The sequence below is a fragment of the Rhopalosiphum maidis genome, chromosome 3 (genome assembly GCF_003676215.2).
Source record: "Rhopalosiphum maidis isolate BTI-1 chromosome 3, ASM367621v3, whole genome shotgun sequence".
Lineage (NCBI taxonomy): Eukaryota > Metazoa > Arthropoda > Insecta > Hemiptera > Aphididae > Rhopalosiphum > Rhopalosiphum maidis.
Genome location: NC_040879.1, coordinates 5,120,891 through 5,192,979, shown reverse-complemented (window position 1 = coordinate 5,192,979; position 72,089 = coordinate 5,120,891). Strand labels below are relative to the sequence as shown.

The 72,089-nt window shown below is 30.4% G+C and overlaps 9 protein-coding genes and 2 pseudogenes across 9 annotated transcripts; 3 read left to right on the top strand and 8 right to left on the bottom strand.

Annotated features, from left to right (window-relative positions):
- Window positions 1-3,180: 3,180 nt before the first annotated feature.
- Window positions 3,181-3,705, top strand: LOC113560200. Its single transcript, XM_026965959.1, has one exon. It carries the CDS (start codon window positions 3,181-3,183, stop codon window positions 3,703-3,705), a length of 525 nt encoding a protein of 174 aa, XP_026821760.1.
- Window positions 3,706-19,892: 16,187 nt separating this feature from the next.
- LOC113559869 lies at window positions 19,893-20,334 on the bottom strand. Its single transcript, XM_026965651.1, has one exon. It carries the CDS (start codon window positions 20,315-20,317, stop codon window positions 19,988-19,990), a length of 330 nt encoding a protein of 109 aa, XP_026821452.1. The 5' UTR covers window positions 20,318-20,334; the 3' UTR covers window positions 19,893-19,987.
- Window positions 20,335-20,487: 153 nt separating this feature from the next.
- Window positions 20,488-22,447, bottom strand: LOC113560096 (zinc finger MYM-type protein 1-like). Its single transcript, XM_026965871.1, has 2 exons — window positions 20,552-22,447; window positions 20,488-20,493 (listed from the first exon to the last, which is right to left on the bottom strand). Exons 1-2 carry the CDS (start codon window positions 22,445-22,447, stop codon window positions 20,488-20,490), a joined length of 1,902 nt encoding a protein of 633 aa, XP_026821672.1.
- Window positions 22,448-24,011: 1,564 nt separating this feature from the next.
- On the bottom strand, window positions 24,012-27,705 carry LOC113560095 (zinc finger MYM-type protein 1-like). Its single transcript, XM_026965870.1, has 8 exons — window positions 27,576-27,705; window positions 26,930-27,055; window positions 26,741-26,866; window positions 26,590-26,677; window positions 26,115-26,264; window positions 25,550-26,040; window positions 24,563-25,477; window positions 24,012-24,424 (listed from the first exon to the last, which is right to left on the bottom strand). Exons 1-8 carry the CDS (start codon window positions 27,703-27,705, stop codon window positions 24,012-24,014), a joined length of 2,439 nt encoding a protein of 812 aa, XP_026821671.1.
- Window positions 27,706-36,870: 9,165 nt separating this feature from the next.
- Window positions 36,871-37,519, bottom strand: LOC113560093. The gene is made up of 2 exons (XM_026965869.1): window positions 37,515-37,519; window positions 36,871-37,441 (listed from the first exon to the last, which is right to left on the bottom strand). Exons 1-2 carry the CDS (start codon window positions 37,517-37,519, stop codon window positions 36,871-36,873), a joined length of 576 nt encoding a protein of 191 aa, XP_026821670.1.
- Window positions 37,520-39,192: 1,673 nt separating this feature from the next.
- LOC113560092 (protein ALP1-like) lies at window positions 39,193-39,789 on the bottom strand. The gene has a single exon (XM_026965868.1). It carries the CDS (start codon window positions 39,787-39,789, stop codon window positions 39,193-39,195), a length of 597 nt encoding a protein of 198 aa, XP_026821669.1.
- A 4,027-nt stretch (window positions 39,790-43,816) lies between these two features.
- Window positions 43,817-45,878, bottom strand: LOC113560091. The gene is made up of 2 exons (XM_026965867.1): window positions 45,477-45,878; window positions 43,817-44,296 (listed from the first exon to the last, which is right to left on the bottom strand). Exons 1-2 carry the CDS (start codon window positions 45,876-45,878, stop codon window positions 43,817-43,819), a joined length of 882 nt encoding a protein of 293 aa, XP_026821668.1.
- A 496-nt stretch (window positions 45,879-46,374) lies between these two features.
- LOC113559868 lies at window positions 46,375-49,223 on the top strand (annotated as a pseudogene).
- An 11,214-nt stretch (window positions 49,224-60,437) lies between these two features.
- LOC113560090 lies at window positions 60,438-61,542 on the bottom strand (annotated as a pseudogene).
- Window positions 61,543-61,546: 4 nt separating this feature from the next.
- On the top strand, window positions 61,547-67,862 carry LOC113560089. The gene is given in 6 exon segments (XM_026965866.1): window positions 61,547-61,552; window positions 61,615-61,806; window positions 66,876-67,161; window positions 67,245-67,329; window positions 67,331-67,678; window positions 67,742-67,862. Coding segments are annotated over 6 exon segments (1,038 nt in total).
- Window positions 67,863-70,013: 2,151 nt separating this feature from the next.
- LOC113560088 (protein ALP1-like) lies at window positions 70,014-70,793 on the bottom strand. Its single transcript, XM_026965865.1, has one exon. It carries the CDS (start codon window positions 70,791-70,793, stop codon window positions 70,014-70,016), a length of 780 nt encoding a protein of 259 aa, XP_026821666.1.
- Between the last annotated feature and the right edge of the window lie 1,296 nt (window positions 70,794-72,089).

The following is a 72,089-nucleotide window of genomic DNA, read 5'->3' as shown; positions in this document are numbered from 1 at the left end:
TCCACGACAGTTCTGTATGTCGATATTTAATTCAGATAATTTCGTTAATATTGCGACTTCCATTTCTTTACTTTTATGTCCAACCGATGGAATAAAACATAAAAATCGCTCTACTGCAGTCCCACCTAAATTAACGTATCTAACAGCAATCGTTAATTGATCAAATTTCGTGATGTCGGGAGTAGAATCTACGATTAATGAGAAATATTTAGCGGACGTTATTTCATTTACTATTTTATGAAGTACAGATCATAGGCGTGCGCAGGGGGGATGCCGGGTATGCCATGGCATCCCCTGCGGGTTTGCGGAGTTAGCTTTTATTTTTTATTTTTTAGTTAGGAGTTCATAAACGTTTTTATAAACAGAAATCAGTTTAGTAATTTTTGACAGTTCAGGCTACGTATTTTACTTTTTTTTTTTATCAAGTACATTTCCATTGATAATAGAAGTTGGGATAATCTAACGATATCACCGCGACGCCAGTCACGTAACCGTCGTAACCATGAAGTAAGCTAACCAATAACCATAAAGCAGTCTGATAACTACATCGTTCGAGCGAAAACTATCAATATTATCAATTATCATAATTGTTATCACAACCGTTTTGTTTGAACCACGGATACAAAATATAAACTACTGACTACTGTCTAGACTCTAGATGAATAGAGTTGTTTAATTGTTTTATATTCGCCATCATTCGGCCATTCGGTGTTATTTTTCTTTTACAGTTTTAAATATTTCAAATTTCAATAATATTAATTATTTATACTTAATTGCGTTGTAAATTATAATATTAGAATACGAATATGAATAGAAACCAAAACAAAAAAATGAAAACTATGCATGATTTTTTCAAACCAAAATCATTAAAACTGTATTCTGGTAAGTTGATATTTTATATTGTGTGAGCTGTTTCTTTGTTTTAGTTTAAGCTTGTAAACTATGAACTAATATCTATAATTTAAATTAATTTAGTCAACATTGATCCAGATGATCCGGTATCATTTGCACAGAATAATAAAGTTATTGTTGAGCAACCCAAAACGGATCATGATAATTGGTCAAATACTGTTAATGTACCAGTACCACTAGGTATTTTAGTATTAATACAACATCAAACAATATTGCCTGTGATCTGTGTTGGATATTTGTGTTGAATATTTCAGTGTCATAATGTGATTGTATAAATGAAATATATTTTATAAATATGTTCATATTATAAATATTTAGTTAATAACTGTTGTATGAATTGTAATAATATTAATTAGTAGGTAATTATAATTAGCATTGAGTGTATTAATTGTATATTAAGTGTTCACTGTTAGATTGTTACATAAATATTTATTTGCATTAATAATTAATTCTAACATTTATGTCTAAACATTGTATAATAATAATAATTATTATAACGCTATGTGTACTAACAGTAATAACTAATAAATACATATTGTGAGTATTTTAATCTTTGAATTCACATTTACAATGTATTTTCTTCTAATCTAATTAGATTCACTATGTGACCCTGATGATCCTGTAAACCCAATACCATCTCTTCAGTTAGAACGAAAAGAGCGAATACTTAAAGGGGCATTCCAACCAAAATTAAAAATGTATCCCAGGACACAGTTTGGAAATAGAGCACGGAGTTTCCAAAGTTCCTGGTATGATGATTTTAGCTGGTTAGAATATAGTGTGAAACTTGACAGAGCATTTTGTTTCGTATGTCGGATGTTTAATACAGCTCCAGGGTTAAATGCCGGACAAGTAGACTTTGCTTTTTCACAAAAAGGTTTTAAAAATTGGAGTACTTCTACTACAAAATTTAAAAAACACCAAAATTCAATCTCCCATAATTTTAGCATGACAGCGTATCATAACTTTTCAAATTGTAAACCAATTGATGTTACCTTGGATGAATCTAGATTAGTATCTATTAGTGAAAGAGAAAAGCAGCGTTTGCACAATCGTAACATCATGCATCGATTGATAGATATTACTTTGTGTTTAGCTAAAAGTGGCAAACCATTTAGAGGGCACTTAGAAAAAAGTTCAGATGTGTGTAAGGGTTTATTTTTAGATATTGTGGACATTTAAAAAAAATATGATTTAACTTTGCAAAAACATTTGGAAAAAGGGCCGCAAAATGCTAAGTACTTGAGCAACCATATACAAAATGATTTATTGACTTCTATCAACAATTTAATGAAACGAAGTATTGAAAAAAAAATAAACAATCGCCTCGTCACGATAATGGCCGACGAAACTAGTGACGTGGGACACCATGAACAGATGGCTGTGGCTGTACGCTACTTTGATGAAGATTTATGTAAGCCCGTTGAGCAATTTATTGGTATTCAACGTTTGACTGCAGTAGATGCTAATACAATATTTAATAGCTTAACAAACAAAATTGCGCAGTTAAATATCAATTGGACATCGGTTATAGCTGTATGTTTTGATGGAGCTTCAGCTATGAGTGGAAAATTTAATAGTGTACAGTCTAAAGTCAAAGAAATCAATCCATCTGCAATGTATGTTCACTGCTATGGCCATTGCCTAAATCTGGTATTGGTTGATAGCTTAGGGAATAAAAACCGGGTTGTTTTTGATTTTTTTGGATGTGTCCAGCTAATTTACAGTTTCATTGAAGGGAGTCCAGTGAGGCATGCTGTTTTTGAAAAAATTGTTAATGAAACAAATTCCAGATTGAAAACTCTCAAAACACTTTCAACAACTAGATGAGCATGTCGTGCGGAAGCTGTTACAGCTGTAGAAAAAAACTTTTCTTCTGTTATTCAGTGTCTTGAAGAAATTTCTGAAAACACTAAATATTCAGAGGTGAGGGCTAAAGCAAATGGTCTTATCTGTCAAATGAAAAATTTCAACTTTATTTTTGCATTATATATGTTAAAACCTATATTAATACAAATCCAAATTGTCAGTGCTCAATTACAAGCACCCAACTTGAATTTATTAGATGCAGTATCTATTGTAAATGCATTGAAAAAATCTATTAGTGAGTTAAGAAACGACGAAGATAACTATTCTAAACTTTATGAAAAAGTTCTTACTGTTTGTAATGGATTTAATATTGAGATACCACCTGTGAAAAATAGGAAGATTGCTACAAAAATTGATGATATGAAAACACAACATACCATCTTGGATAAAAAAAGTGAGATGAAATGTCATGTTTACTTCACTGTATTAGATGATTTGTTTAACGGTCTTGAAAATCGATTTAATCAGGAAACATTAAATTTAATTGGTGCAATTGGTCGTTTAGTAGAACTAAAAACTGAAGAATTTGACATTGAATTAATTTCACGGAAGTTTGTACTTAATAGTGACGAATTAGAAGGTGAATTAAGACTTCTACGTTCTTTGCCCGATTTTGTAGCAGGACCATCAAACAAAACAATTCATCAGTGGTTAGAAAAATTATCAATTAGTAAAAATTTTGTTAATGTAAATAAAGCGTTGAAACTTTTTACTACCATTCCTGTGACAAGTTGCTCTTGCGAAAGAGCTTTTTCCAAATTAAGTTTGGTAAAAACAAAATTAAGAAGCCGCATGTCGCAAGAAAGATTAAATGCAATGATGTTGATATTTGTAGAACAAGAACTAGCATCAGAAATAAATTATGACGAAGTAATTGATGAATTTAAACATTTGCATCCTTTTGACCGAAGATTAGAATTATAATAAAGTATTAATTAAATTAGTTATGAAATGCAAAGTTTAAATTATATTTTTACTTATATTGACTATAATATATATATAATATACTATAATATATATTTAATATTATTATTTTACTATTATACTATTATTTTGAGAACTTTGTAGTTATGTAATTGTAATACAATAAAAAAAAATTCTGATTTGTGTGTTTTTGAAGGGAGATAATAAAAATTGAGTTATTTTTAAATATATTGGCATCCCCTGCGCAAAAAGTCTGCGCACGCCTATGGTACAGATTTGTTCATAAGTGTTATTAACTCATCGCAAATAGTGTGGGACAGATATGAGACATTTCAACGGCCTTTATTACCATACTCATCAAGGTGATTGGACATTAATGAATCGAATTTTGCAATTAATTCTAAACAGCCGAGATAATTTCCATTATTTTTAGAACCCAACGTCTCATTATCGCGACGAAATGCAAGACCTCTGCCCGATAAAAATATAATTGTTTCAATTAAATGGTGTATTATACTTCTCCAATAAAGTTCTTTTTTTTCAAGTTTAATTTTTAACTCAACATCAATACCGGTAGTTATTTTACGTCTAGAGAACCATATGCGAATAGATTCGTTATGCGTCAAATTCTTTTCGTGTTGTTCAACTTTTTCAAAACATTTTTTCCAATCAATAAATCCTGAATCGGTGGAACTAAACTGTGTTTTTTTATTAGAAAAAAGAAGGCAGTAAAAACAAAATAGTATGTTTTTTGATGTTGAGTATAGCAACCATTGTCTATCTTTTATTTCACCATTCAAAAGTTTTCTTTAGAAAATATCATATGGTAACTTCCTATTAAATTCACCACATTTACGAATAGTATTATTAAAATTGATTATTTTAGGATTTGATTCAACTGGATTACGAATAAAATAATCAACTATATCAGAATTTATATCCCTTAAGGCTGGATATTGTGATGGACAAATTGGAACATTAGTAATTTCACAAGAGACATTAATGTCAGGTTTCAAAGTTTCGTCATCGGTTTTCATCAAATTTTCAACTAATTCATCAGAATCGAGTTTCAATGGGTTTTCAATTAATTCATCAGAATCGGGTTTCTAGAAATTTTAAAATACCATACTATTTTAGTAACTAAATTCATTTTTACAATCCACAGGGCCGAATTTTTATATGCAGTAAATACATTTTAAAATAAATTTTTGTGTATCCAAATATATAAAATAAAAACATCTATACATCTAACAACTATAATAAATTTATCAACAATATTTAACAAATGCCATAATTACAAATATATTTTAAATAATCCAAGTAATAAAGTTAGTGTAGTATTAATTTAAAAAAAAATTAAATTAAAATTAAAATTAAATTACATTGAATACAACAAAAGTTATTGCATATGTCAAATAATTGTCTACAATTTATATTAAATAAACAATAAATAATAAAATGTAATGTAATAAATAGTATAGAATCATAGTCTAAATAGTATTATAAATTAGGTTATTTAAAACTGGTTTTAAAAAACCTTTTATAAATATTAATTGCGACTTTATAATTAGTATTTTTCATTGTTGTTTATTAAATAATATAAAATACAATACAATATATTTAATTATTTTTTTATTATTTACGAGTACGGAGTAGGTACTAATGTACTATTTTGTATAAATTTGTTATTTTGTTTTAATTATAAATTAATTATTATGTACGTTATTTTTTTACCTTTTTGAAGAAAGTTTGAATGTTAAGAGTTTGAGAAATAGTTTCTTTTTCTTTTTTCTTTTTTTCCTCAGCTCTTTTGCGATATTCAGCGCCACTTAATTTTGTTCGTTTTCCACTCATATTTATAAAAAAATTAACGCTTTTAACAAAAATGTTGCACTTTTTTTCAGTCATATTATGACTGATTACGACTAGTGTCGACGAGAATCGAGAGACGAATAATAAAATAATAAATAGTATAATACGTAAAATTAAAAACAATTGCTTGGTAGTGTATAAATAAATCATTCGAAACTATTAATACTAAATATAATAATCTGTTGGTTATAAATGTATAATACAAGTATACAAATACAAACACATTAATGTGTTGATTATGTGTCAATATATTAGTGTGTACTGTTGTAAACATATCGTGTACAAATTAAAATAAAAAATAATACGATAATAAGGACGAAAATAGAAATGCGTCGGTCATCCGAGCTCTCTAATAGTACGGTCTCGACGTGATAACTTATTGATTGACAATACACTCGTAAGTCGTAACATAATATTATATTATATTACAATTATTATTATTTTGTTCCCACATTTTTCAATGATTAATAATAATTCTTCCCAAAAATTAGAATATATTAGAAATCTTAAAAACCTTCATTATGGCCGTTAAATAATTTCCACCGGGGGCAACTGCCCCCTTTGCCCCCCCCTTAACCCGGCACTATTTAAAAAACTAGGACGACGATATAAAGATAATGAAAAATGTTTTGCTTTGGCCTTATATTATAATTCACCAAAAGCCTACAATTTCATGAGCAAATATTTATGCTTACCTTCAGTTAGAAGTTTGAGAAGATGTTTGAAGATGATGGATGTTTCTTGTGGTATTAATAACAATATTCTATAAATATTAGAAAAGAAATTTGAGTCTCAGCCAAAATCCGAAAAAGTCATCTCAATTGTTTTTGATGAAATGTCGTTAAAACAATTAGTGTCATACAGCTCACAGAACGACACACTATATGGATTTGAAGACTATGGTCCAGAAATTTATTTAAAAACGACTAAAAAATGTAATCAAGCTCTATTAATTATGATAAAAGGCATTAAATCTTCTCGGAAGCAAGTCATTGGATATTACTTTTCATGTAGAGCTACTTCAGGAATGCAACTAAAATCAGTGCTAATGAATAATATATTTAAACTAAAATCTATTGGATTGATTCCTAAAATTGTGGTTTATGATCGAGGTACTAATAATCAGCAACTTCATAAAATCTTGAATGTGACAAGCGAATTTCATTTCATAACTCATAATGAAGATAAAATTTATTTTATGTATGAAAACAAGTGTTACTCCTGGGATGATATTGTACAATTTTACAATTTAGACAAAAATAAATCTCCAAGACTTGCTCCTAAAATTAAAGATATCCATATACAATTGCCACCATTTTCACCCATGCGAGTATGCCTGGCCTCTCAAATTTTAAGTCACTCAGTTAGTTCAGGGATGATGACATTAATTGCCCATAATACCTTCTATTAGGTATTGCTACCTTCTAAAGCCATTAATACTGCAAACTTCATTCAACTTATGGATAACTTATTTGATACATTTAACTCTATTTCTTTCAAAGAATCAAAGATATACAGAAAACCATTAACTGAAAACTCTAGTCATTGGCAACTTTTGAATGAAGCTTACGAAGTTTTGACAAAAATACATGTATAAAATAGAACGGATAAGCAACCACCATGTATCACAGGTTGGATTGCAAACATATTATTATGTTTAAAATATTTATTTGAAGATTTGAAATTGAATTTTAATTTTGTGTTTCTTTTTAGTCTCAATTTAATCCAAGATTGTATTGAAAGTTGGTTTTTAGTAGTACCAGCTAAGAGAGGAAATAATACAACTCCTGACTCTACAAAATTCTTCTTAGCAGTACGCATTTGTATGGCAAATCAGTTATTAGATCCATCAAAAGAAGTTAACTGTGAAATAAATAGCAATACATTTTTAACTAAATGTGATGAATTACTTAAACAAAAACCAAAACTTCACTTTAAGTTACAACTCTTGAAAAGTTCTCCAAAATGGAACTCTTAAGACGATGATATTCTTAGTGATATGAACAAAACATTCATCACACAAAATATCCACGAAGAAAATGCTGTAGCATATGTTGCTGGGTGGTGTGTTTCAAAATTGAATCACAAGAATGTCTTCAAAAGCTTGCAACCAAAGAACCAGAAGTTAATTAGTATATATTCATATTTCAATGAAATAGTATGAAGGTGCTAAATTGTTGTATCCACTTCAACCACACTTCAAACACTAGTTTATTTCCAAAAAGTTACCTGCCTTTTTAACAAAAACATTTACAAATTAATTTCAAGTAGAAGGGTAAATATAAAATTGAGAATGATCAATTTAATAAATAAATTTTTGTTTGAGACACTAGACATATGTTTAGAATTTCAATATTTGTTAGTTGATAAAATTTTAAATGTCAATATTAACTCTTTCATTAAAAAAGAAAATAATTATTACAAAGATGATAAAAACAAAAAATAAAAAAAAATAGTACATATGTAAATAATAATAATTCTATTTATATAATAACATAAGTTGAATTATCATCAAATTATAGCAAACTTATTATGTATATTATATACATAATAAATGTAAATAATATATTATATTTTTTTTTTTTATAATTACCTACTAATTTTTCTTCAACATTAAGTTTCCAGTAAAAATATTACAACGGATAGGTAATATTAAATATTAATTTGTAGTTTGTACCATCAAACTAAAATATAACCGTTTTTCCTTATCATACGTTGACTGCGCCTAAGGTTTTTTCATATAAGCAACCATCACGTTTTTTGAGGATATGTCACAAGTATTATAACATTGACTGTCCTGTATTCTTATCTATAGTATTTGATGCTAGGTTTGCTATTTTAACCCACGTAAAGGCGACAATACAACTTTACCTGTGGCGTCAAAACTCTAAATACGTCTCTGAATATGATTATTACAAAAAGTTGGCAATTTTAAAAGTGTGGTACTGAAGACTTTGCTAGTACAAAAAAAACGATTGAAAAAAAGAAAAACATTATTGATAATGGTCTACAGATGATAGCAATGTAATTAATTTTAAAGTCTCAACTTATCTGCGTATCTTAGATAGAATTCGTGCTGAGCTAATTAAAAGAAAAAATGCTTATGATGAATTAAACAAGAAATTTCAATTTTTAGTTAGTATTATGGCCTTGACTTCTGTGGAGGAAAGAGAATGCAGCCTTTTCTCTTTCCTATTTTACATCAAGTATATAAGGATGATCTTAATTTTACAATTTAACTCGCCAATTATTTAGTGCACGTGTTACTGATTACGTTTCCGCTTTCAAATTTTTGCAATTATATTTATTTTAAATTATTGCAAAATATGTTTAATAAGATGTGTTTAAAATTAAAACATCTTAAACAAAATTTATTTTTTGATATTTATACAAGTTTACTGGTCAATCAAGTTAAAACAATTATAACATGGTTTAAACACTCAGTAGAGGCCAATGATGAATCAGGCACCGGCAAGGATGGTATATCTATTAATGCCATTAAAAAATTTAAGTCTATGTCCAATATACTAGAAAAAATGTTTAATCAAAAATTAAAAGGAGGAATTGTTCCAGATTCATTCAAAAATGCATTAATTACACCATTGTGTAAGGTTAATGGGCAAAATCAAACTTAAACAACTATAGACCGATTAGCTTATTTAATTTATTCTCTAAATAATTTGAAAAGACAATTAAAACAAGACTATTAAACTATTTAGAAGAAAATAACTTAATACCTAATTCACAATTTGGTTTTAGAAAGGGTTTAGGTACTGACGATGCCTTGGCTCATCTTACTAATTAAATAAATAACAACCGGGACAATCATAATAAAACCATTGGCATATTTTTAGACCTTCGTGATATGCTGTCGAATTCTATCTTGTTAGATACTGTACACACGTTTGGTATTTGGTATTACTGGAACAGCTTTTATATCTTTAAATCATACTTACACCAAAGAACTCAACACGTCAGAATAGGTAGCACAATAAATGAAATAGGTCAAATCCAGAATGGAGTCCCTCAAGGTATAGTCCTTTCCCCAATCATATACATAATATACGAAGCCGCTTTAAATGATCTAAATATAAACGGACAATTTTTTTCTTACACTGACGACATGGCCATTAGTTTCTGATTCTAATTACGATTCAATTTGACAAAAATGTGAAGTAGATATGTCAATAATTGATAAATGGTTTTCGTTGCTGGATATGTAGCTAACAGATTTTCATATACACATCCTCATTTAATTTCAAATTCAGTTAAAAATGCTGTGTTAAATAGTTGGATTACTTTAAATTCTAAAAATGGTCTCAAAATCCCTTCAGATAATTTAAGTAATGCAGTGTATGTTATAGAAAATTACTTTAAAAATCTCCACAACATTTGGGGTGATGTCATATTTGACTAATGTTCTAAAGCCTGTTAAAAGTTATCTGAACATTCCTGATGAGGTATTTGAATATTTAAATCGTACCACAATTTAAGATATACAGGTTGTACAACGAAGACTTGTAACTTAAGAATTGACACTTCAAAAAATTAATTTTCAATGCTCCATGCGGTAAAAATGTATTTCAATGTCGCCACATGTAGGGAAAATTGTAATTATTAGTTTTAATAACAAATCAGTAATACGTGAGGCACAATTTCGTAATAGAAAAGACTATCTCGTACGATCTAAAATCGTGGCTATTTTGCTTATTTTGACACCAGGAGCAATAATGCCCTATTTTTTACAGCTGTTATAGATTGAAAAAAAAGTTTAGTTGTTGGAGCCAAAATTTTATAATGATAACTACGAAATGTAGTTGCCTTAGTGACAACATAACTATTAGTCGAGTACACAAATGTAATATTGTTGACTGTAAATCGTTAGATAAACTACATTATGTTGTTATCTATACTACTCTTGATTTGGTAGTGACAACTTAAATTATATAGGCGAATGAATACATTCAATTATATGTACAAAACATTTATTTAATACTACAGAATAAATATAGCAGAACAAGTAGGTATGCAGTAATTAATATGCATTTTGTTTTATGTACACGATTACAATTCATCTACAGCAAATCATTTTGTTGCTGATACTTCACCTTTTTTGTTAGTACTTACTTATTCTAGTAAGCTTAACATTTCTAAATTTATTGAGATGCTTGTACAAAATAATTTGTAATTGGAGAGAATGTTATGTCATAGATACAAAACATTAGTACATAGGCGGAACTACGGCCTAGGCCAACTGGGCCATACATACATACATGCGTATGTACGCGAATGCACGCAACTGGTTAATTAAGTAGAATTACGCATGCACAATAATCATCGCCTCTACATACTGATAAAGGTACGTTTTCCTAGGAGCGCGTTTTTTGCGACGTGTATAACGTATTACGCTTAGCGCACTACGTCATCCACTTATTCTTTTGAAATTAATCACACTGTTTTCCTACAGAGCGCAACACGTTGCGTGTCAGCGCAATAAGCTCGGCGCGATTCGCTGACTGACGAGAGAGGCAGTCTATTGCGTTGCGCGCAGCGTTTTATAGAAATTGTGGTTTTCTATTTTGCTATTTTATATTATATTAAAGTGTTTTCCAAAATAATAAAATGCATAAAAGTAGTTGTGTTGGGCCGAGCGTTCGTTTTTCGGGTGACGACGACGATCAGTTGATTGCATTTGTTAGTAATCATACAATATTATATGATTTTAAGAATCCGGATTTCAAAAACACATTTAAAAAAGATCTCATATGGGAGGAAGCTGGAAAAATTCTGAACAGGACAGGTAAAAAGATATGTTTATAAGTAGAATTTTTAGAATTATAATTGCATATTTATTCATAAAAACAACTTCATTTTTTCCTCATTTCGTATTTACTTTTCAATTTACACAATTTAATTTTATCAATTCATATATTTAGTCTATTGTCGCAATGAAACCTGTTCCATATAATCCATATAAATAAAGATATTTTGTATTATGGCGATAATATTATATTCTATAATTAAATAACCTAAATAGTTTTAAATTGTACAATAATATTTTGCTGACCGTCGTCATATTTTACATGTGTGCGATGATTGTCACTTGTATCTATATATTTTCCCAGAAACGACTGTGGTCTGCGATAATGCAATAACAACAATATTTATATGATAAAATAAACATTAAGTATATTATTACGTCTTGTTTTGTATTTATTATTAAAGCATTTATATAATATTTTTTTTTTTTTTTTTTTTTTTAGTTTTATTAGAAATAAACAATCTATACATATAATATGCACAATAAGTTCATGTAATGAGAGAAATAACATGGCGTGAAAATTTGAATAAGAAGCCACCCATTGGCGACACTTGGCATGATTTGTTGTAAATTCTAATTAATTAATGTTAAAATAAATTGTTTTTTTTTTAACGTTGATATCTATTCTTGGGTTGGTAACTGTAGAAGGTCACGACACCACTTTCTTTTTAACCTGCGCCTAGGATTTCCTGGAAGAGTTTGAGAAGAGAGGTTTTTAATAAGAGGGTTTTGATGGGATAGAAGTCGCTTGTGGAAGCGCAAATAAAAGGATTGAGCTTCTTCGTTAATGGTTTTCATGTAAAGGTCGTTGTGTAAGGTTAGGTTTGAGACGTATGGTGGTGCATTGGAGAGTCGCCAAAGAGCCAAGTTTTGGAAAGCTTGGATTTTGTTGATGTTTGTTTTTTTAGCCGAGCCCCAGAGCTGTAGACCATACGTCCAAATAGGTTTGAGGAGGGTTTTGTAAATTTGTAGCTTGACTTTTAGACTTGTAAACTTATTATTTGAGATAAGATGGCTGAGCATGCGCATACGGGCGTTGAGAGTTAGTCTTTTGATTCGAATATGGTTTTTCCAAGTTAGTCGTTTATCGAGAGTGAGCCCCAGGTATTTGACTGTGTCTGACGTGGGGATTGGGATGTTGTTTAGTGTAACGGTTGGGCATACGCCCTTCTTGAGAGTAAATGTAGTGTGAGTTGATTTGCTTTGGTTTATTTTAATGCGCCATTTGTTGAACCAGTTTGACATAAGATTAAGGTGAAGTTGTAGGTTTGACGAGGCAGTTACTGGATTTTCATTAATTGATATGATGACTTTATCGTCTGCATAGTCGGCCACCATGGTTTGAGGCATATTGGGCTGGTCAGCGACAAAGATATTGAATAGAGTAGGAGATAGGATGCTCCCTTGTGGGACGCCGGCATTAATTTTGGCTATTTCTGAGTATGATGAGCTATATTGTACTTGGAAATGTCGGTCGGCTAGATAAGATTTCATTAAGAGGAAGAATGAGTGGGGAAGAAAGCTTTTAAGTTTAAACAGTAACCCCTCGTGCCAAACTTTGTCGAACGCTTGAGAAACGTCTAGGAAGATACAGGTACAGTATAGTTTTTTTTCCAGCGAGACCGATATTGCATCGACAATTCGATGGGCTTGGTGAATGGTGCTATGAGAGGATCTGAATCCGAATTGGGTGTTCGGAAGAATATTGTTATTGATAATGTATGGGGTCATTCGTTTGAGAATAAGTCTTTCAAATATTTTTGATAAGAATGGTAAGAGACTTATTGGCCTGTAGGAGGATGGGTCGTCCAGAGGTTTTCCAGGCTTTGCAAATAGAACTATTTTTGAGAATTTCCAAAGGATGGGGAAGTAAGATAGTCTCAAGCTTGCATTGAATATATATGTTACTAGTAATATTGCATTTTTGGGGAGGCATCTAGCTACTTCTGCTGTAATTAGATCATATCCCGGGGATTTTTTTAAGGTGTATCTTTGGATAGTCTGCTTGACTTCGTTGGGTGTAAAATATTTTACTAAATGATTTGAAGGTGAGGGAAGGTCTAAGTCAGTCTTAATCTTATCAACAAATTGAGGTATGAGTAAATTATGATGTGGTTGGAAGGTTTCAAGAAGGTGTTCTTTAAGGACTTCAGCTTTATCGTCATTTGAAATAGCAAGTGTGTTGTCAGGTTTCTTAAGGGGGGTTGAAGGAGTTTTAAGTCGCAGTAACTTTTTGGTTTCTTTCCATAAGCTACCGCCAGAGCATGATAGTTTGGTTAATTTCTGTTCGAACATGTCTGCTTTGTTTTAGCTAGGATTTTTTTGAGTGAGTTGGCTAATTTATTATATGCGCTTTTGTGAGATGGTAACCAAGTACGTTGGTAGCGGGCTCTGGCTCTGCGTTTTTCCACTATTAGATCGCGTATCTGTTCCGGAAGAGCCTGTTTCTGCGTTATGCTCTTGGTAGTGGTTGGGGAGTTGGACAATGCAGCTGCTGAGTGAATAAGTTTAGATAAGTTATTGACTGCTTCGTCAATATCATGCTCAGACTTTAATCTTATCGAAAGAGTGATTGCTTGGGCAATTATGTTGTGGAATTTAAAACGATTAGTCGTGGGTGAAAAAAGAGTGTGGCTTAATGAGCTTGTTTGAGGTGTAGCATCAATATTAAGTAACACAGCTGAGTAGTCTGAGTTTAGATCTAAGATGTTGTTTACAGAGTAGTATAGATTACTCGGCATTTTGGTAACAAAAATATCCAGAATATCGTGTTTTTTCTTAAGAGATGTTGGCCAGTATGTTGGATCAGGTGGTGCGATTATTTAGTATTTTTTAGTGTTAATAAATTTATAAAGAAGGCTTCCCCGAGGGTTTGTGACTCGGCAGCCCCAGCTTTGGTGCTTGGCATTAAAGTCACCACCAGCAATGAAGTTATTTGGAATTGTATCGAAATACTCGGTGAGGTTGGTGTTTGTTATGAGGTGTTTAGGAGGACTGTAGACTGCTGCGATAACAATAGGGATATTATTAAGCATGATTGAGATGGCACAAGATTGGATATGATTTTGAGAGAAGTTAGTGAGGGGATGGAATTTTAAGTTAGTTTTAATAAGTATAGCTGCTCCACCGTGTGCTGTACCATCAGGGTGGTTAGATTTAAGTAAGTAGTAACCAGGGATGTAAATATGAGAATAATTGGTAAGATGCGTTTCTCAGATAAGAGCGATATCTATGCGTTTGTCGAAGAGTACAGCCTGGAGCTCATTAACGTGGTTTTTTAGACCGTTTGAATTAAACAGTAAAATAGATAATGAGTTGTTAGTGTAAGACTTATTCATTATTTTTGTTTAGGAGTGAGGTAATGACTTGTGTCAGAAGAGCAATCAATGGATTGACAAGAGATTTTAGTTCACCTATGAAGGAGGACATGAGTTGAGTTAGGTCGGAAGGAGGAGAGGGTTGTGGTGGTTGACTTGAAGTGGCCTGAGCATATGTTTTAGAGGGGTTAGAATCGTTTTTTCCCGGAAGGGTAGCGGATGGGTGGCTTTCTTTTACATTATAAGAATTAACATTAGGTTTGATTGTATCGTGTAAGAATTTACTTTGAGTGATAGGTGATTTTCGGCGCTGGAGTTCCCTGTAGACCTTGCAGCCGCGGTAATTTGCTGGATGATCTCCCGAGCATAGTATACATTTGGCAGGAGAGTCTGGTGATTTAGTGCATTCAGAAGATGGATGGTGCGCGCTGCAACGGACACAGCGTGCTGAGTAACCACAATACGCACGGGTGTGACCGTATTCTTGGCAGTTTTGACATTGACTGCTTTGTTTCGGCTTGTATGGTTCCTCAACCTTGATTTTTGTGTGTAGTAGAGAAGATAGTTCGTATATTTGGTGAGAGTGGGGGGTGGGTTCTAGATCGACAAAGAACAGTGGGAGTGGGTGCTTGTTGGTCTTGTGCAGGACGTTCGTCACTTGTCTGACTTCGAAGAGTCGCGTTTCGAGTTCGGATTTTATTCTTTCAGTTGGCGTAGTAGGGTGGAGATTGCGAATAACTATTCTTGTAGGCTTGTCCTCGGTAAGTTGGTATGTGTGGTAATTAGCGTTGTGTTCTTTTAAATAGTGAATTAGAAGTCTGTAAGAATGTGGATTGGCGGTCTGTATTTTTAAGCGGTCGGCGCTGGCTTTGCAAAAAAAATTGTCAAATCCAATAAGCTCAATTAAGGTTGAGCAGAAGCTTGGGTAGTCTGTGATACCTTTCATAAATATCGGGGGAGGTGGTTTGACGAAGGGCGCAATGATAGGTTCAACGGGCAGCGTGGGCTGGTCGAAAACCGTGTCCGTAGGTTCAGGTATCGAAAGTGATTCGTAGCGATTACGTGTTGAGAAGGAAGCTTTTTGGTTTTTGGTTGAGCAGTTTGTAAGGAAGAAGGTTTGGAAGAAGTAGAACCGGATGAAGAACTTGACAGATTTCTTTTACTTGTTTGCGTTTTCCAATTGTCATTTCCGGAGCTGTTCATGGTGTTTGGATGGGTGTTACTGCCTGGATTTAATCTTCCTGAGTTCTGTGATTCTGCTAGGCGAGCAGGCTGTAGAGTGTTGGTGTTTTTATCGGGTTTGTTGTTTATATTTGGTGCATTATTTATCTTGGGCATAATAAGTGTGCGAAGGTCGCGGGCCGCTGGCCGGCGAGTGCGATAGCGTTACCTATCGAAGGCGCACGATAATTATGTAATCGTACTTGTCGAAAAAAACGTTAGAAAAACTACATTTTGTAGTACGACGTAGACATCAGTGAAAACTGAGGGTTTAATTATTATTTGATTGATGCAACTTGGCGTTAGCTATTTAATGAACATATTTTTTTTTAAAAAATTCGGCTTAATAAAGACGAGAATAGCGGCGAGATACGGAGCTAATATAGAGAGGTGTGCGTCGTGCGCAGTGCGGATGGTGACTGATTTTATATAATATGAAAAGAATTACCTAATATTATTATTAATATTAATTTTTACACTATTTGTAACATTAAAAAGTTAAGGTACTATACTATTATATATACACCACATATATAACACTTATATTACTACTATTACACTTATATTTATATTTATATTTAAAAGTATGAATTTTATTGTAGTTAAGTATTCAATCTTCATGGTTAGTAAAATCCTGGGTACTGAAGTAATCAGTAAATCTACTTCTCACTTGAAATCCGTTAGATTTGGTAAAACCACCTGTACCTGCTAAAGGAATCATATTTTGTGTAGGGAAATCTTCTACGTCTTGGTATATAACCAGTTGGGAGGGATTTCTATGTATATAATCTTCTCTGAGCATGTTATGCAAGCAACAGCACACTACAATGACCGAGTCTACAGTTTCAGGTTTCAGATTTATGGGAGTGAAAAAAATTCTAAAAATCGCACACATAATTCCAAAAGCATTTTCAGTTACTCTTCTGGCTTTGCTCAGTCGGTAATTGAACTTCCTTTTATTCGGATCTTCTAACATCTGTGCTTTGGAGTATGGCTTCATTATATGTTCACTTAACCGGAACGCTTCATCACCAACTATTACGTGAGGCAGCAAGATGTTAGAATGCGGGAGGAATTTCGAGGGCGGAAATATAGTTACATTTTTTACCAACAACCCCATTTTCGACTTATTAAAAATGCCTGCATCGCCCTCCTTTCCATACGAACCAACATCAATAACTACAAACTTGCAATTAGCATCAATCATTGCAAGAAGTACAATAGAAAAAAATCTTTTGAAGTTGAAATACAAACTTCCCGACTTAGAAGGTGCCACTATTCTCACATGTTTGCCGTCAATGGCTGCAACACAATTAGGGAAATCCCAACGTTTCTTAAATTCTTCAGCCTTTTGGTTCCAGTTTATCTGGTCTGGTGAAGGTAGAAAAATAGGTACAAGTTGTTTTTGTATCGTAGCCAAAACCTTGGGTACAAATGTGCTTATAGCAGAAGGAGAGATGCGGTAACCAAATGCCAGCGATCTAAAGGATTCTCCTGTGGCTAGAAATCTGAAACGAATAGTTATATGTATATGAATTAGTCAGCACCATTTTACAGAATGTACATTTGCTATTTTTTGAATTTTGTTATATACGTTATTTTGCGGATTAATTTTCGGTTTTTGCGGATTACTAGTTTTTTTCACAAAATAATGTATATAACAAATATAATGAGTATTATGTACATTGTACATTAGAGTGGTCCTTATAATGGCCAATATGAAAAAAAAAATTATATAAAAAAAGAAAAGAAAACTAGGTGTATATGTATCTTTGTGTTTGATTGTTATAGGAACTGAGTGCAAAAAGCGATGGAAAAGTGTGCGTGATCATTATAGGAGAGAAAAAAAGGAAGGGAAAGGAACAGGAAAAGCTGCTAAAAAAAAGAGAGCTGTTTACTGGGATTGCTTGAGATTTTTAGATGTAGTGGAAGATGAAAGAGACAGTTTTTCAAACATATCCGAGCATGAAGTGACTGGCGTTGGCGATGAAGAAGATAAAGTAGTGGAAGAATGTGTTTCAACCGAGCAAGAGTCAGATCAATCAACTCTTCCTATAACTTCTGTACACACTCCTACTGAACATACTCAGATGTCAAGTGGTCTAAAGACTCGCTCTGATGATTTTCAAATACCAAAATCAAATAAAAGGAAAGAAAATGCTTATATTAATAAATACTTAAAAGAAAAAAAGGAAGATAGGGATCATTTTAAAAAGTGCTTAGAAGAGCTTACAACACCAGAACCAGAAGAAGACGCAACAGACATGTTTTTCAAAACTGTAGCTGCTACTGTGAAAAAATTTCACCCGGACCTCGCCACTAAGACAAAAGCAAAAATTTTTCAAATCACAACAGAAATGGAACTTTTGAACCAGCAGTCACTAAATATCGGATTCACTAACATTATTCACGGTGATAGTGAAAATTCCTACCACTCATCTACATGCACTACCCCATATACTTTTACCCCTGCGGGCACTGACTCGGAAACTTCCAATTTTTCCAGTCACATAATTAGTGATGCTATGAAGGGAATTTTAGATGATGAAGATTTGTAATATTTTCAATATTTTATAAAATTAATAATATTTTAATTTTTATTATAATTTTCATTTTTAACATTATTTATAATAATTTAATGATAAGCTACATTTATATGTATATATATATATATATATATATATAAACCTTAATGATTTTTTTATATGGAGAGTAAGATGATTTAATAAATAATTTTAAAGATTATTTAAATAAAATGAATTATCATTTTTCATAGATCACTTACCTAAGAGTAAGAGCTAATTTTTCCGCAGCAGTTATAGGTGTTTTTACTCTGTTGTATGAGGCAGTTGTCAAATCCCCTTCTACAAGGTTCAAAATGTACGCAAACATCTCACGAGTTACTCGGAAATAACTTTTAAACCGTTGCTCTTCATCGACAAGGTGGTTATTTATCAACATTTTGAAAATTCCTTCGTTTTCTTGTTTATTATAAATCTCACTGACTTTCTTTCTTAAATTCCAATGTTCATGGAGCATATATTCTTCATCTTCGTCATCGATTGTTAAATGTCGAAGAATAAGCAGTGCAATTAGTTTTTTCTTTCTTTCAAGACGATTCATTACAATTGCAAAATTATTAATTAATAATTATAATAATATAATAATAATTAATAATAATACTGTAATAGTAATATTGTATTTACTTAATAAATTATTACAAATACACTACACACTGATCACACTTCCAGTAGTCAACTGAATTGTTCAACGCGCCACCACTATATTTTATAGGAAAACACTTTTACGCCGCGTAATACGTTTTACGCTCACGCCGACGTGATACAGCTATCACGTCGACGTGATCGGTTTCTGTGGCGCAAAAAACGCGCTCCTAGGAAAACGTACCTTAATAGATTAACTATTATAGTCAGCCCGCAGCCACGGCTAAGAGCACTGCGGCACGTTCAACAAAAAAATAAACAATCGTTATTGTTGTAATACCAGAGGCGGATTTCCCATTAGGCATTGTAGGCAGCTGCCTAGGGCGGCAAATTTTTGTAGTGTTTTATTAAAAAAACATCAAACGATCAAACATATAGTACATCGTATATGATATTCAGTATACCAATTTATTTTGGTTCATTATAATTTATAGTCATTACCTATAAATATTATAGTAAACAATTATATAGAAAACAGTTTTTGATAATATGTACTATATATTTTAACACGTTGGTATAGTCCTCCCCAGGGTCGGCGCTAAGTATTTTGCCGCCCTGTGCAGTTAATAAAATGCCGCCCCTTTCAATACTTTTTGTCATATAATTAGTACATAGTATTATTTATTTTATACAAAATTAATTATAAACTGGACTAAATTGTAGGAGAATAGGAGTTTAAACGGTGAAATAAATAATCAATTTATTTATTTACATTTTACATTGTTACACTTAATATTTTTTTCACAAAAGTTTTTTATTTACATTTATAAAAATAAATGGTAGTTCATATTTACAATTAATAATTCATACAACAATAAATCATAATTTTATAAATGTTTTCTTGCTTTTAACTTAGCAAAATCGTCGACTAACTTTTTCTCTGTTAATTCTTGACCAACTTCGTGTTCAATTGAGATCATGGCTAGACCACAAAGTCGTTCGTTTTTCATTGTTGAGCGTAAGTATGTTTTGATAAGTTTCAATTTCGAAAAACTTCTTTCACCAGTTGCCACTGATACTGGTAATGTTATCAAAATTCGTAAGGCAATGGATAGGTTTGGTGCAAAGTCACCTGCATTTATCACAAATGTTAAGAGTTCATAAGGTGTTAAGTTATCATCAACCATAGCTGATACTGACTTTAATTCATGGGCCATTTCAATTCCATTGATATCTGTTGAATCACCATCGGTAAGAAGAATTTGTAAGTCTTTGCAATGTTTTAATAGTTCTTCATGTGTAAGATTTTTTATTTTTTTTATATTGTAAAGAAACGAAAAATTGTTATTATGTTCTTTTAGTTGTTCAAATCTATTATTCACGCTATTTATAGCTACATCAAGTGTAAAGTAATAAAAATGTATTTTGAATTGCTGTTTTGGGTCAATAACTGGTTCATCGTTGTGTTCATAATCAAAGTGTTTACGAGTACGTCGTGGTTTAACTCTACCCCGTGAGTTCTCAAAAACAGACTCTACTCCCATTTCCGTCGCAAGTGCTGTTGAATCTATAATCATTTTCTCAAAAGATTCTTCAGATCTCAGTTCATTTAAATGTTTCAATAAAGTTTCTAAAATGCCCAAAGCTAAAGATATGTCAAAATTTGGTTTTTGCATTAATTTATTAACTGGATTTATATGATTAAGTATGTCGTACCAAATGACAACAGAACAAATAAATTTAAATGTTTTAATAAGATTACATAAACATTCAGCTTCATGTTTTACCATCGGATCTAAATTTATATTTTCTGATATTTCAAACAAAGCATCATAAATTTCACCTATGTAATTTCGAAACGGTTTAAGTGCGTCTATTCGACTTTCCCACCGGGTTTGACTTAATGGTTTGAGTGTTAGTTCTTTAACATGTTTTAAAAGAATTTGCCAACGAATAGTTGAGGCAGAAAAAAAGTTGAATACTTTTTGAATTATATCAAAAAACGCTACAGCTTCTTTTGAAGATTTTGCGGCATCATTTACAACAAGATTTAAGGAATGCGCACTACAAGGAACAAAAAATGCACGTGGATTAATATTTCGAATGTGCCGTTGGACTCCGGAGTGCACACCTTTCATATTGGCTCCATTGTCATATCCTTGTCCTCGCATATTACTCAAAGGTATATTCAGCTCACGTAATATATTTAAAAGTACATCGCATAGATTGTCTCCAGTACTATTTTCAACTGAAATAAAACCAAGAAAATGTTCACGTATGGTAACTTTTGAATCTTCAATTGACACAAAACGAATAATAATAGTCATGAGCTCCGAGTGACTTATATCAGGAGTACAATCTAGTATAATACTATAATACTTCGCTTCGCTAACCATAGTAACTATGCGAGACTTAATAGACTGAGCTAATAAATTAATCATCTCATTTTGAATATCTTTTCCTAAATAATGGCTTATATTTTTTTTACTATTAATTATTCTTCTTACATGTTCAGCCATCACAGAATCATACTTAGCCATAAGTTCAATTAATTTTAAAAAATTTCCATTATTATGTTTGAATAACTGATCAGATGATCCACGAAAAGCTAAATTTTGATGACCGAGAAATTGTACTACCGACATGATACGTTGTAAAACTTCATTCCAATGCCTACACTCAGATTCTAAAATACGTTGGTTTACGTCATCAATTGTTTTTGTTTTTTTTAACCTCAATGACAATTCTAACCATGTACTATATGCGGTCAAATGATTTTTTGATGTTTCATGTCCTTTTAACATTTGTGTACAATGCCTCCAGTCATTATACCCTTCTAAAGCCAACTTAGAGTTTGAATTATCAAATAGTTTACAGCAAAAACAAAATATTACGTCATTGGAAATAGAGTATACAAGCCATGTTCTTGTGACATTTTCTCCATTACTCATACTTCGTTTGTAATGAAATTGTGTGAATTTTCGTCCTTGATCATCTGAAGGAAATACAAAATTTGCATTTAACGGAGCAGGAGGGCCTTTTTCAACCAACAATGTTTTAAAGTCGTTATTAATAATTAAAGGCCATTCCGCAGGGTCTGTACTGATAACATTTTCTGTTGAACTTTTGGCTACTGTAGTTTCAGAAGGTACAGTGGCATCTATAACTGAGAAAGAGTCAACAACTTCACTAGGTTGTACAACTACAGCATTTGAAATATTTAATGAAGAGGAAGAACCCGTTAAAAATTTTTTGATAGAATTAGACTGTTTTTTAATTACAGCTTCTTTTTCACGTTTTCTTTTCCTATATTCTGCACCTGAAAGTCGCTGTCTACCATCCGACATATTGGCGCTTTCTTAACTTTTTACTACATAAATAAAAAATATAATTTGTTAAAAATAAGCATGTCACTAAAACATGGATAAATGATCTTTGAGTCTGTATTTAATATTTTTGCCGAGAAACATGAAAATTGACACTTGTCATTTTCTAACAAAAATCATCTCAAATTTCTTTAAAAAAAAAATGTGATAGTTTTAAAAAAAGGGTAACTTACTAAAATTTTTTTAAATATATGTTGACGTATGTATACGGTTGAATTACATAAAATGAGAACACAATGTATGAAAATAATACAGTTTTTCAAAACCCCAAACAAACAATACAATTATTATTATTGACTATCCTAATTCCTAGAGTCAACCCAAATAATAAAATAATAATATAGCTAATAGGTTTTTAATTTTGAAAATTAAAAATTCACTTCCTAAATATATTAGGAATATATAAATACATTCAAAATTTAAAATCAGATATCGGGATGTATTCTTTTTTCTTAATTTTTCATTGTATTTACATAAATTACCTACTTAATATTAATAATATTACAATTATTTAAAATAAAAAAATTACTCACCAAATTATTAATATTAAAATATGACGTGTTGAATGTTGAATGTTGATCGACTAAATAATATGCACAATGCACAGCACTCTATAATCGTTGACACTACGACTCGTTAACAAATGACATTATACTAGGTACGTATAGTTCGATAGTTGTCAATCGTCATAAGTAAACTAGTTTGTATCGCTGACAATAAATTACGAGTATTGATTATTGTATATACGATTTTGGGGATCTTTATCATGATTTGATTCGGTTCATGTTTACTAATTGGAAACCATAAAGATATTAGATAATCGCGAAACACGCCGAGCGACAATGCTAGCGGCTTGCCCGCACATTATATTATACCTAATTATCTACTAATAGCTCTTACTTAGGTACTACATACAATGACACAGTTCCAGTCAAAATAATATAATGAGCATTATTTTTATTTTAGATTTACAGTGAGTAGTGGTGAAAAATACATATTTTTATTTATAAACAATGCCGCCCCTAAAATTCTAAAAAAATTGCCGCCCTGTGCGATCGCACAGGTCGCACGTGCCTTCCGCCGGCCCTGGTCCTCCCAGAGCCCGCATGGGTCATAATAATATATAAAGCAACAATGGTTTTATTATTCTTATCGGAGATCGACGTCGCGCGTCGTCGTAATTTCGATAAAAATAAATACTCACACAGTCACACTGCCACACTATATTACTAATTCTACATACGATTATTATATTATATTAGGTCAGTCCTATGACAATGCCCGAAACATGTCAGGAATATATTCAGGACTATAGGCACGGATTAAAGAGTTAAATCCTTTAATTGAATATGTACCTTGTTCCGCCCACCAGTGGCGCATTTAAACATTTAGCGCCCTGGGGCATCATTTTACTAGCGCCCCCCCTCCTCAAGAAATACACATTTAATATTTTTGTAGATAATAAATATAAATATATTTAAAATAATTATTATTATACTAGAACAAACAATATTTAAAAATGTACTTATACTTTTCGTCGTGCATGGTCTTGAGCAAATTCTTGAATAATATCGTCGTAGCTTATTGCTGTAGTAACATCAGATTCTATATTCATGATTGCTAATGCAGTGAGCCTTTTTTCGCCTATGTTTGACCTTAAATATGATTTTATACGTTTTAAGGCTGAAAATGACCTCTCAGTTGAGCAGTTACTAACTGGAGTGCATAGTAACATTCTTAAAGCAATATCTATATAAGGGAAAATATCCTTCAAATTATTTTTTCTTATAAACACTAACATATCTTGAATACTTTGAGGAGGATTAGAAATAGTTTTCAAATAGCTGCTAAAATGAATACATTCATTAGGAAATGAAGTTCCCAAATCTGTATTATATTCATTTCTTAACAGCTCAGCAGATACCCTTATGTCTGCAGCTGTCATTTTAGTAATTTAAAAAAAAAAATAATAATTTTTTAAAAGGTTGTCATATGCAATTTTTCTTCTCAACAATTCTGACTTCAATTGGTCTAAAATAACAAAATAGGTATTGATTTTAAAATTAGTTACAATACTTTCCATTGAACTGTCATCACTAAATTTTTTAATTTTTTTTTGTCGCTTTTTAGTATTTCTAAAGTTCATAATTCCACATTTTTCAATAGCATTTCTTTTAAAATTTTCATAATCTTTATCTGTACGAATATCACCAACATAATTAATTAATGATTGATAAAGCTCAACAACAACACTTAAATCAATATTTACACTTTGAAGTTTTTTGCTAACTGTATTAAACCTATGTAATATGTCTCCCCAAAAAATTGACAAGAAAGATGTTTCTAATGATTTAAGTATTTTGAGTATACCATTTGCTTCACATCGAATAGCTGGTTTTTCTTTTTCATTTTCTCCAATCTTAATTAAAGCATTTTCAATAGATGACCAATTTTTATTTAATGAATAACATGCATCATCTCTTGCAGACCACCTTGTATCTGATAATCTCTTGATTGAAGAATTTAAAATCTGCCATCGGTAAGTTGATGCTGAAAAGAATGTGTACAAGTTTTGAAGAAAGTTAAAAAAATGAATAGCTTCATTACAACAGCTGGCAGCATTTTGTCCTACTAAATGTAATGAATGAGCCGAGCAGGGAACAAACTTGGCCAATGGTTTTATCAGTTTTATTCTAGCTTGTAATCCAGAGTAACTACCAGACATGTTACTCGCATTGTCATATGACTGCCCTCTTAAATAGTTAAGATTCAAATTGTACTTATTCAGAATTGTTATCACTGCTTCAGCCATATCTTCTGATTTATGTCCAACATTATTCATAAAACATAAAAAACGCTCAAATACATTACCACTCTCATCAACAAATCGTACAACTAAAGAAAGTTGATCAGTGTGGGTAATATCTGGCGTTGAATCAACACTAATTGAAAAATATCGTGAAGTATTGACATCTTGAATAATAGTATTTTCTACTTTTTTAGACATTAATAAAATAAATTGCTCATAAATATAATATGATAAATATGAAGTATGACCTTTACCGGGATTACCATTTTTGGAAATATGGTTTGATATAAAAGGGTCAAATTCAGCTAATAACTCAAGTGCCATCATAAAATTTCCATTACGTGGACATCCAATTTTTGAAGTATGTCCTCTGAATGCTAAACCTCTTGATGCCAATGTTTTAACAATTGCCACAACTCTTTTTAAAACATTGATCCAATACATACGTTCATTTTCAATTTGTTGTATTATTTGTTGATCAATTCTTTGATGTGTTTGTCCTCGATTTTTCATTGCTAGAATATTTGAACGATGTTTTAAAGAATTTTCATGTTGTGATATGAGCTCTTCAGCTCTTTTCCAGTTTGAAAATCCTTTTGAAGCAAATGAAGATGAATTTATGTTGCCAAACAACAAGCATGGGATACAGTAAATTACACCCTTACTTTCTGAGTATGCAATGAAATTACGTTTAATTGAATCACCATTAGTTAGTCTTGTGTTCCAATAGTTTTTATTGCAAAATCTTAAAATTAAATTAAAATAAGGTTAAGTTATTAAAATTATCTTATCATTAGTTACTAAAACTTAAATTTGTACCTATAGTAGGTTTTGGTAGTTTTTTTGTGAAGTTTTGTATATGCTCGTTTAGACTTGGTAAAATTTAAATCATTTAAATCTTGAGAAAATCCATTAATACAAATATATTCTATAGTGAACTCGTTTATTTTCCATAAAGCAGGATCACATCTATGAAAAATAACAACTATTATATATTATATTGTAATTGATTTATTTTAATCTATAAATACTAAAATTAAGTGACTGGTATGTAAAAAATTATGAAAACACTACAAACACTGAACATGGTTATTTTAAAATAAAACTAATAATTATGTAATTTTCATTTAATCACTTAATTCCTTTTTAACTATTTTAATACACCTACCAAATTAAAACACATAAATATTAGAATAGTATTTGTATTGAATAGTGTTTATTTATATTAAAATATTATTAAATAATTTAGGTATCTTACAAGTAATTATTAAAATATTAACATAAAATAATTTACCGAGGAATATCAGTAGGCTCAAACAAAACATCAGCAGTTTCATTATTCTTAGATGACAATATATCAGTATTTATCTCAGAAATACTATCTATTAAATAATAAAATACAATTATTTAATTGTAAATATAAAATAGTTATATTTTTAATTTACTTTCTGTCTTAATATAACCACTACTTTTTGTAAGTTTGTGTTGTTCAGAACTGTTTACATTTGAATAATCTGGGTATATTTGTATTTGTGTATCTTGATTTAACATCTCTAGTTTATCATCTGTATCTATTAAATAATAAAATACCACTATTTAATTGCAAAAATAAAATAATTACATTTTTTATTTACTTTCTGTCTCAATATAACCACTACTTTTTGTAGGTTTGTACTGTTCAGAACTGTTTACATTTGAATAATCTGGGTTCATTTGTATTTGTGTACCTTGGTTTAACATCTCCAGTTTATCATCTGTATCTATTAAACATAAAAAAGAATTATTTAATTTCAAACATAAAATAAATATAATTTTAATTTAATTTCTGTCTCAATATTTCCATCATTTTTTGTAGTCATGCTGTACAGAACTGCTTACATTTGAATAATTCAGGTTTATATTTATTTTTGTAGGTAGGTTTAACTTTAACATATCTAATTCATCAAGTTTCAATTATTATTCAAATTTATTATAAAATTCAAAATATAAGTTTCAAAGTAAACCAGCTTATATTAACTAATTATAACTTCAACTAGTTAATAAATACAAAAATTTGATCACTAAAAATGTCAATAGTTATAAGAGACAATTATCAGATAGGTAGTCTAAACTAGGTATAATATAATGGTCCTATATTAATATAAAAAGCGAGTTTGGTATTTTTTTAAAACAGGTAGGTACTTTAAATAATTAAATACAAAATAAGAAATTTGAAAATTGAAACACTGAATTGTTATTTGTTTTTATACTTCAATAAAAACAAAAACAAAAACAACTTACTTGAATTATTCGATGGCTTGAACATACTATCTAATTTTCTACAATTCTTAATTAATGCATCGTGTTTTAATTTTTTAATTTTTGCTTGCTTTCTATATCCTGAACCACTAAGCTTTTTTTTAGCTTCCATATTGAAAATCCGCGTATAATCTATTACAGAATATAGTAATATAAATATAATTTATAATACTCAATTGAGTACAGTGCATAGAACCATATATAAACTATAAATTTATAACATTGTACTTACCAAATTCCAGTAATTTATAGAAGGTATACTGGAATACTGAATACTAATTTTGAAAGTAGAACGAATTATAAACAATAAACAATAAAGATTAAATCAAATATTAACATTAAGCGTCTAATGACCGTATGGTTAACTTATTACACAAGACGCTGTCAGAAGACAATTAAACACGCGAGTCACTATAGCTAATATTGACAAAAATAACGTTCGGCGGTCGGCGATAAGGAAAATAATATTTTGATGTGGATATTATGTTATTTTTAACTCGTATTAGCTAATAACATGTTATTTCCGCCACAGATGATATATATTATAATATATAAATAAATCATTGATATTTATATCTATGATTGTCACAATCCCGTGCCGCTCATAGACCTGTATGAAAACCGTTTATAATCATAGACCTTATGAGTTATATTATAACTAAAATAGACATTTTACTTATAACTGTTATAAGTAAAATGTCTATTTTTAATTTATAATCTTTATTTGTATTTTGTATAATAATATTATATCAAATTAAATAGAAAGATTTCAATTATATGTAGTGGTAAACTATAAAAATTTTCCCGCCCCCTAGAATTTGGCGCCCGGGGCACTTGCCCCAGTTGCCCCCCCCCCCCTTAAATGCGCCACTGCCGCCCACTCGCTGAATTTAGTAGGATCTTGTGCAGCTGATAGTTGTGATGATACATTGACATATTTTTCCCTTCTTCAAACAGTATACAATTTTTTTTCATCATCCACGAATCGATGGGAAATATTGAAAACCCAATTAAAAAATAATCCTGAGTCAAAAACAGTGAAAACATTATCAAACACAAGATGGTCTTCTCGTGATGATGCATGTAAAAGTCTGAATAGTTCTTGGAATGAAATACGTAATGCACTGATATCAATAACAAACAATTTAACAGAAAAGGCAACCACGATAAATGAAGCTCGTAGTATACTTAACAAACTGGATAGCTTGGAAACGGCGTTTATGACAGTGTTATGGAGTTGCCTTCTTGACCGTTTAAACAAGGCTAGTAAACAACTCCAGAGTGTTAATATTGATGTATCAGTCATAGTAGATATTTATGATTCATTAATTGAATATACAAAATCATTAAGAAATCCAATTATATTCAATGAGTATGAAAACAAAGCAAAACTTTTATCAGTTGTAAAAGAATATAAAAAATCAAGAAATAGAGTACGAAAATCTTTCCATGATGAAACTCGTAATCAAGAGCAAGAGTTAGAGGGGAGTGACAAATTTCGAGTAAAAACATATACAGTCATTTTAGATTGCTTAACAAATGAATTAGAAGATATTTCCTTTTTAATTCGCGTTTTTCTTTTCTTGGCAAATTAACAGAGTATAGTGTGGATGAAATTATGGAATTTGCAAAAAATTTACAAAATGTTTATAAGGAAGATCTTAAAGAGGATTTTCCAAATGAATGTATTCATCTTCAAGCCCACCTTAAAAACAAAGATAAGATGTCAATCCTTCAATTGTGCAAATGGCTTAAAGAATATGGGTTTTACGAAATGTAGATATAGCAATTCGTATTTTTGTGTGTACACCGGCAGCAAACTGTTCAACAGAGCGTTCATTTTCATGCTAAAAACGTACTTGCGTTCACAAATAAAACAAGAAAGATTAAACAGCATGGCAATTCTAACAATTGAGTCAAGTCTTCTTGTTTCATTACCATATGAAGATATTATAAAATCGTTTGCAAATAAAACGGCAAGACGTCAACATTTAAAGTTAAAATAGTTAAGTTAAGTTTAGATATATTATAGATTAGTGTTAGAACTGTTAGAAGTTTTGTAAATCTATTTTGTATGCATTTTAAATTTAAATTTGTATTATAAAAAATATTGTAAATTGTAGCGTTTTACTTAATGCTCCTAACAATGGTTAAAGTTTTATTTTATTATTGATGAATGATGGTTTATAATTAATAAAAATTATCATTGTACGTTTTTATTCAAATTCAGTGAACAACCATTGACATTTTTTTCAAAGTAGGCTAAATAACTTCAGGCGAAAAAAATAGTCTAAAAATTAAAATGAATGTCCACTACTATTGTCTATATATTAAATATTTAGAGTAGGTATTTTGAAGGGGTATTGTAACTTTTTCACCTATTATAGGAACGGCAAATTTATGGTGCCTATAGCCGTAAAAAAGATAAATCCGCCTCTGTGTAATACATATGTATATGTCACTAAATATATATATAATTAAAATTATATTATACTACAACTATTTTTATATTTTTAAATTTAATTCGTTTTGTTTATTTTTTGTTATGATAGTGGGGGGGGGGTATACATAATTCGCCTCAATAAAAAAATACAATCAAAACCGCCATTAATATTTGCTAAGAATATATTATTTTAAATGTAATAAAAAAATTAGGTATAAATGCAAAAGAAAATTGAGAAATTAACTGTACGTTATAAATAGAATAGTTCGATTGTTAAAAATATATTTAGTAGTAAGTAGTATTACAACTGGCTATCCAAATAAAATCATTATCAAAAGTTTTTAAATTATTGATATTTATTTTTAGAAAATGTCATTTGCGAGTCTCGCCATATCATTTTCATTGTTCATACATTCAGTACGGATTTTATCTTTTTTTTTTTATTTCTTTATACCTACTGGTGGACGGACTGAGGATACAGATGCTTGGTTAGCAAAATGGACAAGTGAATTATTAATTTTATATTTATTTTTAAGTGTTAAATTTAATTAATTGTATATTAAAGCATTACTACATGTAAGATCTAGGTATTTATTATCTAGTTATTAGTTTTAAAACCAAATGTATTTCAATATGATATACGGAAATTCGCAGTGCCACAACTTGGTGTATATTAGTGGGTGTGCAAGCAAATATTATAGAATATAGGGCCCATGTAACCAAGTACCTAAATAGTAAATAGTAAATAATTTTAAAAAAAAATTTTAAAATTAATCATTGTAATTAAGAATTTATAAAATGTTCAGTATTTATAACTCCTACTGTAACCAAAAAATCTAAAAATATTATTTGTTGGTATATGAAACTTGTAGAGTATATTGTTATATTTTATATGCACACAATGACATTTTCATATGTAATTTATTTTAGAAAAATTAATTTAACAAATTGTATTTAATATTAGTAAATACTATTATTCACATTAATATTATCAAATACATTTACCAAGATATTATAGACTGACTGACCATCTTCGCTCACAATTGTTTTTCTTATACATTGATATTATATAATTGAATTCAAATTTAATACCATACATTACAGTGACCCACTTGTAACATACTGTACAGCAGACCGACACCCACTTGCCCACCTTTTTTTTTTTAAATATTTCATGTTTTTTAATGCATATTTTGCTAAAAATAAAAACATAAATATTTACAAATTTTGACTTTTTTATTACATAAAAATCTGCGTCCTAGTAATAAAATTTTATAAACTAATATTGATTCTAATCTTGCACATCTTACAATATAAAACAATTTTATAAATTGTTTAGGACAGACATATATTCTAAAATCTATAAAATGGTTGGTTTTTAGATATATTATCCGAAAAAGTCCAAATAAAGAATCAGTGAATTCTAATTTAAAAACTGTTGAAGTTCAAAATACCACAGCAATGGCATTGCCTTCTAATCATTTGAAATCCGAAAATTTGAAGTTTCAAACAGTTGTCATCGAACATAATGACTCAGCTTTACCATTAACATCTGATCGTTTAGAAAGACACTCAAAATTACTCAAAGGGCCCTGCCAAGTCCATTTATCTCTTTATCCAAGAGTAAAATTCGGGGATCGATTTCGTTCTTTTCAAAAATCATGGTACGAAACTTTTAAATGGTTAGAATACAGTGGAAGTATAAACGCAGCATTTTGTTTTTGTTATCGAGCATTCTCTTCGAATAATATAATTAAAAAAGGTCATATCGATCAATCATTTATAAAGAAAGGTTTTACTAATTGGAAAGGTGCCACTGAAGCTTTTAGACTACACGAGAAGTCACAATGTCATATTGATAGTGCGATGTCGTGGGAACATTTGAAAAAAGAAATCCCCATTGATGTTTAGTTGGATAAACAAAAATAAATCACATTAGCAAATCGTGAAAAAGTACTTTTAGAAAACCGGGAAATTATCAAACGTTTAATTGATGTTATAATTCTATTAACCAAAAGTGGAAGTTCATTCAGAGGATATCTTGAGCATGAAGATAATGTGAATAAAAGACTATTTTTGGAAATCGTAGATGTACTCAAACGATACGATCCTATTATAAAAAATCATTTAGAACATGGGCCTAAAAACGCACAATATTTGAGCGATAAGATTCAAAATAAATTAGATTATTGCCTCTGTTCATAATGTGATGTTTCAAGAAATATGCAAGAGGTTAAATGGTCAACAGATTACAGTTATGGCCGATGAGACCAGTGACTGTGGTCACATTGAGCAAATGGAAACTGTAGTAAGATATTTTGATGATGTAGAAAATAAACCTATCGAATTATTCATCTCTCTGCAGCGTCTAGAAACTACTGATGCACAATTCATTTTTAATGTTTTAAATACAATAGTCCATAAGTTAAAACTCGATTGGCTTTCTTTTTCTTCCGTTTGTTTCGACAGGCTTCTGGAGTTCAGTCCCGATGTAAAGAAAAAAAACTTTAAAATATTATACGTACACTGTTTTCTTAGGTACGTTTCCTTGTCACCCCCACTTTTGAATTTTGGAACTAAACCCGGGGCTTTCGATTGTTCTTCGTTTGTTCTTATTTGTTCCGAAAATTTCGTCGTTTGTTCCATCACCGTTCCCTCCCGATTTATATTTATTTAGCTGATTGACCATGGAAATACTACTTAAATGCTCTTCCTTAGTATAATACAAGTACCTTCTCTTACTTTTTAAATATATTCATTCTTAAATCAATAATAGTAACATTAGTAACTAATTAAAAAAATTTAATTATTGGATTTATTAGCCAACTCGATAGTCAGAGTATAAGCATGTTTTTAATCACCGTTTACAGTTAAAACATTTTAAACTGTATTATTTTTCTTATGATTACAAATAAATAATTTATTTAGATTGATAAATGATGCATTATATACTGTATATTGTACACTCAAATAAAGGCTCAATCACCTAACATAATTACTTTTACGTTTATCTTTACATTCTTGATACGAATTGAAAGCCAAAAATATTAGAGTAACAATGTGCCCAAAGTGACCAGGTACTTAGGTAAATATGCAAATTTTTGATCATACAAAAAGTGAGTACACATAAAAGATCTGGAACATTTAAAAAAAGGAAAAACAACCAAAATAATTTATAGTTGGTTGCAAAAATTAACAAGCAAAGACAGTTTTCCTAATGTACTCAAAGCAAGATACAATTTTGTGACTATATCGGTTATATTTTATTTAACTATTAAATAAAAACAAATAAAATAATACAACCTTAACACTATCGACTTTAATAAAAGAACATTTATTTAAACTTTTTTCAGTACTTTATAAACATATAAACAGTAGAAACATATATACATTACTTATTTTTACCTATTTACTATATATTAAATATTGAAAGTTTTGTGCCTCAGTGGTTGGTATTACGGTTTTTGGTTTTTGTTGGAAATCGTCATATTTTTCCCGTTGTTGTTTCGGTTCTCTATAGTAGTATGCTATATATTGTCCAATTGCACTAATTGAGCATGAAATTGGTGGAATAAAATTAACAATTCCTCTTAGGTAATATAACTCTTTTTTTTTACATTAAGAATTGTAGGAATGTCTTTCAGTTGAGTGCTTAAGTCTAGATTTTTTTAATTTTCGTTGTTAAGTTAATGGTACAACTGGTTCAATAATTAAATAATGATTAAAGAACGTTGAATAAGCCATCGATATGCGTTGCTAAGGTTATAAATAACACAAAAGGTGACTACTAATGGTTTTCTTATTGGTTAGCTCCAAGTCGTCAATCGTGGTTACTCGGTGGAACAAGGGCGTACTATAGAGAAATACTAATGTAATATGTAGTAGTAGTAATAAGCATTTATAATAATAAGTATTTATTAAACATAAAGTAAATTATAAAAAGTAATTTATTATTATTCAATTTAATTATTAAAATAGTTTTGTCAAAGTAAAATAATATTGTATTCTTTGCCATGTTAACACTGCGTAGTTTGCCATACCTGCATGTGTTGTCTTTGTCTTACTAACGTACATTATAACAAATTTTCGTTCAGCAGAATACATTTTGTGACGTTAGTTTTAATGTTAGAGTAAATTGACCTATTATAAAATTTAAAGGAAAGAATATTATCTAGACAATAACAGTCTTTATATATGAGTTATGAACATTTTAAAGTTGTTATATTTTACATAGCTGTAACTCACTTTAAAATAATATCATTAAAAGCATATTTCAAAAGACCTAATATGCTGTTATTTTTGTTATTACGAATTCTATTACTATTACTATTCTGAAATGTCAAAGTACGTAGTATATGCATTTTTTTTTAATTATTTAGTACAAAGACCAGATGGACACTTCCTAATGGAAGTGTGTCGCTTGATTGATGCACATGATTCAATATATTTTTTTACTTCTACAACATTTGCTGAAAGTTCTTCCCGAGCTAACGCACTGCGGTGTATTGCGCACCAAACTTTCATGAAAGGCATATTAATGAGAAGCTTATCATTTGTTAACAATGCCCATAAACCATTCTTTTCTCCTACATTAATTGAAGCACCATCTGTGACGACAGAAGATATAAGTGAAAGTATTTGATCCAAAGGTAAATAATGTTCAATTGATTTTTTTATTGCATTATAGTAATCTAAAGCATCTCTGGTTTCTGGTTTTTCAAACTCCCAAAAAAGTAAACCATTGTTTCATTCTTTAGTAAATATTTTCATGAATATTATATATTTAAAAACGATCTACTCGTAAAGAAACTGAAATACAAGACATAAGTTTATTTTTCAGATCAGGAATATCAGCAAGTGCAATTATGCTAAAGCATTTCGCTATGTGGATTAATGTATTGAAGTTTGTAATCTGCGCAAAAAATTAAAAATCATAAATTTATGTAAAGTCGCGTATTTTTTGTCTCATCCAGGAGTAAAACATAGTGTTAAAATATTTTATAATTGATGTATTAACTGAATTATTTAAAAACTGATTGTATCCTTAAGTATTAGCATGTGATCCGGGTACAAATAATCAGAGTGCATTAAAGTCGTTAGGCATAGATGAAAACAAACCTTATTTTTTTGTAGAAAATAAGATAATAAAATATTTTCAATTTTTAATAATAAAAATTAATAAAAAGTTTAAGAAATAATTTAATAAGTTGAAGTTTTGAAAAGGAAAACATGAAAATTTGCTATGTTTTGTGTGGGTTAGAGAGAGACAACAAATACTACGCTGGCATCCTCTTAAGAATAGCAGATGAATTTAATTTTTCTTTTGAAAGAGTAGATCGTAAATAGCTCTTGACCCTTTTTAAGGCTGAAAACGATCTTTCACCGGAATAGTTAGATATAGGTAGACTATAATACAATCTTAATGCAATTTCAGTATTAGGAAATAAACTATCCAACTTTTTATTTCTCAGAATTGTCAATAAATTTTGTGTACTAGGTTTATCTTGGTTCGATTCATCTGATTTTGGGAAAATAGAATTCACTATAAAACTCAATTGCAATGCTTCTTGAAAAAATCTTTTTCTATATCATCGCAATAAATATTTTGAAAGTGATCTGCCTTCTTTTCAATATCATCCAATTTTAGATTCCCAAGATTAAATAAAAAATCAAATTGATTATACATTTTATCATAAGCAATTTTTCTTTTAGTCAAATCAGAAATCATTGTATCGATTATAACAAAAAATGTTTGCGTTTTCATTTTATAGGATCCTTGAAGAATTTCTTCGGTATTTTCTTCACCAAAGTTTTTGTTGAAGTACACAGATATACAGAAGCTAAGGTAAATGAAATAAGATCGGATATATGTAATAATATAATAATATGTATAATTGATACGAATAACTATAGTGTTATATGGCGTAATATAAAACAACGAGTAATCGTCCTACAGGCTACTACATAGAACGAATATGCTATAGAAATATAAAATGTCTATTCAGCGTCTTCTGTACTACAGTGTAAATAATTTGCTTATAATCTACATAATACAGGGTGTATTGTTTACATTCAACAATTTTTTTTTTGTCTTGATAATTCACTGGAGTATTGTGTTTCATCAGTTATTTGTTTAGCACTTTGCTCTATTTGATCAAATTTATGACAAAATTCTTTTATATACAGCACTAGCGAATTATATAAAGTGATAACAATTGACAAATCAATGTTTACTGTTTGTAAAGTTTTACTTGTTATAATAAAACGTTTTAGTATGGGACTCACATCATTATCATAAAAGCAGTATCTAGAGAACATAATTTAATTAGTATTGAATTTGCTTCTAGCAGTACGATGGGCTTTTGTAAACGATCTTCAATTAATTCTTTTAATGCTTTTTTATTTGTGGAAGTCCATTATATAAAGCAGTACACGCATCGTTACGACATGACCAAGGTGTAGTACATAGTTTTTTTACGGTAGTATTTTTTGTTGAAATAAACTTATTATTGGAATTTAAATGTTTATTTAATATTACCCATCTATATGTAGAAGACGAAAAAAACCCGTACAAGTTTACAAGTAGAAAAAAAATTGATTGTCCACTTTCACTACATTGAGCAGCATTAGCCCCTACTAAATTTAACGAGTGAGGTGAGCATGGTATGAATTCAGCATACTTAGCAACTTAACGAATCCTTACTTGCATTCCTGAATATACACCGGACATATTTTTGGCGTTATTATAAGATTGCCCTCAACAATCCTCTATGTTTGTCTCTAATTGTTTAAATTCATTGATTATTTACCTTTATGGCCGACAGACGGCAAAAATTAAAGAAAACGTTCAATAAGCGTACCATTTGGAAGAATATACCGAACAATCAAAGTTAATTGATCTATTTTGGATACATCCAGAGTAGAATCAACGATTATTGAATAATGCTTGGATAATTTTAATTCATCAACAATTCTTTTAATTACTTCGTTACTCATAATCAAAATAAATTCATCATAGATAGCTAACGATAAATACGAAACATGCCCACGTCCTTTATTTCCATGAGTTTCGATATATTTAGCTAAAAACGGATCAAATTTAGCGATAAGTTCTAATGCGCCTAAAAAATTACCATTGTGATTAGAGCCAAAAAGTTTATTTTCCGCTCTAAATGAGAGTCCTCTTGATGACAAACACTTAATAACAGCTACAACTCTATTGAAAACAGATCGCCAATATTGTAATTCTGATTCAACTTGTATTTTAAGTGTATGATCGAGTGTGCCTTTACCAAGTTTATCAAATCTCACAACCCAATCGCGAACTGCATTTAAATGGGAAATACTCTTTTCGTGTTCAGATACTTTTGAATGAACTTTTTTCCAATTGTTAAAACCTGTTTCGCTAAATTGCAAACGGGGCCACAAAATAAACTAAATATTGATTTTGAATAGAGTAACCAATCACGAAATTTTACTCCATTATTTAAAAGTTTTCTTTCAAAAACATCAGGTATAAAACGTCTCATTACTTGACCACATAAACGAGTAGTTTTTGAAAAACCAATATCGTTAATATTTGTTGAACCATTTTGTGATAATATTATGTCAATTGATCGATTATTCAATTTCCATAAATATAAGTCCAATGATATAGAATTAAGATATGAATTATCTACAACATCTTTGAATAATTCAGTACATTTAGTGTTTGTAACTTGACTCACCGTATTATTTTGTTCTTCTATTTTTGTTTCATTGAAATCAATATTTTGTTCACGTTCTTGAAGAGAAGTAGTATCAATAGAAATGTTAGAAATTGTAGTAGGAGTAGAAGTGATATTGACATTGATCAAAGGTAATGAAGGTTGAAGAGGTTTAATTAAAAAAAAAAATTTTAAATTTCACTCTCGCGCTTTTCTTTTTAAAGTCTTATTTTCTTGAACGCACTACCACTTAGTTTTTTCGCCATGGTATTAATATATTTCAAATATTATATTTTATATCTAATAAAAAAAATACAAGTAAAATAAAAAAATTATAGGAAAGAAAACCAATATGTTAGTACGAACGATTTACAAAATAGTAGTATAAAATAACAAAACTAATCTATGGACAATTGACATCGATCGACTTAGGGTAACCACAGACTACAGACTTTTTATCGGCCGATAGTTTGGTCGGCCGATTAAATAGTATGTAGATTAATGTAAGAGCACACATAATAACGATTTGATATCGGCCGATTAATAAGTTTGATGGGCTGCCCAATTCCCTTCAAACTAAACAGTCGGTGAACTATCGGCCGACTGCTTAATCAGTATGGCACTGTTCCATCGCCCGCACACATGCCGATTCATTAGTCGGCCGACGCGGATACTGCTGCTAGAAGATGTCGCTACTTATAGAAACATGTATTGAAAATTTAATTGAGGAAGTTGAAAAAAGACCCGCACTGTATAAAAAAAATTTAAAAGAATACTCGGATATTCATCTAAAGAAAAAATTGTGGGAGGAAGTCTGCGAAATAGTTGTTCCTGGTTGGAATGAACTTAGTTCCCAAGATAAAACAAAGCAAGGTAAATATTCGCTTTATTACTTTATTAATTACTTGAATTCTAAAATATAGTAAATAAGGTGCATTACACTAAATACAATAAACAAACATATATGTGTAATAAAAAGTACTCCCGATCCCAAACTCGTGATAAAATTTTGTGGGGGAATGGTCTATATAACTATAGCGACCACTATAACATTATTTGTTGAACTATCGACTGGTTTATAATATTGTAAATTGTATAATGCATGATATACTCATTTTTTTATCTAGATAAAAATGCATTAATCTTTTATTTTAGATTTAGATTTAGGTAATTCTATATTTATCTTTAATCAACACTGTACTTAACTAAAACAAAATAAAATAAATTACATACCGATGTAATACAAATCAAGTAAGAAAATTAATTATTATTTTATGTCAAATAAAATAATTAATACAATTTTAAACATTATTACTTAATACCTAGGGTAATTTCAAATTGTACAATGTAAAATAATATAAACATAAATAGATACAAGGTAAAATAATAAACATATTTTAAAAATAACAACAGAATAAATATTACCCACAACTGAATTATTATTAGATCATTACACTTTGTCATATTGACATGAAATAGCGCCTTTGGGTGAAATAAAATATGAAGACATATACTGACGCACATTATCCATATTACTTCTTCCTCGGTTGTTTTCATTGATTAATGTTAAGTTATTCATTGGAGCACTGTAGAGAGTATCTGTGAATTTTATTCCATCTTTGATGCGGACATAATTATGAAGAACACAGCAAGCTTTAATAATTCGAACACAAAAATGTATATTTACATCAATTGGGCGGTGAAAAATACGCCATTTGTTAGCGAGAATGCCGAAAGTACACTCAACCATACGTCGAGCTCTTGTATGCCTATAATTAAAAATTTTTTTTGTATAGTTTAAATTTCTTCTTGCATATGGTCGTAAAATGCAATTTCCAAGTCCAAATGCTTCATCACCAACGACAGAGAATGGAATTACATTTCCGTCATCATTATTGGGCAAATGCCTTCCATAGGGAACATTTAGCTGGTTCTCAGAAAGCCGTTTACCCATTTTAGATGATTTAAATATTTCTGAGTCGCTAACTGTTCTATAAGAACCAACATCAATGTATACAAATTTGTAATCTGCATCTGTCCAAGCCATCAATACGCAAGAAAAGTATTTCTTATAATTAAAATATGATGATCCGGAATGTTTAGGTTGAATCATTCGTATATGCTTGCCATCTATCGCTCCTATGATGTTGGGAAAATTCGTACGACAAATTCGTTAGCAATTTTAATCCAGTCATCTTCTTGCTTAGTTGCCATAAATAAAGATTGAAGTATATTCCATATTTCCTCACATGTAGTTTTAATAATATTTGCTATCGTAGAAGCTCCCATTAAATAATCAAAAGATAACGCGTTGAAACTAACTCCAGTGGCCAGATATCTAAACAAAATTAATAATACTATTTTACCACGTAGAATATGTTTTTTACGTAAAAATATAATAATAAGGACGTATTATCGGTTAGATCTTCTATTAAGCAAACTCATAAATATATAATATTATCATTTTAATATTTTGAATGTAAAAATATAAATTTAAATAATCGATTATAAATTTATGAATAAAATCTATTAATCACAAAAGTAATTATGTCTGCACTCGGTGTATTATTTTTACAGTATTTAAAAATATTCAAATTATTTATGTTATTGTAATAATTATTTAGATAAATTAAATCAGATATTCAATAAATTTATCTAGATGAGATAATTAAATGAAAAATATTATCTAGATAATTCCCAACACTGATTATTATTATTTTTTAGGTCACAACGTGCAAAAAAAATGGGCAAATTTACGGACTTACTTCCGTCGGGAATTAAACGCACAAAAACAAACAAAATCAGGTCAAGCTGCGACCAAGAGACGTAAATATGTCTATTTTGAAAAATTATTATTTTTACTTCCATGCATGGAAAATCGGCAAACAGAAGACAACTTGGAACCAAATGAATCTCAAGATGATGATGATGTTGATGACAATGAAGAATCTGGTCCATCCACCTCCACAATTATTCCTCGACGGAAGAAGAATATGAAACCAAAGCAAACGGATTTAGATGATGCATTATTAAAAGCACTGAATGAAAATAATACTATTGATGAAGATACAAACTTCGCTTTATCTCTGGTCCCTTCACTCAAGAATTTAAATGCAGAAGAAAAACTTGATGCTAAAATTGGTATTCTGAACATTTTTAGACAGATAAATGTAACCAGGCGTGCTCAAATTACTACTCAGTCAACATATAACCATATACAACAGAAAATTCTAACGATACAGCTCAGTCTCTTCTTTCCAATTTTAATTAAAGATTAATTAATATTTGTGGTAATTTATAATTTTAATAAAAGTTTATTTATAGTATGTTTTGTATATCTTACCGTATTGTAACACTCAACCTTTCATCCACTGGTATAGAAAGTCTTAAATGCGTGTCTTCCTTCGCAATTACTGGACCAATTAATTTAACAAGTTCATTAAAACTGTTTATGCTCATTCGGTAATAGTCAAAACAATTTTTTGGAAAACTTAATAATTTTGAATGCATTGTATAAAACTTTCCTTGAAATAATCTATCAGTGTACATAGGATGCACCCAAAATTCTCGGTTTCTTTTCTTCTTAATCCTTCTTCTTCGTTGTATAAAAGCAATAATTATATTTCTGGACAACATTTTAATTTCCACGCGACCACTTTCTTCAGTTGCAGCGTACCAACTAACCAAATTGTCGAGAGCAATAATCGGCCGACTGTTGGCTGGTGTGTGTAGTCACCACCGACCAGACTGTTTAGTTGGTTTAGTGTGTTTGCTAGCTGCCCAACCCGACCAAACTATCGGCCGATAAAAAGTCTGTAGTCTGTGGTTACCCTTAATATTATTGTCTGCACTCGACAAAACGAATGAAATGACTGCGGTCGAGATAGGAACGAATTTAATCGTTCACTCGTACTGCGTTTATCGCGTAAGTGGTAAGATGGATAATCCGATAATTTATAATCTATAGTCGTTTAATAATTATTATTATTACGTGGATATTGTGACTGTAGTTGTTACTTGTAATTTAGATATCGGTAAATTCGCGGAAACGCCTATGTGAGTTTGCGTGCCGTGTACAGTATACACTGTCGTAATTACTTATAGTTTTTTCACTCTAAATGGTACGTACAATATTTCAAAACTTTGCGCCTTTAAAATCTCGCGCCGGAAGGCAGATGCCCCCTCTGCACCCCCTTTAATCCGGCTCTGCAGCACAAGCACCTTCAGGTCACTCGACGCTACGAATAAGTCATCTCGACTTAGTCCAATTTGCTAATTATTTGTTCTTAAACTAATTACACGTTTATTAATTTATCAAAAAAATTAAAATTTTAAAGTTTTTACAAAACTCTATTTATTTAAACACAGCTACACCGTGTTACACCATTATAATATTATTATAGTTATTTATTCAGCAGCTCTTTGCCTATATTTGACGAACGATCGCCCGTATGTGTCTATTCATATTTAATTTAATAGTATTAAATTCTAAATAATATAATCCAACAATAAATAACTAGATAATCGTATAATTACTGAGAGCCACATATTTATACTGGTACAATACTAGGAAAAACTTAAAATAACACGGGTTTTAAATTGTGTGCGTGATCGTACCACCATCACCGCTGCTGCAGTCAGCTACAGTGTGTGGGGAGAGAGGACAATAATAATATTAATATAAAAATTTAAAATATTATATAATATTGTTTAAGAATTGTTTAATTATTAAAAATAATTGTATTTTAAAATTAAAACCGAAACCGAAATTATTTCAATCAGTTTCAAGCCTTGAAATTTGCGTACTTTTTAACTTATTACTTAAATAAATACACTAAATTATGTACCTGAAAAGTATGTGTACGAAAAGTTGGTTTATAGAAATTAAATTAATAATCTTATAAAAATAATAAAGTTAAAAATAAATAGATATTTGGTTAGGCAGGTAAAATGTTTTTTTCGATTTTGGTATTTTACCTAAAAATAAAGTCTATAATACTTTTTTCAATATTATGTTTAATTATAAATGCATATAAATCTTAATTTAAATTATGTACTTGTGGTACACGACTACGAGGTGAAATGGGTTGTACTAGGTACGTCGTCGTATGTACCGGAGCGTAATAAAAAGATTATTATTATTTTTAAACAAATAACTTTATTCCTCACGGGTAACAGAAATATGAAATAATAAGCCGTGGACACTATCACACATACAGCACGGTCTGTATCCGCGACTACACTAATTATATGATTCGCGCGATACCACGCCGATCGCCCGGACCCGTGCTTTATCGATGGTCATATCAACACATCGTTAAGCGCCCCATACACGGTCAGTTTTGAATGACAATCAATGTGATTGACAGTCAAGTATGATCATTGACTGACGATTGATAACAACTATATACGGTCAATCAAAACTGACAGTCTTCAGTCATTTGGTTATTTTATTTTATAAGCCAACACAATTGTCAGTATTGAAAGTCTGGTGTATCGTGTAGTTGTTTTTCTTGAAAAAAATTCATTTTAAATTGAAAATTAAAATTTGCATGAATAAAAAATGAATGAAGAAGGTATTATTGGAATTGCTATTTACCTAGCGTGTGATAAAACGAAAAAAACGAAAAGAAAAAAAAGATTTTGGATGAAAGAATGGCTCAAAAAAAGGAACACATTTTCTCATCATAATCTTCTAGACGAACTTCGACTATCTTCTCCATCTGACTATAGGAATTATCTTCGCATGGACAACACGACATTTTCGGAGTTATTAAATATGATTACACCAATGATAGAAAAACAGTATACTTGTATGAGAGAACCAATTTCTCCGGCCCAGCGTTTATCATGTACGCTACGATACCTGGCTACCGGCGTTAATTTTGAAGAACTTAAGTTCATTACCGCAATCGCTCCCCAAACAATTGGAAAAATTATCATAGAAACATGTGAGGCTATAATAACTGTACTAAAAAATAATACAAAGGTAAGTAAATTTATTTATTTTTAATTCATTAAAAAAATGTTTACAATTTGTTTAAATAGTTAAAAAATAATAAAAGTAATACATCTTAATTTGTATATTGAGTGTCGTTAAGAAGTTCACTGAAACTATTGTAAGCTGTCGTGTTTGAAACGTGTGGGGTCTCCCATGTATGACCAGACAGTGATGAATTTGAATTTGAAGATATATAAACAGGCGCAGGTTGAATAAATGTAGATGGTGTTGAAGAGCGTGAGTATACACAAGAATGGTTAATTTTTACTGAGTTTCTATGAAGAGTTTTTAAGCGACCTTCAAACAGGATATCGTTAATTGCTTTTTGAGCAAACAGTTGTTGGTCTGGTTCAAGTTTCCCTAGTTCAATTGCCCACGATTTTGCTACAATGTCGTTATCGGATGTAGATTGTTGTAGGCGGCTGCATGCTAATTCTAGTAAATCATTCTTTCTCTTTTCTTCAGAATTTTCCATTTTTTTCTTCTTTTTTTGTGGTTCGTGTGAAGTTGTTTGAAGAGTTTCAAGGGAGCCTGTTTCAAACATATTATATTCCTATAAATAAAATAACATAAATAATTAATTGATACTTTTTATCGATTTTAGATACCTGCATCAGAAGAAGAATGGAAAATTATTTCTAATAACTTTGAATCAAAATGGAATTTTAATCATTGTTTGGGGGCGATCGATGGCAAACACATAGAGATAATAAGACCTCAAGAATTTGGTTTGTATTATTTCAATTACAAAAAAACGTTCAGTATTGTTTTAATGGCAATTGCAAATGCCAACTATGAATTCATTATGGTGGATATTGGTTTCAATGGACGAGTTTCAGACGCAGGTGTATTTTCAAATACTTTGTTTTACAAAAATTTTAAGGAAAATAAATTAAATATTCCGGAACCAGATTACCTACCAGGAATAAGTGACAATTTCCATATGTTTTTGTAGCGGATGATGCATTTCCGCTTTCAAATAATCTGATGAAACCCTATCCACATAGAAATTTAAGCAAAGAAAAACGTATTTTCAATTACAGATTGTCGAGGGCTCGTAGAATTATTGAAAATACTTTTGGAATTCTAGCATCACGATTTCGAATACTTTTAAAAACAATAAATTTATGTCCGGAAAAAACCACAATAATCGTTCGTGCCTGCTGCCATCTTCACAACTTTTTACGTCAACATAAAATGGAAACATTTTTGTTTGATGTGTTGATTTTGAAAATATTTTAACAGGATACGTGGAACCAGGAAGTTGGAGAAATCAAGATGAGCAATTAGGTCAGCTACAGCCTTATCAAGATAGAAATTCATCAGTAACAACCAAAGAAATACGAGATAAATTTTGTGATTATTTCAACAACGCCGGGGCAGTCCATTGGCAAGACGATTTAATAGATATTAATATTTAATTATTTTTCTTTATTTTGTTTATTAGTAATATACAAATTATAATATCATGTTATATTGTTTGGAATAAATAAAGAATAAAATACTTATAATATTATTAGTTATTACGTACTGTATTTTCATTTGTAACAATTATTTATATGCCTACGATAAAACTTGAATGGGTAATATTTATTTTTGTATTGTTATTTATATGATTAGCATGTGTATTTTAATAAGTCACGAACGTGTTTAAAAATAACTTAATTTAACAAATATTCTATAACAATAAATATCTATTTATGATAATATAATAATAATATTCCATTACATACCGAATTTTCCAATGTTACGTCTTGAGGATCATTACTTTCTTCATCCATTGTCGATGTTCCAGATATTTGCATTTCGTGATCCCGTAAAAACTCCCACTCGTCAAAATACCAAACCGATGGCAAGTATATATCGTCAGTACCTGCACCGGACTTTTGACTCGCCATAACTTTTTTCAACTCATGACAATAATTTGATCTCAATGTGTTGATTTTTTTTTTTGTAGTATTTATATCAGCCAATGGATCGATTTCTTTTAATTTATTAGTTAACTGTACATAACATTCTTGTTTCAAAATTCTATTTTTGTACAAATCAATTTTTATTTTCCACGTAGCAGGTAAACTACGGTATAAATGTATAAATTCGCGCCAAAATTCTTCATTATTTACCTTATTCGCCATTTATGGACGAATATATAAAATTACGAAACACAAATAAGAACACACGACTGACTCACACAATTCTACTTGGTCGACTGATAAATTTTACATTCATAGACATACACGGCCAATCATGAATGTCAATCATCTTGACTGATGATAAAAATTCAAACATGTTTGAATTTCATCAGTCATAAAATTTGACTGTCAGTCATTATCAGTCATACACATACATGGTCAGTCATGAATGTCAATCACATTGATTGTCATTCAAAACTGACCGTGTATGGGGGGCTTTAGGCCGCGTGCACATTGGAAAGCGTTGCGCGGTGAGCAACGAGCGTTGACGAAAATCAATCAAACACGGTAATTTTATCGGAGCTGTGTACACTGACCTTGGGCGTTGAGCGTTAGTGATGCGCTGTGCGCGTTGCGTTGTTTATTTTTCAAGACGTCTTGAACTATGAGCGTTTTCAACTGCTAATAATCGCATAAAATTATTCATTTACAAAGCACCATGTGTTCAAAAAATCAGTTTACGAATGAGCAAAGAGAACTATTAATTTCTGAAGTTCAATCAAGACCTACTTTGTGGAATGATCGGCATCCAGAATACAAAAAAACGGATAAAACAAAGAAAATGTGGGAAGAAATTGGGAAAGTAGTTGGATTTTCAGGTAAAATAATAATATATTAATATTACTACAGTTGCGTTATTTCAGTTTTTAATAAAAGAGTTTGCATTTTTACCGTTCCAAATAGATTGGTCATATGGATAATATTCATAAATTAAACTTAGATGTTTGTTTATCAAATCCATACAACGAAACCTTTTTTAGAAGATAATTTACATTTATAATTAATAAAATAATATATTACAACTATCAATTTAACCTAACTATCTATTAATATTTTGAAAATTTTACGTGAATAGAAAATGTTAATAATGTAAACGCATATTATTAAGATGTATAGGTTTATACTGCATATTTTATCGATAATGCATATTTCAACATTTTTACGTGTATATGTAAATGCATATTTTCAAGTTTTTAAGTACATTAAGTCCCGAGCCCTGATTATTAATAACCAATTTATCATTGAAATTTAATATTTTGGAAAAATTAAAACTGTTTGTAGAGTAATTAACTACGGAGATCAATTTTGGTTTGGTTAATAATCTGTTTTTTTATTTCTAAACAAGTTTTCTTAAAAAATAGGTACATTATATATCATGATAACATTTGTGCACATATCATTATTTTCATATAGAATTACTTACAGTTTACTTACTGATAAACTAATTAATTAAAGTAAAAATTATTATGTAGTGACCAGCTTTCTAAGTTTAATGGTCCAAAAAAAAATTTGCAAATTCATTTCGAATTTCTTGTGCTCTTATTGACCCTCTGCGTGCACCGCCGTGATTTCCTCTTTCATGTAGATAATTAATTTGGTTTTCCTGAGCTTTACTGTTGTAACATTTCTTGACAATAATCGAGATCACTATCTCCGTCTTTTTCGCGCACCACATTATGTAAAATACAAGCACACTTAATAATGTGTACAGCTTTGTCAGAACTAACTTCGATATCTTTACCTAGTATTCGCCATTTGGCACGCAGTATACCAAATGCACATTCAATACATTTTCTAGCAGCAGACAAACGTTTGTTATAATTTTCTCTAAAGGCATTCAAATTGCGACTTGGAAATGGTCTCATGAGAAACGTTTTTAATGGATATGCTTCATCGCCAATGAGGACGTGAGGTAATTTAATCGTAGTTCCGGGAAATTCCTTATCGGGTGGTAAAAACGTATTTGATTGTATATGTTGAAAAAGTGTCGATGCTGCGAACGTCCCTCCATCACTCTGCTTACCTCTAGAACCAACTTCGATAAATATAAATTTTTTATCTGCATCTGCTACACCTTGAAGAACTAATGAAAAATACTTTAAATAATTGAAATAGCTTGAACCACTATTTATGGGACATTTAATTTGACAATGCTTGCCATCTATACATCCTATACAGTTAGGAAATTTCCATCGTCTGTAGAAATCATCTGAAATTTTTACTAACTGGTCTTGATTTGGAACAGGCATGAAATCTCCAACTAATTCTTCCCAGATTATTTTACAAGTCTCGTGTACAATTTTACCTACTGTCGAAGCTCCCATTCTTAGTGTAACATCCAAATTTCGAAAAGAAAGGCCAGTAGACAAATATCTAATGAAAAAATAGGTAATTACATTGAATTAAATTAAATTAAAAATGTATTATTTCCAGTTGTTTTAAAAATAAATAAAATATTCTATGTAGTTTTTTAATAATTAATTCATTTATATAAATTAACTTTGCAAATCAATTTGAATGGTTTATTTATTATTTTCACAATATTAAAAAAATGAGCATTTGAAGTAAAAACATTTGTACAAAACTAGTCAAAATAACCGTATTTATAATAGAAAATTAATTAAAATTTGTAATACATTTTAATAGTAAACGAATTTTAAACTGTTCAATCACTGTCTGTTCGCTCTATATTGATAATATTAAAATAGATTTAATTTTGTTCTTCTTAAATGTATTGAAAAATTAATGAACTGGGTACATAGTACTTATAGTAATGCGTCATTGAATTAAATAATATACAATTAATTTAAATAGTTATTTTAATTTAGGTGCAATTGTAAAAGCAAAGTGGAAGAATCTTAAAGACAAATTTAGAGTAGAACTTCAAAAAATTCCTGTTGTAAGGTCTGGAGCAGAAGGCAGAAGTTACAAGCCAAAATGGCCATACTTTGAATTAATGTTATTTGTGAAAGACACCCTTATTCCAAGTGTAACAAGTGGAAATCTTCCAACTCCTATGATTTCTGAGAATCGTTCGGAGATAAATGACTCAGAAGATGACTCTATCGAAATTGGAAACTATGAAGAAAGTAGTACTGATGGGCTTCTTCATCAAATGAATTTTCAACACCCGCTCAGAAAAAAAAGTGTAAGAAACGACGTGTTGAAGACATGGACTATGATCCTTTTTTGCAAATAGAGCAACAAAAATTAGATCTTATTAGGGAAGAGCAAAAAAGGGACTCAAGTATGACGAATAATCCTGATTACCACTTTTTAATGAGCTTGTTGCCTTATTTTGAACAATTTGATGCTTTGGAAAAATTACAAATACGAACAAATATTCAAAATGTCGTTTTTCAAACATTAAAGCAAAAAGAAATCGAAAAAGAAAAGGCAATGATGTACATTCCACCACAAACGACTTCGTCTCAGAAAGAAACTTACCACCAGTTTCTACAAAACACAGGGCAGAATTTAACCACTCCAAATATTTATACTCAAAATATTTACAATTAATTTAATAAAGCTAAAATAATCAAGTTGTATTATTTATTTTTAAGGCGTATGCTTAATTTATAATACTACATTTTTTTCACTAGGTAGGTACCAAAAGAATTGTGGAATTTATTTTATTTAATTTTTATACCTTAGTTATTTTAATATCCATTGTTTTAATTTCTATTTCCATGTTTGAGAAAAAGCCATTGTAAAACAATGTTGTTATCAATGTAATAAAACATTCATTTGTAATAAATTATGAGTTATGACTTACCTAAGTGTCACATAAAGTCTTTCGGTTGCAGAAATTTATTTTTTAAAATTTGTCGTTTTTTTGGTTAATTTAAATTTTACTTTGGACAAAATAAAGTCAAAAGTCTCTCTTGACATACGTAAAAAATTAAAAAACCTTTCACTATCTCTTCTTAATTCATTATAAATATGATGAAACTCGCCAAATTTATTACGGTTTTTGTTCATTCAACTCCAATCCTTCTATGTTTTTTATTTCGAAAGCGATTTCGTAAAAATCGGTAAGTAAAATACGTCGAACTTTTGAGCACAGTACCATGGTGATGACTGCAGGTGACTAAAACATTATAGACAACGCTGATCGCGTGCGTTTAGTGTACACACTTCATCGCTCACCGCTCAACGCTCGTCGATCATCGCCCATCGCTCACCGCGCAACGCTTTCCAATGTGCACGCGGCCTTATCCAGTCGGGCGGACGGCGGCCAGATATACGCGACGAATCTACAAAATTAATAATTATAATGTAGCACAATATTAACTACGAATATCAAATTACCACATACTTGTATATTTGTATTAGGTAATAATAAAAATGTAACAATTTTTACTACTTTAATTTCGTTTATGAACTTTGTTTTGGCTGATAAAGAGGTAAAAACTAAAAAGTACGCAATCGTATTGAACCTGTTTTAAAACAATGTCATCAAAAGTTACAAAAATGTTAACATAGAATGATTTTAATTTTTGATTTTAAATGTTTCTATTATAGAATTATTTAATAATTTCCATTAAAGTAAGTGTTTAATTTTACAGTTGAACTTATTTGTCGTCATAGGTTTTGTAATATTAAAAATTACATTTTACTTAGTTTTCGTATTAAACCATGTTTTTTAAAGGTTTAATCATTACCTACTGAATGTAATGTCACTACAGGAATTTGTTTTAACTTAGGTTTTTTTACACGGAGTTATAACAAATTGTTTTTAGTGTGATTAATTTTTAGTTTTTAATTGAAATATTGAATGTACATTTAAATAAATAAAATATAAAATATATTTTATTATGAATAAAACTTAAGTAATAACAAATATTAGTATTTTATTTTATTATTATTAATATTATTTTTTAGTTATTTAACTATAAAAATATAAATCAGTTCATACTTAGTTACCTATATGAATATACATAAAAAAAACAATATATAACTTGCATACCTTTTGGTAATAGCTTAGTTATTTAACTATAAAAATATAAATCAGTTCAAACTTTTGGTGAATAACTTATTTAATAGCTAATGATGAACTTACTGTGAACTGGATGTTAATGCTGTCTTTTTTCCTTTAGTCAAAATTGTGTTTAATAATAATTTTAGATGAATTCTGTCCTTCGTACATACGAATAGTAGTTAAAGGATGTGGAAATGTAGAAATCAAATATTATTATCATTAATATTTGTGTCGCATGTAAAATCTGTGTACATTTGTTCTCATGTACATGTTACGATTATGCAATCAAAAATAATATATTTAAGCATATCCATGCCGTAAAAATTAATTTAAATGATGACCAGAAGGACCAAATAGACGTCCAACTATTTGTACTAATAACCCAAAACCCAATGGGAAATGACGAAATTTGCATGAAAATGTCAAGTGTACAACAAACAAATTATTGCCCCATCTACAAAAAGTATTGCAAACAAAATACAACAACTTTACAGCATGTTTATCTCGCAGGGTGGTAAATTTAACCATGAATAGCTAAAAAAAATAATTCATCGTTAGACACAAATTTAAAAATATTATATAAACAAAAGAACAATGCTACTATTTCATTGAATGGAAAACGTGAACCAGCCAATAAAAATGTTGAAAAGCAGTTAAGATTTTTTTTCAACAAAGAAACAGGTTAAAAATACCTGAAGAACAGCGATTAAACAAACCAACTTTAAATGTAAGACAGTAAATAATAGATGACTTAAATGGCAAAGAAGAGTCTTCTTATGTCCACATAGATCTATGTTTATGATTTATTTTAAATTTTAAATTGATTTTTGAAATTAACCCTAATTTTAAGTTTATCTAAATATTTTGTTTGATGACGACACAGTGCTGATTTAAAATGTGATGTCCCAAAATTACAATAATTCAAATAAATCGTCAATTATAATATGTGTGGTCACGTATTGTAAACTTTTCAATGTTCTGTATTGGTATCAAAATATAAAACAGACTACTAATTATGAGTAAAAAACGGATTTTTAGGTTCTTTAAAGCTTAAAATATGATGCTAATATGTTTTAAAAAATCCTAAAATATTCTCTTAATATTCCATAAACTTATAAATATGCAGATATATGGATATTTTTTTTCCAAAATAGTTCAATAAAAACAATAAATAACTTGTGTACTATTCCTTTGGTATCATGTAAAATATTTAATTATAAAAAATACAAAACAGCTCATAGGTATATGAATATAATGAAATATATATATAAAACAATATATAACTTGCATGCCGTTTGGTAACAGCTAAATTATTTAACTATAAAAATATAAATCAGTTCATACTTAGTTACCTATATAAATATATAAAAAAAAATAAATAAATTAGTAAAAACAATAAATGACTTGCATACATTTTGATAACAGTTAAGTTATTTAACTATAAAAAAAACATAAATCAATTCAAACTTAGTTACCTATATGAATATATATAAAAAAAATAATGTATAACTTGCATACCTTTTGGTAACAGCTAAGTTATTTAACTATAAAAATATAAATTAGTTCATACTTAGTTATATTACCTATATGAATATAATGAAATATTCATAAAAAAAAAAAAATTAATAAAAAACAATATATAAATTACATACCCTTTGGTAACAGTTAAATATTAAACTATAAAAAAACAAAGTGCATTAATCATTTTTTACTATATTTAAATTTAACAATACTTTACAAGTTTGAACACAAGCTGACGAATCATTATTTAAACTTTCGAAATTTGATTTAATACCTTCATAGTTTTGAGAAGTAAATATAACAGCACCAATCCAGATCCCCAATCTTGTAATGATCGGTTCAGGTGGCAAAGGCACGCCTGGAAGTAACTCTTTATAAACTTGTACACGAGATGGTGACTTTAAAAATTAATTTTTTTACATTGTTTATTAATTTATTTACCTTTGGATGAATATCTCTCACATTTTCAGCTACTCTATTCAACATGTGACATGAATGTAAGGATAAAAGACTTTTAATACTTCTGCTGTTTTCACCATATATGGCGCTGCATCTGATAACATCAAAATTACATTTTCATAGTGTCCTCCCATTGGCCACAATGATTTTAAATCATCGTTAATGAAACGCGATACAGTATAATGGTTAGTATTTCGGAGTTCTCTGCATGCTATAAGATAAGGTTGAGTAGAAGCATCACATTTTAATACACCAACTATTAAGTTTGCAATATAACGACTAGTAATGTCGATTGTTTCGTCCACAGCAAACCAAATATGCAAATCTCCATTAATGTCTCTAATTTTAGATAAAGTTTTATTGTAAAATAGACCTAGATAGTTTTTACGTAGTGTGCTTTCATTGGGAATAGATTTTGAAGTGTACTTTTCTAAATAATGACGAAATATTGGATTTTTTAACTTTGCCCACGGTAATTAGCTGATATTAGACTCAAACAGAGATTCTTATTAAAACTGTTAGACTCTTCAGACTTAACATCCCTCAAAAACAGTTGTTTATTTGTATTTTTTTTTACGAATTAAAGCATCTTTGTGAAAAGTAGTCATAACATTCTTAGTTACCAGCGATTTTTTGTTGCAAGTAATCTTCTTATCACTTACTTGATAATAAACTATATCACCATCAGTCGTAAATACTGTATCATTTGTTTTATTATACGGCTTTATCCACTGTTTATGTAAATATTTTAAACTTTTGTTATTTTTTGGCATTTTAAAAAATAAAAATAAAAATGAATAATAATTGAATATTACAAATTTAACTAAATCGTCAGACATTTTTTTTTTTTTTTATTTTACATTTTTATAATATACAATCTATTCCTGTGGAACAATAAGAATATGTGATAGTAGAATATTTAACATGATTGATTGATGGGAGGAGCTACCCAGTGGTAACACTGCCCTTGCGTGAGGTTACTGTTTTAAGTTTTTTTTTTTTTTTTTGAATCGTTTATTTTTATTTAGTTATTAAGAAGATCATGGCACCAATCTCTTTTAAGCCTTCTGGGGGGGTTTCCAGGAATTGTGAGGGAGGAGAGGTTTGAGATAAGTGGGTTGATATGGGACGGGAGCTTAGAATGGAAACGTTTGTAATAGGTAACTGCTTCTTCATGAACTGTTTTGATTTTTAGGTCAGTGTGTAAAGTTAAGTTAGAGATGTACGGTTCAGAATTTGTGATTTTGCGAAGAATTTTGTTTTGAAGGGTTTGTATTTGATTTATGTTGGTTTTTTTAGCATTGCCCCAGAGTTGGAGGCCGTAGGTCCACATTGGTTTAATAAGGGATTTATAAATTAGGAGTTTGACATTTAGAGAGGTATGTTTGTTGTTTGAGATTAGGGTTTTAAGGAAGCGGAGACGTGCATTTAGGGCCAGTTTTTTAATTTTGATGTGGTGTGACCATGTTAGGCGGCGATCAACTGTCAGGCCTAGGTATTTAGCCGATTGAGATGGTGGTATTAGAATATTGTCTAGGGAAACTGAAGGACAAGGAGGAATGCGAAGAGTGAAAGTCGTATGCTGCGATTTGGACTGGTTAACTTTGATACGCCATTTTTTATACCAGTCAGCCATGAGATCGAGATGGAGTTGTAGGTTTTGGGAAGCTATGTGAGGATTTTCGTGGATTGAGATAATAGCTTTGTCGTCTGCAAACTCCGCAACGGTAGTGTTTGGAGAGGTGGGTTGATCCGATGCGTAAATGTTGAACAAGGTGGGAGAGAGGATACCCCCTTGAGGAACACCTGAGTTGATTTTTGCTATATCCGATAGGGATGTACCAACTCTGACCTGAAAGTAGCGATCAGTTAGGTAGGATTTGATTAACAGGTAATAGGTTGGATGGAATATTGGCTTAATTTTGTATAGTAGTCCTTCGTGCCACACCCTATCAAAAGCTTGGGATATATCCAAGAATACGCAGGAGCAATAACTTTTTTTTTTTCAAGGGAGAAAGAGATAGCATCTACTAGTCTGTGGAGTTGGTGAATTGTGGAGTGAGCGGTGCGGAAACCGAATTGGGTGTTTGGTAGTATGGAGCTGGATGAAATGTATGGAAGAATTCTTTTAAGGATTAATCTTTCAAGAATTTTACTGAAGAATGGGAGGAGGCTTATTGGACGAAAGGAAGAGGATATGTCCGGAGGCTTGTTTGGTTTTGGAACTAGAATAGTTACAGAGAATTTCCAAGGCATGGGGAAGTAGGATAGTCTTAGACACGCATTGAATATAATTGTGAGAAGGACAATAGCTCTTTTGGGGAGACATCTTGCCACTTCTGCTGTTAACAGATCAAACCCCGGGGATTTTTTGAGGCTGTATTTTTGGATTGTAAATTTTATTTCGCTGGGAGAGAAATGCTTAACTGCGGGAGACAGCGGAAGGGGGACGTCAAGAAAACGTTTAACTGTGTCAGCATGCAGAGGTATATGTATATCTGGGTGTGGAGTGAAAGTTTCAGTTAGGTGATCTTTAAACAGTTGAGCTTTTTCAGCATCTGTAGTTGCGAATCCGCCATGGGGATTTTTTATGGGAACCAGAGGAGGTTTGTATTTTAGAAGTCTTTTAGTAGCTGACTAGAGACTGCCATTATTAGATGATAAATTAGTGAGATAATTGGAAAAGGACTGATTTTTATGTTTGGCAAGTGTTTTTTTTAGAGAGTTAGATAGATTATTATAGATGTGTTTGTGAGATGGGAGGCGTGAGCGTTGATAAAGGGCTCTTGCTCTACGCTTGTTGGATATGAGGATACGTATATGTTCAGGAACAGAAAGAGGGACGTTTTGGTACTGTGTGTTTGTGGGACTAGAAGCCCATGCTGCCGAATGGATTATGTTTGTTAGATTGTTAATTGCTGTATCAATTTCTAGAGGGGTTTTGAGGCTAACTTGGAGTTTTATGTTTTGATCTACCAGATTATGAAACTTAAGCCTGTCCATGGAATGATGGAAGAATTTGGGCAGAGAAGGCTGAATAGGAGGATAGGCACTGATAGTCAAGAGGACTGCTGAGTGATCCGAGCAGGGTTCTAGGAGATTAGTAGTAGAGCAAAATAAGTTGTGAGGAGTTTTGGATACAAAGATGTCGAGTATGTCTGGTTTTTTTGCGCAGTGAGGTGGGCCAATATGTTGGTCCAGGGGGGGCAAGGATTGTGTAGCCCTTAAGATTAATGAGATTGTAGAGTACCGTACCTCTTGGGTTGTTTGTGCGGCAACCCCAGCTGAGGTGCTTTGCACTATAATAGCCACCAATGATGAAATTTTGACTTAAAGTGTTAAAGTAATGTATATAGTTTTGAATATTAATATTGTGTCTAGGAGGGGAATATATTGCTGCTACGGTTGTAGGGATATTGTTGAGGTGAAGTAAGATAGCACAAGACTGTAAGTGTGGTTGACAATAATTTGGAAGGGCTTGAAAAGACAGGGAAGATTTTATATAAATTGCAGCACCACCATGAGCAGTGTTGTCTGGGTGGTTTGTTTTTAGTAGTTGATAACCAGGTATTGGGATGTGGGAGTATTTTGTGAAATGGGTTTCGGATATCAAGGCAATATCAATACGTTTATTCTGTAGGACTAGTTGGAGTTAATTTGTGTGATTTTTGAGACCATTTGAATTAAATAGTAGGATAAGAAGAGAGTTGCTAGTGGATGAGGACATTAATTTTTTTCCAGAAGTTTTGAAATTACTTGAGTGAGTAGGGAGATTAATGGGTTTATCAGTAATTTAAACTCATCGAGGAATTTGTTTATATCAGAAACTGGGGCAGGGCTTAGGTTATTTGAGTGAGAACCGGCGGTGGCTTGAGCGTAGGTTTGGGACGAGTCTGAGGGGTGAGTTACAGGGTTTACCACTGGGTGACTAACCTATACATTTTTTTTACGATTGATATTGTCCGACAGAAGATTGCTTTTTTTTGGTTGGTTACGATGTTGGAGATCCTTGAAAACTGCACAGCCTTTATAGTTGGAGGGGTGTTTACCGGAGCAGAGGGCACATCTTGGAGTAGCATCCCGTTGGTTAGGACAGTCCGAAGAAGAGTGGTTGGAGCCGCAACGAACACAGCGGGCTGGGTAGCCGCAGTATGATTTTGTATGTCCATATTCTTGGCAATTGATGCATTGACTTATATTTTTGGGTTTATAAGGTTCTTCCACTTTAATTTTCGCGTGGATAAGAGAAGTCAATTTGTAAATGTCATTGGAATGAATTGTAGGTTCGAGATCTACAAAAAATAGCGGGAGTGGGTGTTTGTTGATTTTGTGTAGAACATTTGTCACTTGTCGGACTTCGAATAGTCGTTGTTCAAGTTCCGATTTGATAAGTGCAGTGGACGTGGTCGGGTGGAGATTACGAATGACAACTCGTGTTGGTTTATCTTCTTTGAGCTGATACGTATGGTATTCAGCATTTTGTTCTTTGAGGAAATGGATAAGTGTTCTGTATGAAGTTGGGTTAGTAGTCATAATTTTTAGGCGGTCGGTTGAAGATTTACAGGAAAAGTTATCTACACCGATTAATTCAATAAGTTCTGTGCATAGAGATGGAAAGTTGATTACGCGTTATACAAAAACTGGTGGGGGAAGGGTTGGTTTGATACCAACATTGACGTGCCCCTCTGGATTTGACTCAGGAGGAGGCGGATGAGTATTATTTGATGGAGAAGCGGACTCTGGTTCATCTTGTGAGAGTACATCGAAGCGGTTAATCGTGTGGAAAAATTTTTTATTGTTGTGCTGTATTTTTGGCGAATTTTGATCGGAAGAAGAGGAGGAGAGGTTTCTTTTAGTTCTACTGCTTATCGGTACCTGTGACCAGTTGGCTGAAGAAGGAGAATCCATGCCTGTAGAGACTAGGTTGTCGACTGAGCGATTTTTATTGACAGAAGTTGAGGAATTGTTTAGGCGAGCATTCTGTATATTGACAGAGTCATTAGTATTTGTGGCGGCTTTATTTTGTTTTGTATTTTTGGTTGTTGATTGTGACATAATTGTTTCGCGATAAGGTCGCAGTCAGAGTCACTGCCGCCGCGCGGCGTGCGATAAGATAGCACGCGAGTTAATGAGAATTACGAATACGTGCGAGTGGCGACGAAGCAATTAATTATTTTATACTGTGTACGCACGAAACTAAATAATTTACTAACTATTATTTTACTACATACTGTTGTCTATGTAAGATTAGCATAGACGTTTTATATTATTTGTATAATATATGCGTAGACCATATGCGAAAATACGCAACGCGGAGAACGGACTAGTGTGCGGGACGGATGCCGAACGCGAACTAAATCGTCAGACATTAAACATTAAAATAATAAACAATATAAAAGTAAAAATAAATTTATTATTACAAATCATTCGGGTCTGTCTATACGCAGTCGATTAGACCACCACCGTCGTTATCATTTTGTTGTTATCATTCATTAAATAATATCAATTATTATTTACTTAATATTATTATATTTTATTATAACTATAAATTAATAATTTTCACAATTAATACTAAATTTACAGAACAGTAGAAAAAATGAAATTAACAGACGCTTGGTTAAGAAATCACAAAGCACAACAATATTTTATTAGAACTTGGCTTTCTGTTGCAGAAAAGTGGACTAATCGATTTTTTAAAGACGAATTTGGTATCAATATCTCAACTAAGAACGGAGTAGAGATACAAAATAAAGTTATAAAGAGCTTTTATTTAAAATTAAAAAGTGACAAGTCCCTAAATAGTATTATAGAAACCATAATTGATCAATTTTTACCAGAATCCTTAAAAAAATATCATTTAAAAAATTTAAAACTTACAGGAGAGTAAAAAAAAAGGTCTAATGTTATACCTAATTTTTACACAGAAGACTTGAACCATTTGTCAAGCATATTTATAACAGACTTTCTACTGCTTAAAATATAAATTCTGAAAACAAAATAAAAAATTTGGAATTAGAACACACATTTCATATAAAGAGTGAAGATGGAATTTGTGTTTACACGATTAATTTCCAGATACCAAATTGTACCTATATTGATTATATTAAATTCCATTGGCCATGTAAAAATTTATGTACAATATTTCTATATGCCCCAGGGTATTCATTTGATAATTTACCTGAAAATTTTTTGAATAATCCATTCATATCACCTGATCTTCGTTATTCTAAAACAAATGTACATAATAAAGAAATATTTATAAAATCACCTGTTCATGTATTGAAAAAGGAAAATGTTTCACAAATAAACGATATAGACCTAAATAACTAACAAAACAACAACCAACATAATCCAATTCCAGACAATGAAAATCTTCCAGAACAAATTCGAGAAACACTAAAAAAATCTTAGATTTAACATACATAGGTAATTCAAATAACTACTCAAAAGAATTGTCTGAATAGCTTAATAATTTTAAATAGTGTTCATACAAAAATAAATTCAATGACAAATAAAGAAGATGGTTTGTCATTATTACCTACAAAACATTCACATTGCTTACAATTATTAGATATACCAAAATCCCACAAAAAAAGAAACTTGGGTGAAATTACTGAAATTTTTTATTACTTATTTATTTATTTATTTTATTAACTTGATCAACATTTTTATCCAATGGAAATTTACTATTTAAAGATTTATACTGTTTATATGATATTTTTAAATCACTTTGTATAATTTATTGTAATATGACTTCCCATAAATTAAATTACATTTTTTTTAAACAAAGCATGATGCATGAATGTATTGGTTTTACAATGAGATATATTTTAATATAAATACTTATGAAAATAATGTAAAGTATATGTACTTACCGCGTATGAGTGTTTCCAAAAAGGAAAAGTAGATTTCCAAATAACACGTGATTACGGAATACGGATTAATAAATGTAATAAATAATAATAATTAACCTAACAAAAATATAATTAGAATTAGAATAATATAATAATATTATTTAGTGAATGATAACGACAGTGGTGGTCTAATCAATAATCATTCCTATCCTATCACGTTATCAGTTATCAAATATGATAATCTATATGGTACTGTGGCGGTTCACCACCAACATAGCTGCTGCCAAGAGCGATAAGCGCGGCTGAGACGGTTGGCAACACCTCAGTAGTATATAGTTAATAAATTAATTGTTGCCTTTTAAGCGTTCGCCTACCGTGTCGACTAATTTGTTAATAGTAACCCGAACTCCTTGGCCGTGTCATCGCACGTGGAGTCATTTCGCGTATCACAGATACAGACTACCCGGCGACGCGCCATATTGGTGACCTCGTAGTTAGAGTACGCCCGACTCGTTCACGCATCGCCACAGTACTTAACGTTTCGTCCGCCGCCCATCGAGTTCGTTCGTTCATGCGGAACAAAGGGAAAGTCGACATTTCCGTCGAAGCACTAGCCGGCGTGCGTCTTCCAGCGTTCTGGAAGCAGTCGCCCGAGTACTGGTTCATACACGCAGAGTCCGTCTTCGCGACCCATCGTGTGAACAATACAAATCACATACTATTTATTTCTATATTACATTGTATACTGCTAATGTAATTCACTCTCTGGACTTATAAAATAGTCGGCAAATTTATCTCTGACTAAATTCACTGACCTGCCTACACGATATTCTTCGTTATTTTCAAATGGTATAAAATCCGATGTCATTAGAGTATCTTCGTAGTTATAACCATCTTGCTTTCGTACTATATTACAACACATGTTTTAACAATATCTTCTGCGAAGTCAACTGCCACATTGAGTGGTCTATGGAGTATTCGCCATTTATTCGCTAGAATTCCAAACGAACATTCGACGTATCTGCGTGATCTGGAAAGTCTATAGTTGAACACACGTTTTTTTTCTGATATCTGCCTTCCATTATATGGCCGTAACATATGTTCATTTAACCCAAAAGCTTCATCACCAATAAATGCGTAAGGTAAGCGATTTCCATCCATGCTGATTATTTCGGAATCAGGTAGATCTAATTCATTTTTTTTCATTTTTTTATATAAACTGCTATCCTTCTATATTTTTGAATCGGACGTTTTACCATAAGCTCCAATATCAACATATGCGAAAACATATAATGTAATTTGAATCATAAACTGCAAGTAATACGATTGAAAAAAAATGTTAATAATTCCAGTACAAGGACCCACTATTTGGTGGATGAATGATACGTATATGCTTTCCATCCACGGCTCCAAGGCAGTTAGGAAAGTTAGCTCTTGATTTAAATTGTTGTGCGATTTCTTGCCATTTTTCTTTGTTTGGTTTTGATAAATGAATAGGTTGTAATTTAAACCATATCTGGCGGCACACATCTCTGACAATTTCACTAGCAGTTGTAGAACCACATCTATATGTATAGTGGAGCTCTTTATAAGAATATCCGGTTGCCAAATATCTGTAACAATATTTATGTATCGCTGATTAGGTAAACGCTAAATAAATAATTAGTTATTAAATTCCCAAAACAATCCGTGTATTGCGTATAGATTATCTTTTATGAACTTTTTTTCAAATCATTAACAGTGAAAACTATTTCAATTATTTTTTTTAATTATTGAAATAAGATTATTTTTTAATTTAACTTATTATTTAAATTTTTTATTAGCTGTCATACTTCAAAGAAAATTGAGAAGTTTAAGAAATTGGTACAACAGAGAATTAAAAAAAAATAAAGAAGTAAAGAGTGGATCCCGTGCTTCTAAGTACAGAAAATATTTATACTTTGATAATTTATCTTTTTTAAAATCTATATCTGAGAGAAGAGAAACATCAAGTTCTATCGATGATACTCATTAAAATGAAGGTGAGCAACTCATAACAGATAACTATTACGATAAAAGTCAAAACGTGACTAAAAAAAGGAAGACGACAAAAAACACAGATAATGAGACTGAGCTAATTACAAACTTATCACACCATTTGTCAGAACGTATGAGCAAAGAAAATGAAGCGTTGAATAATATTGATAGTGATAAGCATTTTTTACTGTCATTATACGATCGTTTCAAAGCCATTGATAATAATATGAAATTTCAAGCCCAAATTGAGATTATGAATGTAATACAAAAATATAGTCAACCTAATCCTCAAAATTAAAATTATGAGTCCTTTGGTAGACGTTTTGAAAATGTATCAGCTCAAATATATAACACCGACTATGAATCAAGACAGTATACGATGTATTCACACACACAATATCCTAACCATATTGAACCTTCTTCATTTCGAGCACCTACAAGAGTGAATGTACCAGAAATATCGTCAAATAGCGTTCAATCAATGACTTCCACAGAAAGCATTACAACCCATGCCACCGATGATGATAACGATTCAATTTTATCAAATATTTTCAATTAAAGTTATGATATATAATATTATTTAATGTAATATGTATGTATAATAAATATATTAAAAACTACAATAAATAAGTTTAATAAATATTATATATCTTATAGTAAGTGCGAGACGTTCGTCCGCTGGTATGCTTTTTCTCATGGTTGTGTCTGTTCGTTTTATAATGTCCGTTAACTCGCATAATAAATAATCAAATTAATTTTTACTCATTCTAAAATAATTTAAAAATGTATTATCATACATTCTTAATGAATTATATAGTAAATTAAATTGGCTTTCATTTTTATTTTCAATAATAGGATGAACCCAAAATTGTCTCTTCTTACGACGCCGCATTTTTCGCTGTAATAAAAGTAATAATAGTGCTTCCTCTTCAAAGTCCATTTTTACACTAAAATTTTTACATGTAAAATACAAATAAAGAACGTACGTCATATTTGTGGTTACGGTGTGGTTATATTGATGTCGGTTCGGACTTCTAACGACCACAAAAATGTTGTTCAATAGTGGTCGATTTCGCCGACAGTACAACCACATTATAACCACAAAAAATCGTTCACGAGTGGTTCGTGTAAGTTTACCTATATACTTAACTAGACGATTAAGTCTAGATTCGTTACGCAATGCGGTAATTTTATACGCTAATAAAATATTATGTATAACCTAATTACAATATTGTATGATTAGATTCAGGTAATAAAGTTTAAAGTTATATGATATAAACTACATACTAATTTTATTTAATTTGACTACTACTCAAATTAAGGGGGGGAGGGGGTTATTAAGGGCGCTAAAACATAGTTCCGTCCAGGGTGCCATTACTTCTTACGCCGGCCCTGATTAAAAAGTACCAAGTGAATCTGATTTTCAAAAACAATCTTTTTGTCCGATAAATTTTAAACGACACTGAATACTTTCCTCTATAAGATGAAATCGATGAATATAACGAATTTTTTTTTTTATATTAATATATTGTATATTTATAATATAATAAATATAAAACATAATCATACAAAGATTATATATAAATATATAACAGGGTTTAATATTATTATACTTACTTATTTTCTAGGTAATATATATACATAGACGAAAGATTAATAAATCTATTCTGCACACTAAACTGGTGCGTAACCAAATATTAATGCGACGCATTGACGAAAATCGGAAAATGACTTAAGATTTTTCATATGTTGCTGATGAGTGATGAGATTGATAAAGCTTATTGCAACTTGAATTTATTTTTAAAGGTTCAAACATATTTCCGGATTACATGCGTACATGTTAAACCCCCTGACACTCCTGTATGTCAGCCAATAAATACATCCAGATCTGAAAGAGAAAATACAATAATACATTTTTTTTTATAACCCATAATGGAAATATATAAAAACTGTAATTATAATTACGTAGTGCTATTAGAAATTTACAAATTAAACAACTCAGTTTGAATTAGCACGTACATACTTTCACAAAAGTCAAAAAGAAGTTAAAATGGAATTAATAAATATTTTATTATTAAGAAAAAAATAGAATTTAGTATTCGATTCTCACTACAAAAACAAAAAAAATTGAAATCGACATACATAGTTTACTGTTTGAATAATATAAACTACAAGTTCATAAAAAGTACCACTAAATATTTTTAATTTTATAGTCTGTTAGGTAAAATAATAATAAACATAATAAATTAACATATATTATAATTTAAAAGTTACAATTCAAAAATTCGCATATTGTATATTTAATTTAATAAATTTCTTTTTCACCATTGTCCATTAACCAATTCAGCCACGACATTATTATAATAGTATGAGTAGGTCTTTAGTATAATGGCATCAGCGTCAGATTTAATTGGTAAATTTTTACTTATTTATTTGAATAAAAAACCGATTATCTTCCAATACAAATTATATAATTACATCTCATTAAACGTACACACAAATGCACTATCCTATTTATTATATTTATTTAATCAGGTAAGATACATCAAAAATTCTTTTCCCGATATTTCATTACACATTTAGGCTGCATCCGATTTGCATGCCATAGCTATCTCTTAAAGGGGTCTATCGGAATTGCACGCCCTGTACCCACAACTCATAAGTATATTTATCATGCATTTATGTGTAGAACTTAACTTTTTTTTTTTTTACTTAGTTTAAAAAAAAAAATGTATGTTTACTAATATTATACGCCACTATTTTTTTTTCACTGACGGCAAAAACAAAACAAATTTATGAAGATGCTTTTACTAATTTACTAACGAAAATAAACGATTTGGACTTAAATTTATGGCCAAAAATAATTTACGCTGAAATCGAATTAGCTATTCATATAAAGATATCGTTTTCACTCAGTGCAGAGCATATGGAGAACAATTCAATTTAATCAACAGGTTTGTGTACAAATTTTAAAAAGAAATGAGAATATTTTTAAAATTATATTTTGGTCAGTCATTCTTAAATACAAATTATGTAGACCAGCAATTCCCAAGCTTTAACAACCACGGAACCCCTGAAAAATAGTTTATGTTTCGTGTAACTCCATTTTTTTTTAATAATATAAATAATCCAAGTATAATAAAATAAATTTCTCAATTATCACATACATATGATTGAACCCTTGAAATTGTCCCATGGAACACACTTTGACTTTGGAAAACGCAGATGTAGACAATTGTTTTACAGATTAAATCATGACAATTTAACTCGACGGGCAACGATAATCGTCAATCGTCATTGGCGCTACCATAGGTCTAAAATACTAGGGAGGTTACAGTCCCTCAAATAAATATCTAATTTTATTTACTAATTTTCATCCTTTCCGAAAAACTTGAAAGATCGTCAGGGTTATTTCCATTTTCAATAGTAACACATGTATGAGTACGACTAGAATTCTAAATCATTTTTTGGTATAGGTATTAAAAATAAGATTTTTGTCCATTTTTAATCACCAAAATAAAACTAAAATATTGAACGGTGACATCGCATTATACCACACATTACAGGTATATTGATACGTATTGTTGTCCAACTTAAACAGCTCAACATAATAGTGTGTTTCGAGTATCAACTATTCTAACGAACTTTTTTGAGATTTAAGGCACCACCGTAATGCATTTTTGAATTTTTTGGTTGAAAATACAACCTATTTATAATAATTAATAAGAATACGAAAAAAAATTGAACCAAATATTAATACAAACATTGCAAACACATAATTTTTAATTTTGTAGGATAATAAATTATCAGGTAGTTTAATTTTAAAATAAATATAACAACTATCTTTTGTATATTTGTCAATTGTGTGTTTTATAATCATATAAAGTGATTCATGTGACCATCACACCAATCGATAATTAATAATTTTAACTAATTTTTGAAGTTTTTATGTCATAAATTCATTTTTGATATTTAAAACAAATTTAAATCCGAGCATTAGTAATAATACTAGGTATATAACAGTACATTTTTTATTGTAATATGTATTTTACACTAAGTAAATACCTACTTATTTATTGTACATAGAAAGTAAAACTATAACTATGACTATAGTAGTTTTACTTATAACCATATAATACAATAAAATGTTATTATAAATAAAAATACATAATATAATAAATAATAATTATAATAGATATTAAATATATCTTAACACGGCATGATGGAAAAACTATATTAGGTTAGGTCAAATGATATAAAACATCTTATTTTTGTATAACAATTAAATTTTTTAAATAAGCAGCATCAGAAATGTTGGTATGAGCAGCTGCCCACCCTATCAATACACTAGAACCACCACTAGTTAAATAGTTTAAATAATATATATTTATGTCATAGGAATATAGTCAAATCAGGAATTTTATCAAATGCCAAGGCATATAGTCAAAGAATGTAATTTTTATGCAATTTCACTATCTGCCTAAACTTTAGTTAAATGTCCAGTGGCGCAAATAGTAAAAATATTTAGGGGGGGCTCAAGTCCCAAGAAATTATTTTTTAAATTATATGTTAGTACAATATACATTAGTACTTATTTTTAAGGATACCTGTATTTCTTCAATTCTGACTTAAGTAGTTAAGTATCATACATCGAACACATATATAACATAAGTATTAATATTATAGTAATACAAATTTATAATTTTATAAATAAACCGAATTATTTCATTAAAAAATAATAATAATTTGTAGTTAAATAAGTAACACAATTGAACATAATATATAAATAAATAGGTAGGTATATATTTTAATGTAATTGTATACGTCTTTCAGTTTTTTTAAAAATATTTAAAATGTATTCATTATTGATACTAATGTCATTTTCTATATTCAAAATACTTAAATTACTAAATCTATCTTGATTCATACAAGTACGTAACCATGTTTTAATACGTCGCATAGCAGAAAATGCCGTCTTGCTTATCAGTGCGTTTTGTTTTGATTATACTGTGTTAGATACAATCGTTGTAAATTTACTTATAAATATCTTTATTTTTTCTCTAAAATGGAAAATGAAATAGTTTCTAATACAACTACCGAAAAACTTGATTCAATATTAAAATCAATAAATGATATGAAAATTACTCAAAATAAGTTAATTAGCACCGTAAACTTTATCCGCGATGAAAAAAAAAACAAGACAAGCAGTTCGGGGATATTGAGTGTAAGTTGGATAGTTTATCTAAGAATTTTGAAGACTTTTTCAACGAAAATAAATTGTTGAAAAATACAATTAGTAATATTGAGTCTAGATTATCTATCCTTGAGGCTAAACCCTCCCATATTACTTCTGAAGAAATGTATTCTGAAATTATTGATCGACAAGCTAGAAGTAGAAATGTAATCTGTTTTAATGTACCTGAAAATCTTTCTCATTCTGCTACCAATGAAACTCAGTCTATTCTTGAAATATTTCAACAAATGGGTACTCAGGAAATAATTCCAGCAAATATATTTCGACTAGGAAAGGTCTCAAATCAGTGTCGTCCTATTAGAATTACATTACAAAACCAGCATGGTGTTTTTACTGTGTTAAAAAACAAAAATAAATTACGTCACTGTGACAAATTTAAACTTATAAAATTTTCCACTGATCGCACACTACTTCAAATCAATATTGGATGAATTGAATAATAGGAAATCCGCTGGCGAATCGTGACCATCCGTGTTATGTAGCAGATAGAAAAAAGGTACCAGGTTTCTTTTCCGATGAGACTGACGGACATGACAGAGTTTTGCGCACTACGCGCAAAATCGTACGCATATAATATATATGCAGGAGAAGAGGACGAGCGGAAAGATAATGATGACAGAGTAGGAGGAGAAAAGATCAAGGCCAAGGGGATACAGAGTCATGGGGTTAAGAATCACATGACGTTGGAAGACCACAGAAAGTGTTTATTTGATGAAGCTGGAGTGGAGGCATGCAATGAGAATGTATCTATTCGCTCATTCAAACACCAGTTGATGACGATAAAAACGAGAAAGCTAACTTACAACAGTTATGACGATAAGAGAGTGGTATTGGACGATAAAATCCATACCTTGGCTCACGGACACTATAGTTTAGGGTAAGTTTTTAAATTATTTTATATTTTTTTTAAATTACTTTACTTATATTTATAATTTTATAGGGATGATGACGAGCAGATTGTTGATTGGCCAGATCATGAGATAGATGCTGGTGGTCATGAGTGGGATGAATCAGATAAAAATTTTATGAGAATGCTTTTACGGGAATGCATGTCTAAATAATTAAATACCGTGTATATTTCTAATTTGTAAATATACTTTGTTATATATTATAAATACCATGTGTTTGTATATTTTTATTGTAAATATCACTTGAATAATTTGTATATATTAATGTAATCTATAACCAATTATTGAAAATGTAAGGGTACCTATGTAAAATAAAAAAAACAATGTTAAAATATTATTATGTTTATTAAATAAAATGTATATACATTTTTAAGAATTATTTATAAACCATTTTCTTATAGCAAATACTTTGTAAAATGTACATTGTTTTGGATTATACTCCATATGAAAAATACAGCAAGGTAAAGTTTCGTCATCACATATTTGATCCAAACGAGGGCAGCCCAAGTCTTCAATGTTGATGAGGGCGACGTGAGGTATATACTCTATGAGAACTTGTTTTTTCTGTTCACCTTTGACGTAAATGCAGGTAAACTTTAATGAATTCAATATTTTACCGAGTTCTTCATACTCTTTGTCACCGTATTCTATAGATAGTTGATGATAATTACGCTCCAGCCACTTGTTGGTTTTACGACTTTTGTTATCCTCCATCGATTTTGAATGTTTAAAAATCTAGTGTTGGGTCGCCCATGTTGCCGTGTCTACTATAGACATTTCTTTAATCATATATTTATTGTTGACGCCAAGTACACATTGCATGTCCAAGATGGCCGAAGTTATTACGGCTTGTCTTTATAAGGCTAGCCGCTGACGTGCAATTTTTAGTAACGCGATAGTTGCGCAACAGTTTAATCACATGAGTGACTTCCACAGTAATATATAATAATCAGCTCACATGCAACTAATCAGTTTGACCAACTAATTAGTTTGCGTTTTGTCACAAATCGTTTGATCGTGCGATTATATGCAATTGTTTTGTGTCATTTACGTTTTAACGGGTCTCATCTCACTTGCCATCAAACAGTTGCGGCGTTCACACTACAAACATGAATGCAAGCGAAGTGCAACAAGGTAATATTATTACTTTACTAAGTACTATCTAACTAATACTAATCTATTCTTTACTAGATGTTAAAAAACAAAATGGAAATTGTCTGTTTTGCCCAAAAATACTTATTTAATAATAATGTTAACAATTAATAATCAATATTATTTTGTCATAAATAAATTATTTTATTCTTCTATTATAATGATAAGTTGATATTACTATCAATATTAATATTACTAATATTATAATATAGTGTTCGATATATGCGTTTTACGTAAGTACTAATAAATGTTAAAGGCTATTTATAGACGTCATGTTACTGGAATCCCACTTTTGAACCCTCTTATCTCAGTAGATATAGAATACATGACAACGTAAAATGTTTTGAATCGTTCCTAAGTTTTCTAGTAAATTAAAACTTTTCTACACTATTTTTAATTATAAATGTTATCAATATTATAATGATGACCTTCTTTAGAATTCGTAAAACAAAATCAGCAGTTTTGATAAAAAACAAATGTTTTGTCTATACCAATAACATAGGGAAATAGGCATGTTATATAAAAACGATTTTAAGCTCTTTATTAATTACGTTGGAAATAGTTCATTTTGCAATTAAGTATTAACATAAATAGGCGGTTTTGAACAAAATATTAATTTAAATATGTAATATATGTATATTATATTAAAATATTCACGCAATTTGATTTGTCGTGTTTTTTTTTGCTTTTATTTCCATGTAAAACTCATTTTATTCGAAAATTGAAGTAGCAGTTTTGGAAAAGAACCCCTCATATTACGAACAAAAATTTACTAAACACTTTAGGTATAACATAATAAAATATAATATAATATAATAAATATAATAAAAATAAAAATACAACTTCACGATAATATCTGGAATATTTCTATTCCAGAATTTGTAAATGATGGTGATTGGATAGAAAGGTTTATTCAAGCAGTTCAAAGTAGACCTCCAATATATAATACTAAACTTCCAGAGCACTCAGACCGAAACTTAGTTTTGCGGCTTTGGACAGAAGTATATGAAACAATGATTTCTACGTGGCAAGAAATGACTTCAAGTCAAAAATCGTTAAAAGGTAATGAAACAGAACAAAATAACGATGAATACTTAAAACTTTGAAAATTATATTTTATTATTATAGTTTAGTTAATATTAAACAATGATCTTATTGAAACTTGAACTGTTCAAATCTTTTCATCTGCCAAGGAATTGATCCTCCGGGTGTAGTGAAATATTTCATGAAATATTCTCTTGTTGTTGTACCAATGTGATTGCCACGCACATTCGTTGGGTTCATTTTTGTCAGGGGGCATTCATACAGAGTATCTTCAAACCTTACTCCGTCTCTTTGGCGTACATAGTTATGAAGAATGCAGCAAGCCTGAATAATTGCGTCACAAAATGAAAGGTTCACATCTAATGCTCTATGAAGTATTCGCCATTTGTTGGACATAATGCCAAATGCGCACTCAACCATTCTTCTGGCTCTAGTGAGCCGATAGTTATAAATTTGTTTTTCTATAGTTAAATTCCGTCGCCCAAATGGCCGTTGTACATGATCTGATAATGCAAATGCTTCATCCGCAACAAAAATAAAAGACATTGAAACACCTGTGTCATCATTTGGTAGTGGCTGATTAGGTGGTATGTTAAGTTTTTCTTGGTTTAGTTTTTTACCAAAATTAGATCTTTCAAACACATGTGAATCACTAGCACTACCGTATGATCCGATGTCAACCGACGTAAAACAATATTCCGCATCTACAACAGCCATAAGAACCACAGAAAAAAAATGTTTATAATTCATAAACTCTGAACCTGTACAATATGGTTTTTGAATGCGGATGTGTTTGCCATCTATTGCCCCCAGGCAGTTAGGAAATTGTGTTGCTGCCGCAAACTTTTCAGCAATTTGGTGCCACATTCTTTCGGTTTTTTCAGGCATGTATATTTCTTTAAGACACAACCATATCTTTTCACATGTATCTTTAACAATTGTTCTAATCGTTGTCTCCCCAATTAAAAACTCGAAGTATAAAGTTCTAAAACTGTTTCCTGTTGCAAGGTACCTATGGAAAATGAGAAAATAGTAAAAATGTGTTAGGAGTAATACATTGATAAAAACTACATTGAAAATAAATATATTGTTATTTATAAAAACACCCAAGGTTTTATTGTTTTTTTTTATTTCCTTCGCAGGAAAAGAACTGCAGAATAGATGGAGAAACTTAAGAACATGTTTTAGAAGGGAATTAAGCAAACAAAAACATGGAAAATCTGGTTAAGCTGCTACTAAACGGCGAAAATACGTGTTTTTTGATCAGTTATTATTCTTCCTTCCCACAACAGAAGATCGACCAACCGTCTCGGAGTGTAGCCCAAGTAATACAAATGAAGACAAAACAGAAAGTGAAGAAGATTCTGAAGTTGTAAAAGAGACAAATAGATCTGTTGATCACTCCCCTATAAACACACTTCAAGCTCAAAAATCAGCAAGTCATACCAAATCAGTAGCAAAAAAAAATCTAAGTTATGAGGAATCTCTGTTAAATATTTTAAAGGAAAAGAAGGATGAAGTTATCGATGAAGATAAATCTTTTCTTTTATCATTAGTGCCAGCATTTAAGAAGTTGACGGATACTCAAAAGATGGACGCGAAAATGGAGTTTCTTTCCACATTAAAACGTATTACTCTTTCAAGACCAGACGCTTCTTACAATATGCATTTTGGCCACGGCACCAATTCAAACTACGGATTTCATGGATTAGCTGAAAATCAATTTTCACTTCAAAATCAACAGCGCCGTTTTCAAAATTTACACACAGGAAACTACTCATCTGGCTCGTCGATTCCTAACCCAGTTCAAAGTTGTAGCAGTTATGAATCTACTACGCCCCAGTTTGATTTTGACGATATGTCTACATTATAATTTTAGTAGTCCACGAGTATTAAGTATTAAGTAAAAGTAATTTTTTGTTTAAAGTACAAATCCTTTGTTAAAAGTACAAATTTTTTGTTTAAAGTAAACTGAATCTATTAAAGTGAGAATTTTTTGTCATTTGTACTTATCAATACAAATTTTATTTCATTATTGTTCTTAATAATTAAACATACATTATTTTCTTACCTTAGGGTAACTGAAAGCCTTTCTACAGGAGGGATCGCCATTCTCCACATTGTATCTTGATAAGTGATAAAAAGTTGTATCAAATTTAGAAGATTATCAAAACTTTTAACACT

Bases quoted from the DNA above. Each gene is read 5' to 3' on its own strand.
- LOC113560200 (XM_026965959.1), top strand. From the start codon at position 3,181: ATGAAATGTCATGTTTACTTCACTGTATTAGATGATTTGTTTAACGGT.
- LOC113559869 (XM_026965651.1), bottom strand. From the start codon at position 20,317: ATGGCCCATGAATTAAAGTCAGTATCAGCTATGGTTGATGATAACTTA.
- LOC113560096 (XM_026965871.1), bottom strand. From the start codon at position 22,447: ATGTCGGATGGTAGACAGCGACTTTCAGGTGCAGAATATAGGAAAAGA.
- LOC113560095 (XM_026965870.1), bottom strand. From the start codon at position 27,705: ATGGAAGCTAAAAAAAAGCTTAGTGGTTCAGGATATAGAAAGCAAGCA. The intron at 27,056-27,575 runs GTAAGTTGTTTT...TATGTTTAATAG, and splicing joins CAAGCCATCGAATAATTCAA to ATACAGATGATAAACTGGAG. The intron at 24,425-24,562 runs GTATTGTAACTA...CTAAAATGACAG, and splicing joins TGATGACAGTTCAATGGAAA to CTGCAGACATAAGGGTATCT.
- LOC113560092 (XM_026965868.1), bottom strand. From the start codon at position 39,789: ATGGCTTGGACAGATGCAGATTACAAATTTGTATACATTGATGTTGGT.
- LOC113560091 (XM_026965867.1), bottom strand. From the start codon at position 45,878: ATGGCGAATAAGGTAAATAATGAAGAATTTTGGCGCGAATTTATACAT. The intron at 44,297-45,476 runs GTATGTAATGGA...TTTTATTTATAG, and splicing joins ACGTAACATTGGAAAATTCG to GAATATAATATGTTTGAAAC.
- LOC113560088 (XM_026965865.1), bottom strand. From the start codon at position 70,793: ATGCCTGAAAAAACCGAAAGAATGTGGCACCAAATTGCTGAAAAGTTT.